Source organism: Schistocerca serialis, chromosome 12 (genome assembly GCF_023864345.2).
Source record: "Schistocerca serialis cubense isolate TAMUIC-IGC-003099 chromosome 12, iqSchSeri2.2, whole genome shotgun sequence".
NCBI classification, from domain to species: Eukaryota; Metazoa; Arthropoda; class Insecta; order Orthoptera; family Acrididae; genus Schistocerca; species Schistocerca serialis.
The window spans coordinates 186,109,361-186,181,449 of NC_064649.1; positions in this window are offsets into that span (position 1 = coordinate 186,109,361).

Genomic DNA, 72,089 nt, shown 5'->3' on the forward strand with positions numbered 1-72,089 from the left:
CCTGTGACACTAGTTATAGAATCCGATGCTTCACTTCTGGTTCACTATATCCCTCTGACCTTCTTATTGACGATGAAACACTGAAATTGCATCAGAAATAAATACAAAAGGCACAATGCCGACTTAAGTACAAGAAAACTGACTCTTCTTACTGTCTATACTTTGAACCATTCCTGTGACACTAGTTATAGATTCCGATGCTTCACTTCAGGTTTACTGTATGCATCTGACTTTCTTATTGACGAAGAAACACAGAGATTGCATCGGAATTAAATACAAAAGGCACAATGCCGACTTAAGTTCAAGAAAACTGACTCTTCTTACTGTCTATGCTTTGAACCATTCCTGTGACACTAGTTATAGATTCCGATACTTCACTTCAGGTTTACTGTATCCCTCTGACCTTCTTATTGACGATGAAACACAGAAATTGCATCGGATTTAAACAGAAAAGGCACAATGCCGACTTAGGTACAAGAAAACGGACTCTTCTTACTGTCTATGTTTTGAACCATTCATGTGACACTAGTTATAGATTCCGATGCTTCACTTCAGGTTTACTGTATGCATCTGACCTTCTTATTGACGAAGAAACACATAGATTGCATCGGAATTAAATACAAAAGGCACAATGCCGACTTAAGTACAAGAAAACTGACTCTTCTTACTTTCTATGCTTTGAACCATTCCTGCGACACTAGTTATAGATTCCGATGCTTCACTTCAGGTTTACTGTATCCCTCTGACCTTCTTATTGACGATGAAACACTGAAATTGCATCAGAAATAAATAGGAAAGGCACAATGCCGACTTAAGTACAAGAAAACTGACTCTTCTTACTGTCTATGCTTTGAACCATCCTGTGACACTAGTTATAGATTCCGATGCTTCACTTCAGGTTTACTGTATCCCTCTGACCTTCTTATTGACGATGAAGCACAGAAATTGCATCGGAATTAAATAGGAAAGGCACAATGCCGACTTAACTACAAGAAAACGGACTCTTCTTACTGTCTATGTTTTGAACCATTCCTGTGACACTAGTTATAGATTCCGATGCTTCACTTCAGGTTTACTGTATCCCTCTGACCTTCTTATTGACGATGAAACACAGAAATTGAATCGGAATTAAATACAAAAGGCACAATGCCGACTTAAGTACAAGAAAACTGCCTCTTTTTACTATCTATGTTTTGAACAATGCCTGTGACACTAGTTATAGATTCCGATGCTTCACTTCAGGTTTACCGTATCCCTCCGACCTTCTTATTGACGATGGAACACAAAAATTGCATCGGATTAAATACGAAAGGCACAATGCCGACTTAAGTACAAGAAAACTGATCTTCTTACTGTCTATGTTTTGAACCATTCCTGTGACACTAGTTATAGAATCCGATGCTTCACTTCAGGTTCACTATATCCTTCTTACCTTCTTATTGACGATGAAACACTGAAATTGCATCGGAATTAAATACAAAAGGCACAATGCCGACTTTAGTACAAGAAAACTGACTCCTCTTACTGTCTATGTTTTGAACCATTCCTGTGACACTAGTTATAGATTCCGATGGTTCACTTCAGGTTTACTGTATGCCTCTGACTTTCTTATTGACGATGAAACACAGAAATTGCATCGGAATTAAATACAAAAGGCACAATGCCGACATAAGTACAAGAAATCTTACTCTTCATACTGTCTATGTTTTGAGCCATTCCTGTGACACTAGTTATAGATTCCGATGCTTCACTTGAAATTTACTGTACCCCTCTGACCTTCTTATTGACGATGAAACACAGAAATTGCATCGGAATTATATATAAAAAGCACAATGCCGACTTAAGTACAAGAAAACTGACTCTTCTTACTGTCTATGTTTTGAACCATTCCTGTGACACTAGTTATAGATTCCGATGCTTCACTTCAGGTTTACTGTATCCCTCTGACCTTCTTATTGACGATGAAACACAGAAATTGCATCGGAATTAAATACAAAAGGCACAATGCCGACTTAAGTACAAGAAAACTGACTCTTCTTACTGTCTATCCTTTGAACCATTACTGTGACACTAGTTATAGATTCCGAGGCATTACTTCAGGTTTACTGTATCCCTCTGACCTTCTTATTGACGATGAAACACAGAAATTGCATCGGAAATAAATAGAAAAGGCACAATTCCGACTTAAGTACAAGAAAAGTGACCCTTCTTACTGTCTATGTTTTGAACCATTCCTGTGACACTAGTTATAGATTCCGATGCTTCACTTCAGGTTTACTGTATCCCTCTGACCTTCTTATTGAAGATGAAACACAGAAATTGCATCGGAATTTAATACAAAAAAGCACAATGCCGACTTAAGTACAAGAAAACTGACTCATCTTACTGTCTATGTTTTGAACCATACCTGTGACACTAGTTATAGATTCCGATGATTCACTTCAGGTTTACTTCATACCTCTGACCTTCTTATTGACGATGAAACACAGAAACTGCATCGGAAATAAATACAAAAGTCACAATGCCGACTTAAGTACAAGAAAACTGACTCTTCTTACTGTCTATGTTTTGAATTATTCATGTGACACTAGTTTACATTCCGATTCTTCACTGAAGGTTTACTGTATCCCTCTGACCTTTTTATTGACGATGAAACACAGAAATTGCATCGGAATTAAATACAAAAGGCACAAGGCCGACTTAAGTACAAGAAAACTGACTCTTCTTACTGTCTATGTTTTGAACAATTCCTGTGACACTAGTTATAGATTCCGATGCTTCACTTCAGGTTTACCGTATCCCTCCGACCTTCTTATTTACGATGAAACACAGAAATTGCATCGGATTAAATACAAAAGGCACAATGCCGACTTAAGTACAAGAAAACTGATCCTCTTACTGTCTTTGTTTTGAACCATTCCTGTGACACTAGTTATAGGATCCGCTGCTTCACTTCAGGTTCACTATATCCCTCTGCCCTTCTTACTGACGATGAAACACTGAAATTGCACTGGATTTAAATACAAAAGGCACAATGCCGACTTAACTACAAGAAAACTGACTCTTCTTACTGTCTATGTTTTGAACCATTCCTGCGACACTAGTTATAGATTCCGATGCTTCACTTCAGGTTTACTGTGTGCCTCTGACCTTCTTATTGACAATGAAACACAGAAATTGCATCGATATTAAATACCAAAGGCACAATGCCGACTTAAGTACAAGAAAACTGACTCCTCATAGTGTCTATGTTTTGAACCATTCCTGTGACACTAGTAATAGATTCCGATGCTTCACTTCAGGTTTACTGTATCCTTCTGACATTCTTATTGACGATGAAACACAGAAATTACATCGAAATTAAATAGAAAAGGCACCATGCCGACTTAAGTACAAGAAAACTGACTCTTCTTACTGTTTATGCTTTGAACCATTCCTGTGACACTAGTTAAAGAATCCGATGCTTCACTTCAGGTTCACTATATCCCTCTGACCTTCTTATTGACGATGAAACACTGAAATTGCATCAGAAATAAATACAAAAGGCACAATGCCGACTTAAGTACAAGAAAACTGACTCTTCTTACTGTCTATACTTTGAACCATTCCTGTGACACTAGTTATAGATTCCGATGCTTCACTTCAGGTTTACTGTATGCATCTGACCTTCTTATTGACGAAGAAACACAGAGATTGCATCGGAATTAAATACAAAAGGCACAATGCCGACTTAAGTTCAAGAAAACTGACTCTTCTTACTGTCTATGCTTTGAACCATTCCTGTGACACTAGTTATAGATTCCGATGCTTCACTTCAGGTTTACTGTATCCCTCTGACCTTCTTATTGACGATGAAACACAGAAATTGCATCGGAATTAAATAGAAAAGGCACAATGCCGACTTAAGTACAAGAAAACGGACTCTTCTTACTGTCTATGTTTTGAACCATTCATGTGACACTAGTTATAGATTCCGATGCTTCACTTCAGGTTTACTGTATGCATCTGACCTTCTTATTGACGAAGAAACACAGAGATTGCATCGGAATTAAATACAAAAGGCACAATGCCGACTTAAGTACAAGAAAACTGACTCTTCTTACTGTCTATGCTTTGAACCATTCCTGTGACACTAGTTATAGATTCCGATGCTTCACTTCAGGTTTACTGTATCCCTCTAACCTTCTTATTGACGATGAAACACAGAAATTGCGTCGGAATTAAATAGGAAAGGCACAATGCCGACTTAAGTACAAGAAAACGGACTCTTCTTACTGTCTATGTTTAGAACCATTCCTGTGACACTAGTTATAGATTCCGATGCTTCACTTCAGGTTTACTGTATCCCTCTGACCTTAGTGTTGACGATGAAACACAGAAATTGCATCGGAATTAAATACAAAAAAGCACAATGCCGACTTAAGTACAAGAAAACTGACTCATCTTACTGTCTATGTTTTGAACCATACCTATGACACTAGTTATAGATTTCGATGCTTCACTTCAGGTTTACTGTTTACCTCTGACCTTCTTATTGACGATGAAAGACAGAAATTGCATCGGAAATAAATAGAAAAGGCACAATGCCGACTTAAGTACAAGAAAACTGACGCTTCTTACTGTCTATGTTTTGAACCATTCATGTGACACTAGTTATAGATTCCGATTCTTCACTGCAGGTTTACTGTATCCCTCTGACCTTCTTATTGACGATGAAACACAGAAATTGGATCGGAATTAAATAGAAAAGGCACAATGCCGACTTAAGTACAAGAAAACTGACTCTTCTTACGGTCTATGTTTTGAACAATTCCTGTGACACTAGTTACAGATTCCGATGCTTCACTTCAGGTTTACCGTATCCCTCCGACCTTCTTGTTTACGATGAAACACAGATATTGCATCGGATTAAATACAAAAGGCACAATGCCGACTTAAGTACAAGAAAACTGATCTACTTACAGTCTATGTTTTGAACCATTCCTGTGACACTAGTTATAGAATCCGATGCTTCACCTCAGGTTCACTATATCCCTCTGACCTTCTTACTGACGATGAAACACTGAAATTGCATCGGATTAAGAACAAAAGGAACAATGCTGACTTAACTGCAAGAAAACTGACTCTTCTTACTGTCTATGTTTTGAACCATTCCTGTGACACTAGTTATAGATTCCGATGCTTCACATCAGGTTTGCTGTATGCCTCTGACCTTCTTATTGACGATGAAACACAGAAATTGCATCGGATTTAAATACAAAAGGCGCAATGCCGACTGAAGTACAAGAAATCTGACTCCTCATAGTGCCTATGTTTTGAACCATTCCTGTGATACTAGTTATAGATTCCGATGCTTCACTTCAAGTTTACTGTATCCCTCTGACCTTCTTATTGACGATGAAACACAGAAATTGCGTCGAAATAAAATAGAAAAGGCATAATGCCGACTTAAGTACAAGAAAACTGACTCTTCTTACTGTCTATGTTTTGAACCATTCCTGTGACACTAGTTATAGAATACGATGCTTCACTTCAGGTTCACTATATTCCTCTGACCTTATTATTGACGATGAAACACTGAAATTGCATCAGAAATAAATACAAAAGGCACAATGCCGACTTAAGTACAAGAAAACTGACTCTTCTTACTGTCTATGCTTTGAACCATTCCTGTGACACTATTTATAGATTCCGATGCTTCACTTCAGGTTTACTGTATCCCTCTGACCTTCTTATTGACGATGAAACACAGAAATTGCATCGGAATTAAATAGGAAAGGCACAATGCCGACTTAACTACAAGAAAACGGTTTCTTCTTACTGTCTATGTTTTGAACCATTCGTGTGACACTAGTTATAGATTCCGATGCTTCACTTCAGGTTTACTGTATCCCTCTGACCTTCTTGTTGACGTTGAAACACAGAAATAGCATCGGAATTAAATACAAAAAAGCACAATGCCGACTTAAGTACAAGAAAACTGACTCATCTTACTGTCTATGTTTTGAACCATACCTGTGACACTAGTTATAGATTCCGATGCTTCACTTCAGGTTTACTGTATACCTCTGACTTTCTTATTGACGATGAAAGACAGAAATTGCATCGGAAATAAATACAAAAGGCACAATGCCGACTTAAGTACAAGAAAACTGACGCTTCTTACTGTCTATATTTTGAACCATTCATGTGACACTAGTTATAGATTCCGATTCTTCACTGCAGGTTTACTGTATCCCTCTGACCTTCTTATTGACGATGAAACACAGAAATTGGATCGGAATTAAATAGAAAAGGCACAATGCCGACTTAAGTACAAGAAAACTGACTCTTCTTACTGTCTATGTTTTGAACAATTCCTGTGACACTAGTTACAGATTCCGATGCTTCACTTCAGGTTTACCGTATCCCTCCGACCTTCTTATTTACGATGAAACACAGATATTGCATCGGATTAAATACAAAAGGCACAATGCCGACTTAAGTACAAGAAAACTGATCTACTTACTGTCTATGTTTTGAACCATTCCTGTGACACTAGTTATAGAATCCGATGCTTCACTTCAGGTTCACTATATCCCTCTGACCTTCTTACTGACGATGAAACACTGAAATTGCATCGGATTTAAAAACAAAAGGAACAATGCTGACTTAACTGCAAGAAAACTGACTCTTCTTACTGTCTATGTTTTGAACCATTCATGTGACACTAGTTATAGATTCCGATGCCTCACTTCAGGTTTACTGTATGCATCTGACCTTCTTATTGACGAAGAAACACAGAGATTGCATCGGAATTAAATACAAAAGGCACAATGCCGACTTAAGTTCAAGAAAACTGACTCTTCTTACTGTCTATGCTTTGAACCATTCCTGTGACACTAGTTATAGATTCCGATGCTTCACTTCAGGTTTACTGTATCCCTCTGACCTTCTTATTGACGATGAAACACAGAAATTGCATCGGAATTAAATAGAAAAGGCACAATGCCGACTTAAGTACAAGAAAACGGACTCTTCTTACTGTCTATGTTTTGAACCATTCATGTGACACTAGTTATAGATTCCGATGCTTCACTTCAGGTTTACTGTATGCATCTGACCTTCTTATTGACGAAGAAACACAGAGATTGCATCGGAATTAAATACAAAAGGCACAATGCCGACTTAAGTACAAGAAAACTGACTCTTCTTACTGTCTATGCTTTGAACCATTCCTGTGACACTAGTTATAGATTCCGATGCTTCACTTCAGTTTTACTGTATCCCTCTGACCTTCTTATTGACGATGAAACACAGAAATTGCGTCGGAATTAAATAGGAAAGGCACAATGCCGACTTAAGTACAAGAAAACGGACTCTTCTTACTGTCTATGTTTAGAACCATTCCTGTGACACTAGTTATAGATTCCGATGCTTCACTTCAGGTTTACTGTATCCCTCTGACCTTCTTGTTGACGATGAAACACAGAAATTGCATCGGAATTAAATACAAAAAAGCACAATGCCGACTTAAGTACAAGAAAACTGACTCATCTTACTGTCTATGTTTTGAACCATACCTATGACACTAGTTATAGATTTCGATGCTTCACTTCAGGTTTACTGTATCCCTCTGACCTTCTTACTGACGATGAAACACTGAAATTGCATCGGATTTAAAAACAAAAGGAACAATGCTGACTTAACTGCAAGAAAACTGACTCTTCTTACTGTCTATGTTTTGAACCATTCCTGTGACACTAGTTATAGATTCCGATGCTTCACTTCAGGTTTGCTGTATGCCTCTGACCTTCTTATTGACGATGAAACACAGAAATTGCATCGGATTTAAATACAAAAGGCGCAATGCCGACTGAAGTACAAGAAAACTGACTCCTCATAGTGCCTATGTTTTGAACCATTCCTGTGATACTAGTTATAGATTCCGATGCTTCACTTCAAGTTTACTGTATCCCTCTGACCTCCTTATTGACGATGAAACACAGAAATTGCGTCGAAATAAAATAGAAAAGGCATAATGCCGACTTAAGTACAAGAAAACTGACTCTTCTTACTGTCTATGTTTTGAACCATTCCTGTGACACTAGTTATAGAATACGATGCTTCACTTCAGGTTCACTATATTCCTCTGACCTTATTATTGACGATGAAACACTGAAATTGCATCAGAAATAAATACAAAAGGCACAATGCCGACTTAAGTACAAGAAAACTGACTCTTCTTACTGTCTATGCTTTGAACCATTCCTGTGACACTATTTATAGATTCCGATGCTTCACTTCAGGTTTACTGTATCCCTCTGACCTTCTTATTGACGATGAAACACAGAAATTGCATCGGAATTAAATAGGAAAGGCACAATGCCGACTTAACTACAAGAAAACGGTTTCTTCTTACTGTCTATGTTTTGAACCATTCGTGTGACACTAGTTATAGATTCCGATGCTTCACTTCAGGTTTACTGTATCCCTCTGACCTTCTTGTTGACGATGAAACACAGAAATTGCATCGGAATTAAATACAAAAAAGCACAATGAAGACTTAAGTACAAGAAAACTGACTCATCTTACTGTCTATGTTTTGAACCATACCTGTGACACTAGTTATAGATTCCGATGCTTCACTTCAGGTTTACTGTATACCTCTGACTTTCTTATTGACGATGAAAGACAGAAATTGCATCGGAAATAAATACAAAAGGCACAATGCCGACTTAAGTACAAGAAAACTGACTCTTCGTACTGTCTATGTTTTGAACCATTCCTGTGACACTAGTTATAGATTCCGATGCTTCACTTCAGGTTTACTGTATCCCTCTGACCTTCTTATTGACGATGAAACACAGAAATTGCTTCGGAATTAAATACAAAAGGCACAATGCCGACTTAAGTACACGATAACTGACTTTTCTTACTGTCTGTGTTTTGAACCATTCCTGTGACACTAGTTATAGATTCCGATGCTTCACTTCAGGTTTACTGTTTCCCTCTGACCTTCATATTGACGATGAAACACAGAAATTGCATCGGAATTAAATACAAAACGTACAATGCCGACTTAAGTACAAGGAAACTGACTCTTCTTACTGTCTGTGTCTTGAACCATTCATGTGACACTCGTTATGGATTCCGATGCTTCACTTCAGGTTTACTGTATCCCTCTGACCTTCTTATTTAGGATGAAACACAGAAATTGCTTCGGAATTAAATACAAAAGGCACAATGCCGACTTAAGTACAAGATAACTGACTCTTCTTACTGTCTATGTTTGAACCATTCCTGTGACACTAGTTATAGAATCCGATGCTTCACCTCAGGTTCACTATATCCCTCTGACCTTCTTACTGACGATGAAACACTGAAATTGCATCGGATTTAAAAACAAAAGGAACAATGCTGACTTAACTGCAAGAAAACTGACTCTTCTTACTGTCTATGTTTTGAACCATTCCTGTGACACTAGTTATAGATTCCGATGCTTCACTTCAGGTTTACTGATTGCCTCTGACCTTCTTATTGACGATGAAACACAGAAATTGCATCTGATTTAAATACAAAAGGCGCAATGCCGACTTAAGTACAAGAAAACTGACTCCTCATAGTGCCTATGTTTTGAACCATTCCTGTGATACTAGTTATAGATTCCGATGCTTCACTTCAAGTTTACTGTATCCCTCTGACCTTCTTATTGACGATGAATCACAGAAATTGCATCGAAATTAAATAGAAAAGGCACAATGCCGACTTAAGTACAAGAAAAGTGACTCTTCTTACTGTCTATGTTTTGAACCATTCCTGTGACACTAGTTATAGAATACGATGCTTCACTTCAGGTTCACTATATCCCTCTGACCTTCTTATTGACGATTAAACACTGAAATTGCATCAGAAATAAATACAAAAGGCACAATGCCAACTTAAGTACAAGAAAACTGACTCTTCTTACTGTCTATGATTTGAACCATTCCTGTGACACTAGTTATAGATTCTGATGCTTCACTTCAGGTTTACTGTATGCCTCTGACCTTCTTATTGACGAAGAAACAAAGAGATTGCATCGGAATTAAATACAAAAGGCACAATGCCGACTTAAGTACAAGAAAACTGACTCTTCATACTGTCTATGTTTTGAACCATTTCTGTGACACTAGTTATAGATTCCGATGCTTCACTTCAGGTTTACTGTATCCCTCTGACCTTCTTATTGACGATGAAACACAGAAATTGCTTCGGAATTAAATACAAAAGGCACAACGCCGACTTAAGTACACGATATCTGACTTTTCTTACTGTCTGTGTTTTGAACCATTCCTGTGACACTAGTTATAGATTCCGATGCTTCACTTCAGGTTTACTGATTGCCTCTGACCTTCTTATTGACGATGAAACACAGAAATTGCATCTGATTTAAATACAAAAGGCGCAATGCCGACTTAAGTACAAGAAAACTGACTCCTCATAGTGCCTATGTTTTGAACCATTCCTGTGATACTAGTTATAGATTCCGATGCTTCACTTCAAGTTTACTGTATCCCTCTGACCTTCTTATTGACGATGAAACACAGAAATTGCATCGAAATTAAATAGAAAAGGCACAATGCCGACTTAAGTACAAGAAAACTGACTCTTCTTACTGTCTATGTTTTGAACCATTCCTGTGACACTAGTTATAGAATACGATGCTTCACTTCAGGTTCACTATATCCCTCTGACCTTCTTATTGACGATTAAACACTGAAATTGCATCAGAAATAAATACAAAAGGCACAATGCCAACTTAAGTACAAGAAAACTGACTCTTCTTACTGTCTATGATTTGAACCATTCCTGTGACACTAGTTATAGATTCTGATGCTTCACTTCAGGTTTACTGTATGCTTCTGACCTTCTTATTGACGAAGAAACAAAGAGATTGCATCGGAATTAAATACAAAAGGCACAATGCCGACTTAAGTACAAGAAAACTGACTCTTCATACTGTCTATGTTTTGAACCATTTCTGTGACACTAGTTATAGATTCCGATGCTTCACTTCAGGTTTACTGTATCCCTCTGACCTTCTTATTGACGATGAAACACAGAAATTGCTTCGGAATTAAATACAAAAGGCACAACGCCGACTTAAGTACACGATATCTGACTTTTCTTACTGTCTGTGTTTTGAACCATTCCTGTGACACTAGTTATAGATTCCGATGCTTCACTTCAGGTTTACTGTTTCCCTCTGACCTTCATATTGACGATGAAACACAGAAATTGCATCGGAATTAAATACAAAACGTACAATGCCGACTTAAGTACAAGGAAACTGACTCTTCTTACTGTCTATGTCTTGAACCATTCATGTGACACTCGTTATGGATTCCGATGCATTACTTCAGGTTTACTGTATCCCTCTGACCTTCTTATTTAGGATGAAACACAGAAATTGCTTCGGAATTAAATACAAAAGGCACAATGCCGACTTAAGTACAAGATAACTGACTCTTCTTACTGTCTATGTTTTGAACAATTCCTGTGACACTAGTTATAGATTTCGATGCTTCACTTCAGGTTTACTGTATACCTCTGACCTTCTTATTGACGATGAAAGACAGAAATTGCATCGGAAATAAATAGAAGAGGCACAATGCCGACTTAAGTACATGAAAACTGACGCTTCTTACTGTCTATGTTTTGAACCATTCATGTGACACTAGTTATAGATTCCGATACTTCACTGCAGGTTTACTGTATCCCTCTGACCTTCTTATTGACGATGAAACACAGAAATTGGATCGGAATTAAATAGGAAAGGCACAATGCCGACTTAAGTACTAGAAAACTGACTCTTCTTACTGTCTATGTTTTGAACAATTCCTGTGACACTAGTTACAGATTCCGATGCTTCACTTCAGGTTTACCGTATCCCTCCGACCTTCTTATTTACGATGAAACACAGATATTGCATCGGATTAAATACAAAAGGCACAATGCCGACTTAAGTACAAGAAAACTGATCTACTTACTGTCTATGTTTTGAACCATTCCTGTGACACTAGTTATAGAATCCGATGCTTCACTTCAGGTTCACTATATCCCTCTGACCTTCTTACTGACGATGAAACACTGAAATTGCATCGGATTTAAAAACAAAAGGAACAATGCTGACTTAACTGCAAGAAAACTGACTCTTCATACTGTCTATGTTTTGAACCATTCCTGTGACACTAGTTATAGATTCCGATGCTTCACTTCAGGTTTACTGTATGCCTCTGACCTTCTTATTGACGATGAAACACAGAAATTGCATCGGAATTAAATACAAAAGGCGCAATGCCGACTTAAGTACAAGAAAACTGACTCCTCATAGTGTCTATGTTTTGAACCATTCCTGTGATACTAGTTATAGATTCCGATGCTTCACTTCAAGTTTACTGTATCCCTCTGACCTTCTTATTGACGATGAAACACAGAAATTGCATCGAAATTAAATAGAAAAGGCACAATGCCGACTTAAGTACAAGAAAACTGTCTCTTCTTACTGTCTATGTTTTGAACCATTCCTGTGACACTAGTTATAGAATACGATGCTTCACTTCAGGTTCACTATATCCCTCTGACCTTCTTATTGACGATTAAACACTGAAATTGCATCAGAAATAAATTCAAAAGGCACAATGCCGACTTAAGTACAAGAAAACTGACTCTTCTTACTGTCTATGATTTGAACCATTCCTGTGACACTAGTTATAGATTCTGATGCTTCACTTCAGGTTTACTGTATGCCTCTGACCTTCTTATTGACGAAGAAACAAAGAGATTGCATCGGAATTAAATACAAAAGGCACAATGCCGACTTAAGTACAAGAAAACTGACTCTTCGTACTGTCTATGTTTTGAACCATTCCTGTGACACTAGTTATAGATTCCGATGCTTCACTTCAGGTTTACTGTATCCCTCTGACCTTCTTATTGACGATGAAACACAGAAATTGCTTCGGAATTAAATACAAAAGGCACAATGCCGACTTAAGTACACGATAACTGACTTTTCTTACTGTCTGTGTTTTGAACCATTCCTGTGACACAAGTTATAGATTCCGATGCTTCACTTCAGGTTTACTGTTTCCCTCTGACCTTCATATTGACGATGAAACACAGAAATTGCATCGGAATTAAATACAAAACGTACAATGCCGACTTAAGTACAAGGAAACTGACTCTTCTTACTGTCTGTGTCTTGAACCATTCATGTGACACTCGTTATGGATTCCGATGCATTACTTCAGGTTTACTGTATCCCTCTGACCTTCTTATTTAGGATGAAACACAGAAATTGCTTCGGAATTAAATACAAAAGGCACAATGCCGACTTAAGTACAAGATAACTGACTCTTCTTACTGTCTATGTTTGAACCATTCCTGTGACACTAGTTATAGATTCCGATGCTTCACTTCAGGTTTACTGTATGCATCCGACCTTCTTATTGACGAAGAAACACAGAGATTGCATCGGAATTAAATACAAAAGGCACAATGCCGACTTAAGTACAAGAAAACTGACTCATCTTACTGTCTATGTTTTGAACCATACCTATGACACTGGTTATAGATTTCGATGCTTCACTTCAGGTTTACTGTATACCTCTGACCTTCTTATTGACGATGAAAGACAGAAATTGCATCGGAAATAAATAGAAGAGGCACAATGCCGACTTAAGTACATGAAAACTGACGCTTCTTACTGTCTATGTTTTGAACCATTCATGTGACACTAGTTATAGATTCCGATTCTTCACTGCAGGTTTACTGTATCCCTCTGACCTTCTTATTGACGATGAAACACAGAAATTGGATCGGAATTAAATAGGAAAGGCACAATGCCGACTTAAGTACTAGAAAACTGACTCTTCTTACTGTCTATGTTTTGAACAATTCCTGTGACACTAGTTACAGATTCCGATGCTTCACTTCAGGTTTACCGTATCCCTCCGACCTTCTTATTTACGATGAAACACAGATATTGCATCGGATTAAATACAAAAGGCACAATGCCGACTTAAGTACAAGAAAACTGATCTACTTACTGTCTATGTTTTGAACCATTCCTGTGACACTAGTTATAGAATCCGATGCTTCACCTCAGGTTCACTATATCCCTCTGACCTTCTTACTGACGATGAAACACTGAAATTGCATCGGATTTAAAAACAAAAGGAACAATGCTGACTTAACTGCAAGAAAACTGACTCTTCTTACTGTCTATGTTTTGAACCATTCCTGTGACACTAGTTATAGATTCCGATGCTTCACTTCAGGTTTACTGATTGCCTCTGACCTTCTTATTGACGATGAAACACAGATATTGCATCTGATTTAAATACAAAAGGCGCAATGCCGACTTAAGTACAAGAAAACTGACTCCTCATAGTGCCTATGTTTTGAACCATTCCTGTGATACTAGTTATAGATTCCGATGCTTCACTTCAAGTTTACTGTATCCCTCTGACCTTCTTATTGACGATGAAACACAGAAATTGCGTCGAAATTAAATAGAAAAGGCATAATGCCGACTTAAGTACAAGAAAACTGAGTCTTCTTACTGTCTATGTTTTGAACCATTCCTGTGACACTAGTTATAGAATACGATGCTTCACTTCAGGTTCACTATATTCCTCTGACCTTCTTATTGACGATGAAACACTGAAATTGCATCAGAAATAAATACAAAAGGCACAATGCCGACTTAAGTACAAGAAAACTGACTCTTCTTACTGTCTATGCTTTGAACCAGTCCTGTGACACTATTTATAGATTCCGAAGCTTCACTTCAGGTTTACTGTATCCCTCTGACCTTCTTATTGACGAAGAAACACAGAAATTGCATCGGAATTAAATAGGAAAGGCACAATGCCGACTTAACTACAAGAAAACGGACTCTTCTTACTGTCTATGTTTTGAACCATTCCTGTGACACTAGTTATAGATTCCGATGCTTCACTTCAGGTTTACTGTATCCCTCTGACCTTCTTGTTGACGATGAAACACAGAAATTGCATCGGAATTAAATACAAAAGGCACAATGCCGACTTAAGTACAAGAAAACTGACGCTTCTTACTGTCTATGTTTTGAACCATACATGTGACACTAGTTATAGATTCCGATTCTTCATTGCAGGTTTACTGTATCCCTCTGACCTTCTTATTGACGAAGAAACACAGAAATTGGATCGGAATTAAATAGAAAAGGCACAATGCCGACTTAAGTACAAGAAAACTGACTCTTCTTACTGTCTATGTTTTGAACAATTCCTGTGACACTAGTTATAGAATACGATGCTTCACTTCAGGTTCACTATATCCCTCTGACCTTCTTACTGACGATGAAACACTGAAATTGCATCGGATTTAAAAACAAAAGGAACAATGCTGACTTAACTGCAAGAAAACTGACTCTTCTAACTGTCTATGATTTGAACCATTCCTGTGACACTAGTTATAGATTCCGATGCTTCACTTCAGGTTTACTGTATGCCTCTGACCTTCTTATTGACGATGAAACACAGAAATTGCATCGGAATTAAATACAAAAGCGCAATGCCGACTTAAGTACAAGAAAACTGACTCCTCATAGTGTCTATGTTTTCAACCATTCCTGTGATACTAGTTATAGATTCCGATGCTTCACTTCAAGTTTACTGTATCTCTCTGACCTTCTTATTGACGATGAAACACAGAAATTGCATTGAAATTAAATAGAAAAGGCACAATGCCGACTTAAGTACAAGAAAACTGACTCTTCTTACTGTCTATGTTTTGAACCATTCCTGTGACACTAGTTATAGAATACGATGCTTCACTTCAGGTTCACTATATCCCTCTGACCTTCTTATTGACGATGAAACACTGAAATTGCATCAGAAATAAATACAAAAGGCACAATGCCGACTTAAGTACAAGAAAACTGACTCTTCTTACTGTCTATGATTTGAACCATTCCTGTGACACTAGTTATAGATTCTGATGCTTCACTTCAGGTTTACTGTATGCCTCTGACCTTCTTATTGACGAAGAAACAAAGAGATTGCATCGGAATTAAATACAGAAGGCACAATGCCGACTTAAGTACAAGAAAACTGACCCTTCATACTGTCTATGTTTTGAACCATTCCTGTGACACTAGTTATAGATTCCGATGCTTCACTTCAGGTTTACTGTATCCCTCTGACCTTCTTATTGACGATGAAACACAGAAATTGCATCGGAATAAAATACAAAAGGCACAATGCCGACTTAAGTACAAGATAACTGACTCTTCTTTCTGTCTATGTTTTGAACCATTCCTGTGACACTAGTTATAGATTCCGATGCTTCACTTCAGCTTTACTGTATCCCTCTGACCTTCTTATTGACGATGAAACACAGAATTTGCATCGGAATTAAATACAAATGACACAATGCCGACTTACGTACAAGATAACTGACTCTTCTTGCTGTCTATGTTTTGAACCATTCCCGTGACACTAGTTATACACTCCTGGAAATTGAAGTAAGAACACCGTGAATTCATTGTCCTCGGAAGGGGAAACTTTATTGACACATTCCTGGGGTCAGATACATCACATGATCACACTGACAGAACCACAGGCACATAGACACAGGCAACAGAGCATGCACAATGTCGGCACTAGTATAGTGTATATCCACCTCTCGCAGCAATGCTGGCTGCTATTCTCCCATGGAGACGATCGTAGAGATGCTGGATGTAGTCCTGTGGAACGGCTTGCCATGCCATTTCCACCTGGCGCCTCAGTTGGACCAGCGTTCGTGCTGGACGTGCAGACCGCGTGAGACGACGCTTCATCCAGTCCCAAACATGCTCAATGGGGGACAGATCCGGAGATCTTACTGGCCAGGGTAGTTGACTTACACCTTCTAGAGCACGTTGGGTGGCACGGGATACATGCGGACGTGCATTGTCCTGTTGGAACAGCAAGTTCCCTTGCCGGTCTAGGAATGGTAGAACGATGGGTTCGATGACGGTTTGGATGTCCCGTGCACTATTCAGTGTCCCCTCGACGATCACCAGTGGTGTACGGCCAGTGTAGGAGATCGCTCCCCACACCATGATGCCGGGTGTTGGCCCTGTGTGCCTCGGTCGTATGCAGTCCTGATTGTGGCGCTCACCTGCACGGCGCCAAACACGCATACGACCATCATTGGCACCAAGGCAGAAGCGACTCTCATCGGTGAAGACGACACGTCTCCATTCGTCCCTCCATTCACGCCTGTCGCGACACCACTGTAGGCGGGCTGCACGATGTTGGGGCGTGAGCGGAAGACGGCCTAACAGTGTGCGGGACCGTAGCCCAGCTTCATGGAGACGGTTGCGAATGGTCCTCGCCGATACCCCAGGAGCAACAGTGTCCCAAATTTGCTGGGAATTGGCGTTGCGGTCCCCTATGGCACAGCGTAGGATCCTACGGTCTTGGCGTGCATCCGTGCGTAGCTGCGGTCCGGTCCCAGGTCGACGGGCACGTGCACCTTCCGCCGACCACTGGCGACAACATCGATGTACTGTGGAGACCTCACGCCCCACGTGTTGAGCAATTCGGCGGTACGTCCACCCGGCCTCCCGCATGCCCACTATACGCCCTCGCTCAAAGTCTGTCAACTGCACATACGGTTCACGTCCACGCTGACGCGGCATGCTACCAGTGTTAAAGACTGCGATGGAGCTCCGTATGCCACGGCAAACTGGCTGACACTGACGGCGGCGGTGCACAAATGCTACGCAGCTAGCGCCATTCGACGGCCAACACCGCGGTTCCTGGTGTGTCCGCTGTGCCGTGCGTGTGATCATTGCTTGTACAGCCCTCTCGCAGTGTCCGGAGCAAGTATGGTGGGTCTGACACACCGGTGTCAATGTGTTCTTTTTTCCATTTCCAGGAGTGTAGATTCCGATGCTTCACTTCAGGTTTACTGTATCCCTCTGACCTTCGTAATGACGATGAAAAACAGAAATTGAATCGGAATTAAATAGAAAAGGCACAATGCCGACTTAAGTACAAGAAAACTGACTCTTCTTACTGTCTATGTTTTGAACCATTCCTGTGACACTAGTTATAGATTCCAAAGCTTCACTTCAGGTTTACTTTATCCCTCTGACCTTCTTATTGACGATGATACACAGAAATTGCATCGGAATTAAATACAAAAAGCACAATGCCGACTTAAGTACAAGAAAACTATCTCTTCTTACTGTCTATGATTTAAACCATACCTATGACTCTAGTTATAGATTCCGATGCTTCACTTCAGATTTACTGTATACCTCTGACCTTCTTATTGACGATGACACACATAAATTGCATCGGAATTAAATACAAAAAGCACAATGCCGACTTAAGTACAAGAAAACTGACTCTTCTTACAGTCTATGTTTTCAACCACTCATGTGACACTAGTTATAGATTCCAATGCTTCACTGTAGGTTTACTGTATCCCTCTGACCTTCTTATTGACGATGAATCACTGAAATTACTTCGGAATTAAATACAAAAGGCACAATGCCGACCTAAGTACAAGAAAACTGACTCTTCTTACTGTCTATGTTTTGAACCATTCCTGTGACACTAGTTATAGATCCGATGCTTCACTTCAGGTTCAATATATCCCTCTGACCTTCCTATTGACGATGAGTCACTGAAATTGCATCGGAATTAAATACAAAAGGCACAATGCCGACTTAAGTACAAGAAAACTGACTCTTCTTACTTTCTATGTTTTGAACCATACCTGTGACACTAGTTATAGATTCCGATGCTTCACTGTAAGTTTACTGTATCCCTCTGACCTTCTTATTGACGATGAAACACAGAAATTGAATCGGAATTAAATACAATAGGCACAATGCCGACTTAAGTACAAGAAAACTGACCCTTCTTACTATCTATGTTTTGAACAATGCCTGTGACACTAGTTGTAGATTCCAATGCTTCACTTCATGTTTACTGTATGCCTCTGACCTTCTTATTGACGAAGAAACCCAGAGATTGCATCGGAATTAAATACAAAAGGCACAATGCCGACTTATGTACAAGAAAACTGACTCTTCATACTGTCTATGTTTTGAACCATTCCTGTGACACTTTTTACAGATTCCGATGCTTCACTTCAGGTTTACTGTATCCCTCTGACCTTCTTATTGACGATGAAACACAGAAATTGCTTCGGAATTAAATACAAAAGGCACAATGCCGACTTAAGTATAAGAAAACTGACTCTTCTTACTGTCTATGTTTTGAACCATTCCTGTCACACTAGATATGGATTACGATGCTTTACTTCAGGTTTACTGTATCCCTCTGACCTTCTTCTTGACGATGAAACACAGAAATTGCTTCGGAATTAAACACAAAAGGCTCAATGCCGACATAAGTACAAGATAACTGACTTTTCTTACTGTCTGTGTTTTGAACCATTTCTGTGACACTAGTTATAGATTCCGATGCTTCACTTCAGGTTTACTGTTTCCCTCTGACCTTCATATTGACGATGAAACACAGAAATTGCATCGGAATTAATTACAAAATGTACAATGCCGACTTAAGTACAAGAAAACTGACTCTTCTTACTGTCTATGTCTTGAACCATTCATGTGACACTCGTTATAGATTCCGATGCATAACTTCAGGTTTACTGTATCCCTCTGACCTTCTTATTGACGATGAAAGACAGAAATTGCATCGGAATTAAATAGAAAAGGGACAATGCCGACTGAAGTACAAGAAAACTGACTCTTCTTACTGCCTATGTTTTGAACAATTCCTGTGACACTAGTTATAGATTCCGATGCTTCACTTCAGGTTTACCGTATCCCTCCGACCTTCTTATTTACGATGAAACACAGATATTGCATCGGATTAAATACAAAAGGCACAATGCCGACTTAAGTACAACAAAACTGATCTTCTTACTGTCTATGTTTTGAACCATTCCTGTGACACTAGTTATAGAATCCAATGCTTCACTTCAGGTTCACTATATCCCTCTGACCTTCTTACTGACGATGAAACACTGAAATTGCATCGGATTTAAATACAAAAGGAACAATGCTGACTTAACTACAAGAAAACTGACTCTTCTTACTGTCTATTTTTTGAACCATTCCTGTGACACTAGTTATAGATTCCGATTCTTCACTTCAGGTTTACTGTATGCCTCTGACCTTCTTATTGACGATGAAACACAGAAATTGCATCGAAATTAAATAGAAAAGGCACAATGCCGACTTAACTGCAAGAAAACTGACTCTTCTTTTTGTCTATGTTTTGAACAATTCCTGTGACACTAGTTATAGAATACGGTGCTTCACTTCAGGTTCACTATATCCCTCTGACCTTCTTATTGACGATGAAACACTGAAATTGCATCACAAATAAATACAAAAGGCACAATGCCGACTTAAGTACAAGAAAACTGACTCTTCTTACTGTCTATGATTTGAACCACTCCTGTGACACTAGTTATAGATTCCGATGCTTCACTTCAGGTTTACTGTATGCCTCTGACCTTCTTATTGACGAAGAAACACAGAGATTGCATCGGAATTAAATACAAAAGCCACATTGCCGAATTAACTACAAGAAAACTGACTCTTCTTACTGTCTATGTTTTGAACCATTCCTGTGACACTATTTATAGATTCCGATGCTTCACTTCAGGTTTACTGTATCCCTCTGACCCTCTTATTGACGATGAAACACAGAAATTGCTTCGGAATTAAATACAAAAGGCATAATGCCACTTAAGTACAAGAAAACTGACTCTTCTTACTGTCTATGTTTTGAACCATTCCTGTGACACTAGATATAGATTACGATGCTTTACTTCTGGTTTACTGTATACCTCTGACCTTCTTCTTGACGATGAAACACAGAAATTGCTTCGGAATTAAATACAAAAGGCTCAATGCCGACTTAAGTACAAGATAACTGACTTTTCTTACTGTCTGTGTTTTGAACAATTCCTGTGACACTAGTTATAGATTCCGATGCTTCACTTCAGGTTTACTGTTTCCCTCTGACCTTCATATTGACGATGAAACACAGAAATTGCATCGGAATTAAATACAAAAGGTACAATGCCGTCTTAAGTACAAGAAAACTGACTCTTCTTACTGTCTATGTCTTGAACCATTCATGTGACACTCGTTATAGATTCCGATGCATAACTTCAGGTTTACTGTATCCCTCTGACCTTCTTATTGACGATGAAACACTGAAATTGCATCACAAATAAATACAAAAGGCACAATGCCGACTTAAGTACAAGAAAACTGACTCTTCTTACTGTCTATGATTTGAACCACTCCTGTGACACTAGTTATAGATTCCGATGCTTCACTTCAGGTTTACTGTATGCCTCTGACCTTCTTATTGACGAAGAAACACAGAGATTGCATCGGAATTAAATACAAAAGCCACATTGCCGAATTAACTACAAGAAAACTGACTCTTCTTACTGTCTATGTTTTGAACCATTCCTGTGACACTATTTATAGATTCCGATGCTTCACTTCAGGTTTACTGTATCCCTCTGACCCTCTTATTGACGATGAAACACAGAAATTGCTTCGGAATTAAATACAAAAGGCATAATGCCACTTAAGTACAAGAAAACTGACTCTTCTTACTGTCTATGTTTTGAACCATTCCTGTGACACTAGATATAGATTACGATGCTTTACTTCTGGTTTACTGTATACCTCTGACCTTCTTCTTGACGATGAAACACAGAAATTGCTTCGGAATTAAATACAAAAGGCTCAATGCCGACTTAAGTACAAGATAACTGACTTTTCTTACTGTCTGTGTTTTGAACAATTCCTGTGACACTAGTTATAGATTCCGATGCTTCACTTCAGGTTTACTGTTTCCCTCTGACCTTCATATTGACGATGAAACACAGAAATTGCATCGGAATTAAATACAAAAGGTACAATGCCGTCTTAAGTACAAGAAAACTGACTCTTCTTACTGTCTATGTCTTGAACCATTCATGTGACACTCGTTATAGATTCCGATGCATTACTTCAGGTTTACTGTATCCCTCTGACCTTCTTATTGAGGATGAAACACAGAAATTGCTTCGGAATTAAATACAAAAGGCACAATGCCGACTTAAGTGCAAGATAACTGACTCTTCTTACTGTCTATGTTTGAACCATTCCTGTGACACTAGTTATAGATTCCGATGCTTCACTTCAGGTTTACTGTATCCCTCTGACCTTGTTATTGACGATGAAACACAGAAATTGCATCACAATAAAATACATAAGACACAATGCCGACTTACGTACAAGAAAACTGACTCTACTTACTGTCTATGCTTTGAACAATGCCTGTGACACTAGTTATAGATTCCGATGCTTCACTTCAGGTTTACCGTATCCCTCCGACCTTCTTATTGACGATGAAACACAGAAATTGCATCGGATTAAATACAAAAGGCACAATGCCGACTTAAGTACAAGAAAACTGATCTTCTTACTGTCTATGTTGTGAACCATTCCTGTGACACTAGTTATTGAATCCGATGCTTCACTTCAGTTTCACTATATCCCTCTGACCTTCTTATTGACGATGAAACACTGATATTGCATCGGAATTATATACAAAAGGCACAATGCCGACCTAAGTACAAGAAAACTGATCTTCTAACTGTCTATGTTTTGAACCATTCCTGTGACACTAGTTATAGAATCCGATGCTTCACTTCAGGTTCACTACATTCCTCTGACCTTCTTATTGACGATGAGTCACTGAAATTGCATCGGAATTAAATACAAAAGGCACAATGCCGACTTAAGTACAAGAAAACTGACTCTTCTTACTTTCTATGTTTTGAACCATACCTGTGACACTAGTTATAGATTCCGATGCTTCACTGTAGGTTTACTGTATCCCTCTGACCTTCTTATTGACTATGAAACACAGAAATTGATTCGGAATTAAATACAAAAGGCACAATGCCGACTTGAGTACAAGAGAACTGACTCCTCTTACTATCTATGTTTTGAGCAATGCCTGTGACACTATTTATAGATTCCGATGCATCACTTCAGGTTTACTGTATGCCTCTGACCGTCTTATTGACGAAGAAACACAGAGATTGCATCGGAATTAAATACAAAAGGCACAATGCCGACTTAAGTACAAGAAAACTGACTCTTCTTACTTTCTATGTTTTGAACCATACCTGTGACACTAGTTATAGATTCCGATGCTTCACTGTAGGTTTACTGTATCCCTCTGACCTTGTTATTGACGATGAAACACAGAAATTGCATCACAATAAAATACATAAGACACAATGCCGACTTACGTACAAGAAAACTGACTCTTCTTAATGTCTATGTCTTGAACCATTCATGTGACACTCGTTATCGATTCCGATGCATTACTTCAGGTTTTCTGTATCCCTCTGACCTTCTTATTGAGGATGAAACACAGAAATTGCTTCGGAATTAAATACAAAAGGCACAATGCCGACTTAAGTACAAGATAACTGACTCTTCTTACTGTCTATGTTTGAACCATTCCTGTGACACTAGTTATAGATTCCGATGCTTCACTTCAGGTTTACTGTATCCCTCTGACCTTCTTATTGACGATGAAACACAGAAATTGCATCGGAATAAAATACAAAAGGCACAATGCCGACTTAAGTACAAGATAACTGACTCTTCTTACTGTCTATGTTTTGAACCATTCCTGTGACACTAGTTATACACTCCTGGAAATTGAAATAAGAACACCGTGAATTCATTGTCCCAGGAAGGGGAAACTTTATTGACACATTCCTGGGGTCAGATACATCACATGATCACACTGACAGAACCACAGGCACATAGACACAGGCAACAGAGCATGCACAATGTCGGCACTAGTATAGTGTATATCCACCTTTCGCAGCAATGCAGGCTGCTATTCTCCCATGGAGACGATCGTAGAGATCCTGGATGTAATCCTGTGGAACGGCTTGCCATGCCATTTCCACCTGGCGCCTCAGTTGGACCAGCGTTCGTGCTGGACGTGCAGACCGCGTGAGACGACGCTTCATCCAGTCCCAAACATGCTCAATGGGGGACAGATCCGGAGATCTTGCTGGCCAGGGTAGTTGACTTACACCTTCTAGAGCACGTTGGGTGGCACGGGATACATGCGGACGTGCATTGTCCTGTTGGAACAGCAAGTTCCCTTGCCGGTCTAGGAATGGTAGAACGATGGGTTCGATGACGGTTTGGATGTCCCGTGCACTATTCAGTGTCCCCTCGACGATCACCAGTGGTGTACGGCCAGTGTAGGAGATCGCTCCCCACACCATGATGCCGGGTGTTGGCCCTGTGTGCCTCGGTCGTATGCAGTCCTGATTGTGGCGCTCACCTGCACGGCGCCAAACACGCATACGACCATCATTGGCACCAAGGAAGAAGCGACTCTCATCGCTGAAGACGACACGTCTCCATTCGTCCCTCCATTCACGCCTGTCGCGACAACACTGGAGGCGGGCTGCACGATGTTGGGGCGTGACCGGAAGACGGCCTAACGGTGTGCGGGACCGTAGCCCAGCTTCATGGAGACGGTTGCGAATTGTCCTCGCCGATACCCCAGGAGCAACAGTGTCCCTAATTTGCTGGGAATTGGCGGTGCGGTCCCCTACGGCACTGCGTAGGATCCTACGGTCTTGGCGTGCATCCGTGCGTAGCTGCGGTCCGGTCCCAGGTCGACGGGCACGTGCACCTTCCGCCGACCACTGGCGACAACATCGATGTACTGTGGAGACCTCACGCCCCACGTGTTGAGCAATTCGGCGGTACGTCCACCCAGCCTCCCGCATGCCCACTATACGCCCTCGCTCAAAGTCCGTAAACTGCACATACGGTTCACGTCCACGCTGACGCGGCATGCTACCAGTGTTAAAGACTGCGATGGAGCTCCGTATGCCACGGCAAACTGGCTGACACTGACGGCGGCGGTGCACAAATGCTACGCAGTTAGCGCCATTTGACGGCCAACACCGCGGTTCCTGGTGTGTCCGCTGTGCGGTGCGTGTGATCATTGCTTGTTCAGCCCTCTCGCAGTGTCCGGAGCAAGTATGGTGGGTCTGACACACCGGTCTCAATGTGTTCTTTTTTCCATTTCCAGGAGTGTAGATTCCGATGCTTCACTTCAGGTTTACTGTATCCCTCTGACCTTCTTAATGACGATGAAACACAGAAATTGATTCAGAATTAAATAGAAAAGGCACAATGCCGACTTAAGTACAAGAAAACTGACTCTTCTTACTGTCTATGTTTTGAACCATTCCTGTGACACTAGTTATAGATTCCAAAGCTTCACTTCAGGTTTACTTTATCCCTCTGACCTTCTTATTGACGATGATACACAGAAATTGCATCGGAATTAAATACAAAAAGGCACAATGCCGACTTAAATACAAGAAAACTATCTCTTCTTACTGCCTATGTTTTGAACCATACCTGTGACTCTAGTTATAGATTCCGATGCTTCACTTCAGGTTTACTGTATACCTCTGACCTTCTTACTGACGATGACACACATAAATTGCATCGGAATTAAATACAAAAAGCACAATGCCGACTAAAGTACAAGATAACTGACTCTTCTTACAGAATATGTTTTGAACCACTCATGTGACACTAGTTATAGATTCCAATGCTTCACTGTAGGTTTACTGTATCCCTCTGACCTTCTTATTGACGATGAAACACAGAAATTGCATCGGAATTAAATGCAAAAGGCACAATGCCGACTTAAGTACAAGAAAACTGACTCTTCTTACTGTCTAAGTTTGAACCTTTCCTGTGATACTAGTTATAGATTCCGATGCTTCACTTCAGGTTTACTGTTTCCCTCTGACCTTCTTATTGACGATGAAACACAGAAGTTGCATCGGAATTAAATACAAAAGGCACAATGCCCACTTAAGTACAAGAAAACTGACTCTTCTTACTGTCTATGTTTTGAACCATCCTGGTGACACTAGTTATAGATTCTGCTGCTTCACTTCAGTTTTACTGTATCCCTCTGACCTTCTTATTGACGATGAAACACAGAAATTGCATCGGAGTTAAATACAAAAGGCACAATGCCGACTTTAGTACAAGAAAACTGAATCTTCTAACTGTCTATGGTTTGAACCATTCCTGTGACACTAGTTATAGATTCCTATGCATCACTTCAGGTTTACTGTAACCCTCTGACCTTCTTATTGCCGATGAAACACAGATATTGCGTCGGAATTAAATACAAAAGGCACAATGCCGACTTAAGTACAAGGAAACTGACACTACTTACTGTCTATGCTTTGAACAATGCCTGTGACACTAGTTATAGATTTTGATGCTTCACTTCAGGTTTACCGTATGCCTCCGACCTTCTTATTGACGATGAAACACAGAAATTGCATCGGATTAAATACAAAAGGCACAATGCCGACTTAAGTACAAGAAAACTGATCATCTTACTGTCTATGTTGTGAACCATTCCTGTGACACTAGTTATTGAATCCGATGCTTCACTTCAGTTTCACTATATCCCTCTGACCTTCTTATTGACGATGAAACACTGAAATTGCATCGGAATTAAATACAAAAGGCACAATGCCGACCTAAGTACAAGAAAACTGATCTTCTTACTGTCTATGTTTTGAACCATTCCTGTGACACTAGTTATAGAATCCGATGCTTCACTTCAGGTTCACTACATTCCTCTGACCTTCTTATTGACGATGAGTCACTGAAATTGCATCGGAATTAAATACTAATGGCACAATGCCGACTTAAGTACAAGAAAACTGACTATTCTTACATTCTATGTTTTGAACCATACCTGTGACACTAGTTATAGATTCCGATGCTTCACTGTAGGTTTACTGTATCCCTCTGACCTTCTTATTGACTATGAAACACAGAAATTGAATCGGAATTAAATACAAAAGGCACAATGCCGACTTGAGTACAAGAGAACTGACTCTTCTTACTATCTATGTTTTGAGCAATGCCTGTGACACTATTTATAGATTACGATGCTTCACTTCAGGTTTACTGTATGCCTCTGACCGTCTTATTGACGAAGAAACACAGAGATTGCATCGGAATTAAATACAAAAGGCACAATGCCGACTTAAGTACAAGAAAACTGACTCTTCATATTGTCTATGTTTTGAACCATTCCTGTGACACTATTTATAGATTCCGATGCTTCACTTCAGGTTTACTGTTTCCCTCTGACCTTCATATTGACGATGAAACACAGAAATTGTATCGGAATTAAATACAAAAGGTACAATGCCGACTTAAGTTCAAGGTAACTGACTCTTCTTAATGTCTATGTCTTGAACCATTCATGTGACACTCGTTATCGATTCCGATGCATTACTTCAGGTTTTCTGTATCCCTCTGACCTTCTTATTGAGGATGAAACACAGAAATTGCTTCGGAATTAAATACAAAAGGCACAATGCCGACTTAAGTACAAGATAACTGACTCTTCTTACTGTCTATGTTTGAATCATTCCTGTGACACTAGTTATAGATTCCGATGCTTCACTTCAGGTTTACTGTATCCCTCTGACCTTCTTATTGACGATGAAACACAGAAATTGCATAGGAATAAAATACAAAAGGCACAATGCCGACTTAAGTACAAGATAACTGACTCTTCTTACTGTCTATGTTTTGAACCATTCCTGTGACACTAGTAATAGATTCCGATGCTTCTCTTCAGCTTTACTGTATCCCTCTGACCTTCTTATTGACGATGAAACGCAGAAATTGCATCGGAATTAAATACAAAAGGCACAATGCCGACTTATGTACAAGAAAACTGACTCTTCTTACTGTCTAAGTTTTGAACCATTCCCGTGACACTACTTATAGATTCCGATGCTTCACTTCAGGTTTACTGTATCCCTCTGACCTTCTTAATGACGATGAAACACCGAAATTGAATCGGAATTAAATAGAAAAGGCACAATGCCGACTTAGGTACAAGAAAACTGACTCTTCTTACTGTCTATGTTTTGAACCATTCCTGTGACACTAGTTACATATTCCAAAGCTTAACTTCAGGTTTACTGTATCCCTCTGACCTTCTTATTGACGATGATACACAGAAATTGCATCGGAATTAAATACAAAAGGCACAATGCCGACTTAAGTACAAGAAAACTGACTCTTCTAACTGTCTATGTTTTGAACCATTCCTGTGACACTAGTTATTGATTCCGATGCTTCACTTCAGGTTTACTGTAACCCTGTGACCTTCTTATTGACGATGAAACACAGATATTGCGTCGGAATTAAATACAAAAGGCACAATGCCGACTTAAGTACAAGAAAACTGGCTCTACATACTGTCTATGTTTTGAACAATGCCTGTGACACTAGTTATAGATTCCGATGCTTCACTTCAGGTTTACCGTATCCCTCCGACCTTCTTATAGACGATGAAACACAGAAATTGAATCGGATTAAATACAAAAGGCACAATGCCGACTTAAGTACAAGAAAACTGATCTTCTTACTGTCTATGATTTGACCCATTCCTGTGACACTAGTTATAGAATCCGATGCTTCACTTCAGTTTCACTATATCCCTCTGACCTTCTTATTGACGATGAAACACTGAAATTGCATCGGAATTAAATACAAAAGGCACAATGCCGACCTAAGTACAAGAAAACTGATCTTCTTACTGCCTATGTTTTGAACCATTCCTGTGACACTAGTTATAGACTCCGATGCTTCACTTCAGGTTCACTACATTCCTCTGACCTTCTTATTGACGATGAGTCACTGAAATTGCATCGGAATTAAATACAAAAGGCACAATGCCGACTTAAGTACAAGAAAACTGACTCTTCTTACTTTCTATGTTTTGAACCATACCTGTGACACTAGTTATAGATTCCGATGCTTCACTGTAGGTTTACTGTATCCCTCTGACCTTCTTATAGACGATGAAACACAGAAATTGCATCGGAATTAAATACAAAAGGTACAATGCCGACTTAAGTAGAAGAGAACTGACTCTTCTTACTATCTATGCTTTTGAACAATGCCTGTGGCACTAGTTATAGATTCCAATGCTTCACTTCAGGTTTACTGTATGCCTCTGACCTTCTTATTGACGAAGAAACACAGAGATTGCATCGGAATTAAATACAAAAGGCTCAATGCCAACTTAAGTACAAGATAACTGACTTTTCTTACTGTCTGTGTTTTGCACCATTCCTGTGACACTAGTTATAGATTCCGATGCTTCACTTCAGGTTTACTGTTTCCCTCTGACCTTCATATTGACGATGAAACACAGAAATTGCATCGGAATTAAATACAAAAGGTACAATGCCGACTTAAGTACAAGGTAACTGACTCTTCTTACTGTCTATGTCTTGAACCATTCATGTGACACTCGTTATCGATTCCGATGCATTACTTCAGGTTTTCTGTCTCCCTCTGACCTTCTTATTGAGGATTAAACACAGAAATTGCTTCGGAATTAAATACAAAAGGCACAATGCCGACTTAAGTACAAGATAACTGACTCTTCTTACTGTCTATGTTTGAACCATTCCTGTGACACTAGTTATAGATTCCGACGCTTCACTTCAGGTTTACTGTATCCCTCTGACCTTCTTATTGACGATGAAACACAGAAATTGCATCGGAATAAAATACAAAAGGCAAAATGCCGACTTAAGTACAAGATAACTGACTCTTCTTACTGTCCATGTTTTGAACCATTCCTGTGACACTAGTAATAGATTCCGAAGCTTCTCTTCAGCTTTACTGTATCCCTCTGACCTTCTTATTGACGATGAAACACAGAAATTGCATCGGAATTAAATACAAAAGGCACAATGCCGACTTACGTACAAGAAAACTGACTCTTCTTACTGTCTAAGTTTTGAACCATTCCCGTGACACTAGTTGTAGATTCCGATGCTTCACTTCAGGTTTACTGTATCCCTCTGACCTTCTTAATGACGATTAAACACCGAAATTGAATCGGAATTAAATAGAAAAGGCACAATGCCGACTTAAGTACAAGAAAACTGACTCTTCTTACTGTCTATGTTTTGAACCATTCCTGTGACACTAGTTATAGATTCCAAAGCTTCACTTCAGGTTTACTGTATCCTTCTGACCTTCTTATTGACGATGATACACAGAAATTGCATCAGAATTAAATACAAAAGGCACAATGCCGACTTAAGTACAAGAAAACTGACTCTTCTAACTATCTATGTTTTGAACAATGCCTGTGACACTAGTTATAGATTCCGATGCTTCACTTCAGGTTTACCGTATACCTCCGACCTTCTTATTGACGATGAAACACAGAAATTGCATCGGATTAAATACAAAAGGCACAATGCCGACTTAAGTACAAGAAAACTGATCTTCTTACTGACTATGTTTTGAACCATTCCTGTGACACTAGTTATAGAATCCGATGCTTCACTTCAGCTTCACTATATCCCTCTGACCTTCTTATTGACGATGAAACACTGAAATTGCATCGGAATTAAATACAAAAAGCACAATGCCGACTTTAGTACAAGAAAACTGACACTTCTTACTGTCTATGTTTTGAACCATTCCTGTGACACTAGTTATAGACTCCGATGCTTCACTTCAGGTTTACTGTATGCCTCTGACTTTCTTATTGACAATGAAACACAAAAAATGCAACGGAATTAAATACAATAGGCACAATGCCGACTTAAGTACAAGAAAACTGACTCTTCATACTGTCTATGTTTTGAACCATTCCTCTGACACAAGTTATAGATTCCGATGCTACACTTCAGGTTTACTGTATCCCTCTGACCTTCTTATTGACGATGAAACACAGAAATTGCATCGGAATTATATATAAAAAGCACAATTCCGACTTAAGTACAAGAAAACTTACTCTTCCTACTGTCTATGTTTGAACCATTCCTGTGACACTAGTTATAGATTCCGATGCTTCACTTCAGGTTTACTGTATCCCTCTGACCTTCTTATTGACGATGAAACACAGAAATTGCATCGGAATTAAATACAAAAGGCACAATGCCGACTTCAGTATAAGAAAACTGACTCTTCTTACTGTCTATGCTTTGAACCATTCCTGTGACACTAGTTATAGATTCCGATGCTTCACTTCAGGTTTACTGTATCCCTCTGACCTTCTTATTGGCGATGAAACACAGAAATTGCATCGGAATTAAATAAAAAAGGTACAATGCCGACTTAAGTACAAGAAAACTGATCTTCTTACTGTCTATGTTTTGAACCATTCCTCTGACACTAGTTATAGAATCCGATGCTTCACTTCAGGTTCACTATATCCCTCTGACCCTCTTACCGACGATGAAACACTGAAATTGCATCGGATTTAAATACAAAAGGCACAATGCCGACTTAACTACAAGAAAACTGACTCTTCTTACTGTCTATGTTTTGAACCATTCCTGTGACACTAGTTATAGATTCCGATGCTTCACTTCAGGTTTACTATATCCCTCTGACCTTCGTATTGAGGATGAAACACAGAAATTACTTCGAAATTGAATACAAAAGGCACAATGCCGACTTAAGTACAAGAAAACTGACTCTTCTTACTTTCGATGTTTTGAGCCATTCCTGTGACACTAGATGTAGATTACGATGCTTTACTTCAGTTTTACTGTATCCCTCTGACCTTCTTCTTGACGATGAAACACAGAAATTGCTTCGGAATTAAATACAAAAGGCTGAATGCCGACTTAAGTACAAGATAACTGACTTTTCATACTGTCTGTGTTTTGAACCATTCCTGTGACACTGTTTATAGATTCCGATGCTTCACTTCAGGTTTGCTGTTTCCCTCTGACCTTCTTATTGACGATGAAACACAGAAATTGCATCGGAATTAAATACAAAAGGCACAATGCCGACTTAAGTACATGATAACTGACTCTTCTTACTGTCTATGTTTTGAACCATTCCTGTGACACTAGTTATAGATTCAGATGCTTCACTTCAGCTTTTCTGTATCCCTCTTACCTTGTTATTGACGATGAAACACAGAAATTGCGTCGGAATTAAATACAAAAGGCACAATGCCGACATACGTACAAGAAAACTGACTCTTCTTACTGTATAAGATTTGAACCATACCCGTGACACTAGTTATAGATTCCGATGCTTCACTTCAGATTTACTGTATCCCTCTGACCTTCCTAATGACCATGAAACACAGAAATTGAATCGGAATTAATATAGAAAAGGCACAATGCCGACTTAAGTACAAGAAAACTTACTCTTCTTACTGTCTATGTTTTGAACCATTCATGTGACACTAGTTATAGATTCCGATGCTTCACTGTAGGTTTACTGTATCCCTCTGACCTTCTTATTGACGATGAAACACAGAAATTGCATCGGAATTAAATGAAAAAAGCCCAATGCCGACTTAAGTACAAGAAAAATTACTCTTCTTACTGTCTATGTTTTGAAAAATTCCTGTGACACTAGTTATAGATTCCGATGCTTCACTTCAGGTTTACCGTATCCCTCCGACCTTCTTATTGACGATGAAACACAGAAATTGCATCGGATTAATTACGAAAAGCTCGATGCCGACTTAAGTACAAGAAAACTGACCCTTCTTACTGTCTATGTTTTGAACCATTCCTGTGACATTAGTTATAGAATCCGATGTTTCACTTCAGGTTCACTATATCCCTCTGACCTTCTTATTGCCGATGAAACACAGAAATTGCATCGGAATTAAATACAAAAGCCACAATGCCGACTTAAGTACAAGAAAACTGGCTCTTCTTACTGTCTATGTTTTGAACCATTCCTGTGACACTAGTTATAGATTCCGATGCTTCACATCAGGTTTACTGTATGCCTCTGACCATCTTATTGACGATGAAACACAGAAATTGCATCGGAATCAAATTCAAAAGGCGCAATGCCGACTTAAGTACAGGAAAACTGCCACTTCTTACTGTCTATGATTTGAACCATTCCTGTGACACTAGTTAAAAATTCCGCTGCTTCACTTCATGTTTACTGTATCCCTCTGACCTTCTTATTGACGATGAAACACAGAAATTGCATCGGAATTAAATACAAAAGGTACAATGCCGACTTAAGTACAAGAAAACTGACTCTTCTTACTGTCTATATGTTGATCCATTCCTGTGACACTAGTTATAGATTCCGATGTTTCACTTCAGGTTTACTGTATCCCCCTGACTTCTTATTGACGACGAAACACAGAAATTTGCATCGGAAATAATTACAAAATGCACAATGCCGACTTAAGTACAAGAAAACTGACTCATCTAACTGTCTATGTTTTGAACCATTCCTGTGACACTAGTTATAGATTCCGATGCTTCACTTCAGGTTTACTGTATCCCTCTGACCTTTTTATTGACGATGAAACACAGATATTGCGTCGGAATTAAATACAAAAGGCAAGATGCCGACTTAAGTACAAGAAAACAGACTCTTCTTACTGTCTATGTTTTGAACCATTCCAATGACACTAGTTATACATTCCGATGCTTCACTTCAGGTTACTGTATCCCACTGACCTCCTTATTGACGATGAAACACAGAAATTCCATCGGAATTAAATACAAAAGGCACAATGGCGACTTAAGTACAAGGAAACTGACTCTTCTTACAATCTATGTTTTGAACCATTCCTGTGACACTAGTTATTGATTCCGATGCTTCACACATGTTTTCTGTATCCCTCTGACCTTCTTATTGACGATGAAACACAGAAATTGCATCGGAATTAAATACAAAAGGCACAATGAGCACTTAAGTACAAGAAAACTGACTCTTCTTACTGTCGATGTTTTGAACCATTCCTGTGACACTTGTTATAGATTCCGATGCTTCACTTCAGGTTTACTGTATCCCTCTGACCTTCTTATTGACGATGAAACACAGACATTGCATCGGAGTTAAATACAAAACGCACAATGCCGACTGAAGTACAAGAAAACTGACTCTTCTTACAGTCTATGTTTTGAACCATTCGTGTGACACTAGTTATAGATTCCGATGCTTCACTTCAGGTTTACTGTATCCCTCTGAACTTTTTATTGACGATGAAACACAGATATTGCATGGGAATTAAATACAAATGGCACAATGCCGACTTAAGTACAAGAAAACTGACTCTTTTTACTGTCTATGATTTGAACCATTACTGTGACAGTAGTTATAGATTCCGATGCTTCACTTCAGGTTTACTGTATACCTCTGACCTTCTTATTGACGATGAAACACAGAAATTGCATCGGAATTAAATACAAAAGGCACAGTGCCGACTTAAGTACAAGAAAACTGACTCTTCTCACTGTATATGTCTTGAACCATTCCTGTGACACTAGTTATAGATTCCTATGCTTCACTTCAGGTTTACTGTATCCCTCTGACCTTCTTATTGACGATGAAACACAGAAATTGCATCGGATTTAAATATAAAAGGCACAATGCCGACATAAGTACAAGAAAACTGACTCTTCTTACTGTCTATGATTTGCACCATTCCTGTGACACTAGTTATAGATTCCGATGCTTCACTTCAGGTTTACTGTTTCCCTCTGACCTTCTTATTGACGATGAAAAACAGAAATTGCATCGGAATTAAATACAAAAGGTACAATGCAGACTTAAGTACAAGAAAACTGACTCTTCTAACTGTCTATGATTTGAACCATTCCTGTGACACTAGTTATAGATTCCGATGCTTCACTTCAGGTTTACTATATCTCTCCGACCTTCTTATTGACAATGAAACACAGATATTGCGTCGGAATTAAATACAAAAGGCACAATGCCGACTTAAGTACAAGAAAACTGACTCTTCTTACTGTCTATGTTTGGAACCATTCCTGTGACACTAGTTATGGATTCCGATGCTTCAATTCAGGTTTACAGTATCCCACTGACCTTCTTATTAACGATGAAAAACAAAAATTGCATCGGAATTAAATACAAAATACACAACGCCGACTTAAGTACAAGAAAACTGACTCTTCTTACTGTCTATGTTTTCAACCATTCCTGTGACACTAGTTATAGATTCCGATGCTTCACTCATGTTTTCTGTATCCCTCTGACCTTCTTATTGACGATGAACCACAGAAATTGCATCGGAATTTCATACAAAGGCACAATGCCGACTTAAGTAAAAGAAAACTGACTATTCTTACTGTCTATGTTTGAACCATTCCTGTGACACTAGTTATAGATTCTGCTGCTTCACTTCAGGTTTACTGTATCCCTCTGACCTTCGTATTGACGAAGAAACACAGAAATTGCATCGGAGTTAAATACAAAAGGCGCAATGCCTACTTAAGTACAAGAAAACAGACCCTTCTTAGAGTCTATGTTTTGAACCATTCGTGTGACACTAGTTATAGATTCCGATGCTTCACTTCAGGTTTACTGTATCGCTCTGTCCCTCTTATTGACTATGAAACACAGATATTGCATCGGAATTAAATTCAAAAGGCACAATGCCGATTTAAGTACAAGAAAACTGACTCTTCTTACTGCCTATGTTTTGAACCATTCCTGTGTTAGTAGTTATACATTCCGATGCTTCACTTCATGTTTACTGTATCCCTCTGACCTTCTTATTGACGAATAAACACAGAAATTGCATCGGAATTAAATACAAAAGGCACAATGCCGACTTAAGTACAAGAAAACTGACTCTTCTCACTGTCTATGTCTTGAACCATTCCTGTGACACTAGTTATAAATTCCGATGCTTCACGTCAGGTTTACTGTATCCCTCTGACCTTCTTATAGACAATGAAACACAGAAATTGCAGCAGAATAAAATACAAAAGGCACAATGCCGACTTAAGTACAAGAAAACTGACTCTTCTTACTGCCTATGTTTTGAACCATTCCTGTGACACTAGTTATAAATTCCGATGCTTCACTTCAGGTTCACTGTATCCCTCTGACCTTCTTATTGACGATGAAACACTGAAATTGCATCGGAATTAAATACAAAAGGCACAACGCCGACTTTAGTACAAGAAAACTGACTCTTCTTACTGTCTATGATTTGAACCATTCCTGTGACACTAGTTATAGAACCCGATGCTTCACTTCAGGTTTACTGTATCCCTCTGACCTCCTTATTGACGATGAAACACAGAAATTGCATCGGAATTAAATACAAAAGGCACAATAGAGACTAATGTACAAAAAAACTGACTCTTCTTACTGTCTATGTTTGAACCATTCATGTGACACTAGTTATAGATTCCGATGCTTCACTTCAGGTTTACTGTATCCCTCTGACTTTCTTATTGACGATGAAACACAGAAATTGCATCGGAATTAAATACAAAAGGCACAATGCCGTCTTTAGTACAAGAAAACTGACTCTTCTTACTGTCTATGATTGAACCATTCCTGTGACACTAGTTATAGATTTCGATGCTTCACTTCAGGTGTACTGCATCCCTCTGACCTTCTTATTGACGATGAAACACAGAAATTGCATCGGAGTTAAATTCAAAAGGCACAATGCCGACTTAAGTACAAGAAAACTGACTCTTCTTACTGTGTATGATTGGAACCATTCCTGTGACACTAGTTATAGCTTCTGCTGCTTCACTTCAGGTTTACTGTATCACTCTGACCTACTTAGTGACGATGAAACACAGAAATTGCATTGGAGTTAAATACAAAAGGCACAATGCCGACTTAAATACAAGAAAACTGACTCCTCTTACTGTCTATGTTTTGAGCCATTCATGTGACACTAGTTATAGATTCCGATGCTTCACTTCAGGTTTACTGTATCCCTCTGACCTTCTTATTGACGATGAAACACAGAAAATGCATCGGAATTAAATACAAAAGGTACAATGCCGACTTAAGTACAAGAAAACTGACTCTTCTTACAGTCTATATTTTGAACCATTCCTGTGACACTAGTTATAGATTCCGATGTTTCACTTCAGGTTTACTGTATCCCTCTGACCTTCTTATTGCCGACGAAACACAGAAATTTGCATCGGAAATAATTACAAAATGCACAATGCCGACTTAAGTACAAGAATACTGACTCTTCTAACTGTCTATGTTTTCAACCATTCCTGTGACACTAGTTATAGATTCCGATGCTTCACTTCAGGTTTACTGTATCCCTCTGACCTTTTTATTGACGATGAAACACAGATATTGCGTCGGAATTAAATACAAAAGGCACAATGCCGACTTATGTACTAGAAAACTGACTCTTCTTACTGTCTATGTTTTGAACCATTCCAGTGACACTAGTTATACATTCCGATGCTTCACTTCAGGTTTACTGTATCCCACTGACCTTCTTATTGACGATGAAACACAGAAATTCCATCGGAATTAAATACAAAAGGCACAATGCCGACTTAAGTACAAGAAAACTGACTCTTCTTACAATCTATGTTTTGAACCATTCCTGTGACACTAGTTATTGATTCCGATGCTTCACACATGTTTTCTGTATCCCTCTGACCTTCTTATTGACGATGAAATACAGAAATTGCATCGGAATTAAATACAAAAGGCACAATGAGCACTTAAGTACAAGAAAACTGACTCTTCTTACTGTCGATGTTTTCAACCATTCCTGTGACACTTGTTATAGATTCCGATGCTTCACTTCAGGTTTACTGTATCCCTCTGATCTTCTTATTGACGATGAAACACAGACATTGCATCGGAGTTAAATACAAAAGGCACAATGCCGACTGAAGTACAAGAAAACTGACTCTTCCTACAGTCTATGTTTTGAACCATTCGTGTGACACTAGTTATAGATTCCGATGCTTCACTTCAGGTTTACTGTATCCCACTGAACTTTTTATTGACGATGAAACACAGATATTGCATCGGAATTAAATACAAATGGCACAATGCCGACTTAAGTACAAGAAAACTGACTCTTTTTACTGTCTATGTTTCGAACCATTCCTGTGACAGTAGTTATAGATTCCGATGCTTCACTTCAGGTTTACTGTATACCTCTGACCTTCTTATTGACGATGAAACACAGTAATTGCATCGGAATTAAATACAAAAGGCACAGTGCCGACTTAAGTACAAGAAAACTGACTCTTCTCACTGTATATGTCTTGAACCATTCCTGTGACACTAGTTATAGATTCCTATGCTTCACTTCAGGTTTACTGTATCCCTCTGACCTTCTTATTGACGATGAAACACAGAAATTGCATCGGATTTAAATATAAAAGGCACAATGCCGACTTAAGTACAAGAAAACTGACTCTTCTTACTGGCTATGCTTTGCACAATTCCTGTGACACTAGTTATAGATTCCGATGCTTCACTCATGTTTTCTGTATCCCTCTGACCTTCTTATTGACGATGAAACACAGATATTGCATCGGAATTTAATACAATTGCACAATGCCGACTTAAGTACAAGAAAACTGAATTTTCTTACTGTCTATGTTTGAACCATTCCTGTGACACTGGTTATAGATTCCGATGCTTCACTTCAGGTTTACTGTATCCCTCTGACCTTCTTATTGACGATGAAACACAGAAATTGCATCGGAATTAAATACAAAAGGCACAATGCCGACTTAAGTACAAGAAAACTGACTCTTCTTACTGCTATATTTTGAACCATTCCTGTGACACTAGTTATAGATTCCGATGCTTCACTTCAGGTTCACTGTATCCCTCTGACCTTCTTATTGACGATGACACACTGACATTGCATCGGAATTAAATACAAAAGGCACAATGCCGACTTCAGTAAAAGAAAACTGACTCTTCTTACTGTCTATGATTGGAACCATTCCTGTGACACTAGTTATAGATTCCGATGCTTCACTTCAGGTTCACTGTATCCCTCTGACGTTCTTATTGACGATGAAACACAGATATTGCATTGGAATTAAATACAAAAGGCACCACGCCGACTTTAGTACAAGAAAACTGACTCTTCTCACTGTCTATGTCTTGAACCATTCCTGTGACACTGGTTACAGATTCCGATGCTTCACTTCAGGTTTACTGTATCCCGCTGACCTTCTTATTGACGATGAAACACTGAAATTGCATCGGAATTAAATACAAAAGGCACAATGCCAACTTAAGTACAAGAAAACTGACTCTTCTCACTGTCTATGTCTTGAACCATTCCTGTGACACTGGTTATAGATTCCGATGCTTCACTTCAGGTTTACTGTATCCCTCTGACCTTCTTATTGACGATGAAACACAGAAATTGCATCGGAATTAAATACAAAAGGCACAATGCCGACTTAAGTACAAGAAAACTGACTCTTCTTACTGTCTAAGTTTTGAACCATTCCTGTGACACTAGTTATAGGTTGCGATGCTTCCTTTCAGATTTACTGTATCCCTCTGACATTCTTATTGACGATGAAACACAGTAATTTCATCTGAATTAAATACAAAAGGCACAATGACGACTTAAGTACAAGAAAACTGACTCTTCTTATTGTCTATGTTTTGGAGCATTCATGTGACACTAGTTATTGCTTCCGATGCTTCACTTCAGATTTACTGTATCCATCAGACCTTCTTATTGACGATGAAACACAGAAATTGCATCGGAATTAAATACAAAAGGCACAATGGAGACTTATGTACACAGAAAACTGACTCTTCTTACTGTCTATGTTTGACCCATTCATGTGACACTAGTTATAGATTCCGATGCTTCACTTCAGGTTTACTGTATCCCTCTGACTTTCTTATTGACGATGAAACACAGATATTGCATCGGAATTAAATACAAAAGGCACAATGCCGACTTAAGTACAAGAAAACTGACTCTTCTTACTGTCTATGATTGAACCATTCCTGTGACACTAGCTATAGATTCCGATGCTTCACTTCAGGTGTACTGCATCCCTCTGACCTTCTTATTGACGATGAAACACAGAAATTGCATCGGAATTAAATACAAAAGGCACAATGGAGACTTATGTACAAGAAAACTGACTCTTCTTACTGTCTATGATTGGAACCATTCCTGTGACACTAGTTATAGATTCCGATGCTTCACTTCTGGTTTACTGTATCCCTCTGACCTTCTTATTGTTAATGAAACACAGATATTGCATCGGAATTAAATACAAAAGGAACAATGCCGACTTAAGTACAAGAAAACTGACTTTTCTTACTGTCTATGTTTTGAACTATTCCTGTGACACTAGTTATAGATTCCGATGCTTCAATTCAGGTTTACAGTATCCCACTGACCTTCTTATTAACGATGAAAAACAAAAATTGAATTGGAATTAAATACATAAGACACAACGCCGACTTAAGTACAAGAAAACTGACTCTTCTTACTGTCAATGTTTTGAACCATTCCTGTGACACTAGTTATAGATTCCGATGCGTCACTCATGTTTTCTGTATCCGTCTGACCTTCTTATTGACGATGAAACACAGAAATTGCATCGGAATTAAATACAAAAGGCACAATGCCGACTTAAGTACAAGAAAACTGACTCTTCTCACTGTCTATGTCTTGAACCATTCCTGTGACACTAGTTATAGATTCCGATGCTTCACTTCAGGTTTACTGTATCCCTCTGACCTTCTTATTGACGATGAAACACAGAAATTGCATCGGAATTAAATACAAAAGGCACAATGCCGACTTAAGTACAAGAAAACTGACTCTTCTTACTGCCTATGCTTTGAACCATTCCTGTGAGACTAGTTATAGATTCCGATGCTTCACTTCAGGTTCACTGTATCCCTCTGACCTTCTTATTGACGATGAAACACTGAAATTGCATCGGAATTAAATTCAAAAGGCACAATGGAGACTTATGTACAAGAAAACTGACTCTTCTTACTGTCTATGATTGGAACCATTCCTGTGACACTAGTTATAGATTCCGATGCTTCACTTCAGGTTCACTGTATCCCTCTGACGTTCTTATTGACGATCAAACACAGATATTGCATTGGAATTAAATGCAAAAGGCACAACGCCGACTTTAGTACAAGAAAACTGACTCTTTTTACTGTCTATATTTGAACCACTCATGTGACACCTCTTATAGATTCCGATGGTTCACTTCAGGTTTACTGTATCCCTCTGACCCTCCTATTGTTGATGAAACACAGAAATTGCATCGGAATTAAATACAAAAGGCACAATGCCGACTTAAGTACAAGAAAACTGACTCTTCTTACTGTCTAAGTTTTGAACCATTCCTGTGACACTACTTATAGGTTGCGATGCTTCACTTCAGATTTACTGTATCCCTCTGACCTTCTTATTGACGATGAATCACAGTAATTTCATCTGAATTAAATACAAAAGGCACAATGACGACTTAAGTACAAGAAAACTGACTCTTCTTATTGTCTATGTTTTGGAGCAATCATGTGACACTAGTTATTGCTTCCGATGCTTCACTTCAGGTTTACTGTATCCATCAGACCTTCTTATTGAAGATGAAACACAGAAATTGCATCGGAATTAAATACAAAAGGCACAATGGAGACTTATGTACAAGAAAACTGACTCTTCTTACTGTCTATGTTTGAACCATTCATGTGACACTAGTTATTGATTCCGATGCTTCACTTCAGGGTTATTGTATCGCTCTGTCCCTCTTATTGACTATGAAACACAGATATTGCATCGGAATTAAATACAAAAGGCACAATGCCGATTTAAGTACAAGAAAACTGACTCTTCTTACTGCCTATGTTTTGAACCATTCCTGTGTTAGTAGTTATAGATTCCGATGCTTCACTTCATGTTTACTGTATCCCTCTGACCTTCTTATTGACGATGAAACACAGAAATTGCATCGGAATTAAATACAAAAGGCACAATGCCGACTTAAGTACAAGAAAACTGACTCTTCCCACTGTCTATGTCTTGAACCATTCCTGTGACACTAGTTATAGATTCCGATGCTTCACTTCAGGTTTACTGTATCCCTCTGACCTTCTTATTGACGATGAAACACAGAAATTGCATCGGAATTAAATAAAAAAGGCACAATGCCGACTTAAGTACAAGAAAACTGACTCTTCTTACTGCCTATGCTTTGAACCATTCCTGTGAGACTAGTTATAGATTCCGATGCTTCACTTCAGGTTCACTGTATCCCTCTGACCTTCTTATTGACGATGAAACACTGAAATTGCATCGGAATTAAATACAAAAGGCACAATGGAGACTTATGTACAAGAAAACTGACTCTTCTTACTGTCTATGATTGGAACCATTCCTGTGACACTAGTTATAGATTCCGATGCTTCACTTCAGGTTCACTGTATCCCTCTGACGTTCTTATTGACGATCAAACACAGATATTGCATTGGAATTAAATGCAAAAGGCACAACGCCGACTTTAGTACAAGAAAACTGACTCTTTTTACTGTCTATATTTGAACCACTCATGTGACACCTCTTATAGATTCCGATGGTTCACTTCAGGTTTACTGTATCCCTCTGACCCTCCTATTGTTGATGAAACACAGAGATAGCATCGGAATTAAATACAAAAGGCACAATGCCGACTTAAGTACAAGAAAACTGACTCTTCTTACTGTCTAAGTTTTGAACCATTCCTGTGACACTACTTATAGGTTGCGATGCTTCACTTCAGATTTACTGTATCCCTCTGACCTTCTTATTGACGATGAATCACAGTAATTTCATCTGAATTAAATACAAAAGGCACAATGACAACTTAAGTACAAGAAAACTGACTCTTCTTATTGTCTATGTTTTGGAGCAATCATGTGACACTAGTTATTGCTTCCGATGCTTCACTTCATGTTTACTGTATCCATCAGACCTTCTTATTGAAGATGAAACACAGAAATTGCATCGGAATTAAATACAAAAGGCACAATATAGACTTATGTACAAGAAAACTGACTCTTCTTACTGTCTATGTTTGAACCATTCATGTGACACTAGTTATTGATTCCGATGCTTCACTTCAGGTTTACTGTATCCCTCTGACTTTCTTATTGACGATGAAACACAGAAATTGCATCGGAATTAAATACAAAAGGCACAATGCCGACTTAAGTACAAGAAAACTGACTCTTCTTACTGTCTATGATTGAACCATTCCTGTAACACTAGTTATAGATTCCGATGCTTCACTTCAGGTGTACTGCATCCCTCTGACCTTCTTATTGACGATGAAACACAGAAATTTCATCGGAATTAAATACAAAACGCACAATGTCGACTTAAGTACAAGAAGACTGACTCTTCTTACTGTCTATGTTTTGAACCATTCCTGTGACACTAGTCATTAATTCCGATGCTTCAATTCAGGTTTACTGTATCCCACTGACCTTCTTATTAACGATGAAACACTGAAATTGCATCGGAATTAAATACAAAAGGCACAATGCCGACTTAAGTACAAGAAAACTACCTCTTCTTACTGTCTATGATTTGAACCATTGCCGTGACACTAGTTACAGATTCCGATGCTTCACTTCAGGTTTACTGTATCTCTCTGACCTACTTATTGACGATGAAACACAAAAATTGCTTCGGAATTATATACAAAAGGCACAACGCCGACTTAAGTACAAGAAAACTGACTCTTCTTACTGTCTATGATTTGAACCATTCCTGTGACACTAGTTATAGATTCCGATGCTTCACTCATGTTTTCTGAATTCCTCTGACCTTCTTATTGACGATGAGACACAGAAATTGCATCGGAATTTAATACAAAAGGCTCAATGCCGGCTTAAGTACAAGAAAACTGACTCTTCTTACTGTCTATCTTTTGATCCATTCCTGTGACACTAGTTATAGATTCCGATGCTTCACTTCATATTTACTGTATCCCTCTGACCTTCTTATTGACGATGAAACACCGAAATTGCATCGGAATTAAACAGAAAAGTCACAATGCCGACTTAAGTACAAGAAAGCTGACTCTTCTTACTGTCAATGCTTTGAACCATTCCTGTGACACTAGTTATAGATTCCGATGCTTCACTTCAGGTTTACTGTTTCCCTCTGACCTTCTTATTGACGATGAAAAACAGAAATTGCATCGGAATTAAATACAAAAATTACAATGCAGACTTAAGTACAAGAAAACTGACTCTTCTAACTGTCTATGATTTGAACCATTCCTGTGACACTAGTTATAGAGTCCGATGCTTCACTTCAGGTTTACTGTATCCCTCCGACCTTCTTATTGACAATGAAACACAGATATTGCGTCGGAATTAAACACAAAAGGCACAATGCCGACTTAAGTACAAGAAAACTGACTCTTCTTACTCTCTATGTTTTGAACCATTCCAGTGACACTAGTTATAGATTCCGATGCTTCAATTCATGTTTACTGTATCCCACTGACCTTCTTATTAACGATGAAACACAAAAATTGCATCGGAATTAAATACAAATGACAGAACGCCGGCTTAAGTACAAGAAAACTGACTCTTCTTACTGTCTATGTTTTGAACCATTCCTGTGACACTAGTTATAGATTCCGATGCTTCACTCATGTTTTCTGTATCCCTCTGACCTTCTTATTGACGATGAAACACAGAAATTGCATCGGAATTTAATACAAAGGCACAATGCCGACTTAAGTACAAGAAAACTGACTCTTCTTACTGTCTATGTTTGAACCATTCCTGTGACACTAGTTACAGATTCCGCTGCTTCACTTCAGGTTTACTGTATCCCTCTGACCTTCGTATTGACGATGAAACACAGAAATTGCATCGGAGTTAAATACAAAAGGCGCAATGCCGACTTAAGTACAAGAAAACTGACCCTTCATAGAGTCTATGTTTTGAACCATTCGTGTGACACTAGTTATAGATTCCGATGCTTCACTTCAGGTTTACTGTATCGCTCTGACCCTCTTATTGACGATGAAACACTGATTTTGCATCGAAATTAAATACAAAAGGCACAATGCCGACTTAAGTACAAGAAAACTGACACTTCTTACTGTCTATGGTTGGAACCATTCCTGTGACACTAGTTATAGATTCCGATGCTTCACTTCAGGTTCACTGTATCCCTCTGACGTTCTTATTGACGATGAAACACAGAAATGGCATTGGAATTAAAAACAAAAAGCGCAACGCCGACTTTAGTACAACAAAACTATCTCTTCTGAACGTCCATGATTTGAACCATTCCTGTGACACTAGTTATAGATCCCGATGCTTCACTTCAGGCTTACTGTATCCCTCTGACCCCCTTATTGACGATGAAACACAGAAATTGCATCGGAACTAAATACAAAAGGCACAATGCTGACTTTAGTACAAGAAAACTGACTCTTTTTACTATCTATATTTGAACCATTCATGTGACACCTCTTATAGATTCCGATGCTTCACTTCAGGTTTACTGTATCCCTCTGACCTTCTTATTGTTGATGAAACACAGAAATTGCATCGGAATTAAATACAAAAGGCACAATGGAGACTTATGTACAAGAAAACTGACTCTTCTTACTGTCTATGTTTGAACCATTCATGTGACACTAGTTATAGATTCCGATGCTTCACTTCAGGTTTACTGTATCCCTCTGACTTTCTTATTGACGATGAAACACAGAAATTGCATCGGAATTAAATACAAAAGGCACAATGCCCACTTCAGTACAAGAAAACTGACTCTTCTTACTGTCTATGTTTGAACCATTCATGTGACACTAGTTATAGATTCCGATGCTTCACTTCAGGTTTACTGTATCCCTCTGACTTTCTTATTGACGATGAAACACAGGTATTGCGTCGGAATTAAATACAAAAGGCACAATGCCGACTTAAGTACAAGACGGTTGACTCTTCTTACTGTCTATGTTTTGAACCATTCCTGTGACACTAGTCATAGATTCCGATGCTTCAATTCAGGTTTACTGTATCCCACTGACCTTCTTATTAACAAATGAAACACTGAAATTGCATTGGAATTAAATACAAAAGGCACAATGCCGACTTAAGTACAAGAAAACTACCTCTTCTTACTGTCTATGTTTTGCACCATTCCTGTGACACTAGTTATAGATTCTGATGCTTCACTTCAGGTTTACTGTTTCCCTCTGACCTTCTTATTGACGATGAAAAACAGAAATTGCATCGGAATTAAATGCAAAAGGTACAATGCAGACTTAAGTACAAGAAAACTGACTCTTCTAACTGTCTATGATTTGAACCATTCCTGTGACACTATTTATAGATTCCGATGCTTCACTTCAGGTTTACTGTATCCCTCCGACCGTCTTATTGACAATGAAACACAGATATTGCGTCGGAATTAAATACAAAAGGCACAATGCCGACTTAAGTACAAGAAAACTGACTCTTCTTACTGTCTATGTTTTGAACCATTCCTGTGACACTAGTTATAGATTCCGATGCTTCAATTCAGGTTTACTTTATCCCACTGACCTTCTTATTAACGATGAAACACAAAAATTGCATCGGAATTAAATACTAAAGACACAACGCCGACTTAAGTACAAGAAAACTGACTCTTCTTACTGTCTATGTTTTGAACCATTCCTGTGACACTAGTTATAGATTCCGATGCCTCACTCATGTTTTCTGTATCCCTCTGACCTTCTTATAGACGATGAAACACAGAAATTGCATCGGAATTTAACACAAAGGCACAATGCCGACATAAATACAAGAAAACTGACTCTTCTTACTGTCTATGTTTGAACCATTCCTGTAACACTAGTTATAGATTCTGCTGCTTCACTTCAGGTTTACTGTATCCCTCTGACCTTCGTATTGACGATGAAACACAGAATTTGCATCGGAGTTAAATACAAAAGGCGCAATGCCGACTTAAGTACAAGAAAACTGACCCTTCTTAGAGTCTATGTTTTGAACCATTCGTGTGACACTAGTTATAGATTCCGATGCTTCACTTCAGGTTTACTGTATCGCTCTGACCCTCTTATTGACGATGAAACACTGGTATTGCATCGGAATTAAATACAAAAGGCACAATGCCGATTTAAGTACAAGAAAACTGACTCTTCTTACTGCCTATGTTTTGAACCATTCCTGTGTTAGTAGTTATAGATTCCGATGCTTCACTTCATGTTTACTGTATCCCTCTGACCTTCTTATTGACGATGAAACACAGAAATTGCATCGGAATTAAATACAAAAGGCACAATGCCGACTTAAGTACAAGAAAACTGACTCTTCTCACTGTCTATGCATTGAACCATTCCTGTGACACTAGTTATAGATTCCGATGCTTCACTTCAAGTTTACTGTATCCCTCTGACCTTCTTATTGACGATGAAACACAGTAATTGCATCGGAATTAAATACAAAAGGCACAATGCCGACGTAAGTACAAGAAAACTGACTCTTCTTACTGTCTATGTTTTGAACCATACCTGTGACACTAGTTATAGATTCCGATGCTTCACTTCAGGTTCACTGTATCCCTCTGACATTCTTATTGACGATGAGACACTGAAATTGCATCGGAATTAAATACAAAAGGCACAATGCCGACTTAAGTACAAGAAAACTGACTCTTCTTACTGTCAATGTTTGAACCATTCCTGTGACACTAGTTATAGATTCCGATGCTTCACTTCAGGTTTACTGTATCCCTCGACCCTCTTATTGACGATGAAACACAGAAATTGCATCGGAATTAAATACAAAAGGCACAATGCCCACTTCAGTACAAGAAAACTGACTCTTCTTACTGTCTATGATTGGAACCATTCCTGTGACACTAGTTATAGATTCTGCTGCTTCACTTCAGGTTTACTGTGTCCCTCTGACCTTCTTATTGACGATGAAACACAGAAATTGCATTGGAGTTAAATACAAAAGGCACAATGCCGACTTAAGTACAAGAAAACTGACTCCTCTTACTGTCTATGTTTTGTGCCATTCCTGTGACACTAGTTATAGATTCCGATGCTTCACTTCAGGTTTCCTGTATCCCTCTGACCTTCTTATTGACGATGAAACACAGATATTGCGTCGGAATTAAATACAAAAGGCACAATGCCGACTTAAGCACAAGACGACTGACTCTTCTTACTGTCTATGTTTTGAACCATTCCTGTGACACTAGTCATAGATTCCGATGCTTCAATTCAGGTTTCCTGTATCCCACTGAACTTCTTATTGACGATGAAACGCTGAAATTGCATCAGAATTAAATACAAAAGGCACAATGCCGACTTAAGGACAAGAAAACTACCTCTTCTTACTGTCTATGATTTGAACCATTGCCTTGACACTAGTTACAGATTCCGATGCTTCACTTCAGGTTTACTCTATCTCTCTGACATTCTTATTGACGATGAAACAAAAAAATTGCATCGGAATTATATACAAAAGGCACAACGCCGACTTAAGTACAAGAAAACTGACTCTTCTTACTGTCTATGTTTTGAACCATTCCTGTGACACTGGTTATAGATTCCGATGCTTCACTCATGTTTTCTGTATCCCTCTGACCTTCTTATTGACGATGAAACACAGAAATTGCATCGGAATTTAATACAAAGGCACAATGCCGACTTAAGTACAAGAAAACTGACTCTTCTTACTGTCTATGTTTTGGACCATTCATGTGACACTAGTTATTGATTCCGATGCTTTACTCCAGGTTTACTGTATCCCTCTGACCTTCTTATAGACGATGATACACAGAAATTGCATCGGAATTAAATACAAAAGGCACAATGCCGACTTAAGTACAAGAAAACTGACTCTTCTTACTGTCTATGTTTTGAACCATTCCTGTGACACTACATATAGATTCCGATGTTTCACATCAGGTTTACTGTATCCCTCTGACCTTCTTATTGACGATGAAACACAGAAAATGCATCGGAATTAAATACAAAAAGCACAATGCAGACTTAAGAACAAGAAAAATGACTCCTCTTACTGTCTATGTTTTGAGCCATTCCTGTAACACTAGTCATAGCTTCCGATGCTTCACTTCAGGTTTACTGTATCCCTCTGACCTTCTTATTGACGATGAAACACAGAAATTGCATCGGAATTAAATACAAAAGGCACAATGTCGACTTAAGTACAAGAAAACTGACTCTACTTACTGTCTATGTTTGAACCATTCCAGTGACGCTATTTATAGATTCCGATGCTTCACTTCAGGTTTACTGTATACCTCTGACCTTCTTATTGACGAGGAAACACAGAAATTGCATCGAAATTAAATACAAAATGCACAATGCCCACTTAAGTACAAGAAAACTGACTCTTCTTACTGTCTATGTTTGAACCATTCCTGTGACACTAGTTATAGATTCTGCTGCTTCACTCTAGGTTTACTGTATCCCTCTGACTTTATTGACGATGAAACACATAAATTGCATCGGAGTTAAATACAATAGGCACAATGCCGACTTAAGTACAAGAAAACTGACTCTTCTTACAGACTATGTTTTGAACGATTCGTGTGACACTAGTTATAGATTCCGATGCTTCACTTCAGGTTTACTGTATCACTCTGACTTTGTTATTGACGATGAAACACTGATATTGCATTGGAATTAAATACAAAAGGCACAATGCCGATTTATGTACAAGAAAACTGACTCTTCTTACTGTCTATGTTTTGAACCATCCATGTGACAGTAGTTAAAGATTCCGATGCTTCACTTCAGGTTTACGGCATCCCTCTGACATTCTTATTGACGTTGAAACACAGAAAATGCATCGGATTTAAATACAAAAGGAACAATGCCGACTGAAATACAAGAAAACTGACTCTTCTTATTTTCTATGTTTTGAACCATTCCTGTGACGCTAGTTATAGATTACGATGCTTCACTTCAGGTTTACTGTATCCCTCTGACCTTCTTATTGACGTTGAAACACAGAAATTTCATCGGAATTAAATACAAAATGCACAATGCCGACTTAAGTACAAGAAAACCGACTCTTCTTACTGTCAACGTTTTGATCCATTCCTGTGACACTAGTTATAGATTCCGATGCTTCACTTCATTTTTACTGTACCCCTCTGACCTTCTTATTGACGATGAAACACCGAAATTGCATCGGAATTAAATAGAAAAGTCACAATGCCGACTTAAGTACAAGAAAACTGACTCTTCTTACTGTCAATGCTTTGAACCATTCCTGTGACAATAGTTATAGATTCCGATGCTTCACTTCAGGTTTACTGTATCCCTCTGACCTTCTTATTGACGTTGAAACACAGAAATTTCATCGGAATTAAATACAAAATGCACAATGCCGACTTAAGTACAAGAAAACTGACTCTTCTTACTGTCTACGTTTTGAACCATTCCTGTGACACTAGTTATAGATTCCGATGATTCACTTCAGGTTTACTGTTTCCCTCTGACCTTCTTATTGACGATGAAACACAGAAATTGCATCGGAATTAAACAGAAAAGGCACAATGCCGACTTAAGTACAAGAAAACTGACTCTTCTTACTGTCTATGTTTTGAACCATTCCTGTGACACTAGTTATAGATTCCGATGCTTCACCTAAGGTTTACTGTATCCCACTGACCTTCTTATTGACGATGAAACACAGAAATTGCAACGGAATTAAATACAAAACTCACAATGCCGACTTAAGTACAAGAAAACTGACTCTTCTTTCTGTCTATGATTTGAACCATTCCTGTGACACTAGTTAAAGATTCCGATGCTTCACTTCAGGTTTACTGTATCCCTCTGACCTTCTTATTGACGATGAAACACTGAAATTCCATCGGAATTAAATACAAAAGGCAAAATGCCGACTTAAGTACAAGAAAACAGACTCTTCTTACTGTCTAAGTTTTGAACCATTCCTGTGACACTAGTTATAGATTCCGTTGCTTCACTTCAGCTTTACTGTATCCCTCTGACCTTCTTATTGACGATGAAACACAGAAATTGCATCGGAATTAAATACAAAAGGCACAATGCCGACTTAAGTACAAGAAAACTGACTCTTCTTACTGTCTATGTTTTGAACCATTCCTGTGACACTAGTTATAGATTCCGATGCTTCACTTCAGGTTCACTGTATCCCTCTGACCCTCTTATTGACGATGAAACACTGAAATTTCATGGGAATTAAATACAAAAGGCACAATGCCGACTTAAGTACAAGAAAACTGACTCTTCTTACTGTCTATGATTTGAACCATTCCTGTGACACTAGTTATAGATTCCGATGCTTCACTTCAGGTTCACTGTATCCCTATAACGATCTTATTGACGATGAAACACAGAAATTGCGTTGGAATTAAATACAAAAGGCACAACGCCGACTTTAGTACAAGTAAACTGACTCTTCTTACTGTCTATGTTTTGAACCATTCCTGTGACACTAGTTATAGATTCCGATGCTTCACTTCAGGTTTACTGTATCCCTCTGACCTCCTTATTGACGATGAAACACAGAAATTGCATCGGAATTAAATACAAAAAGCACAATGCCGACTTAAGTAAAAGAAAACTGATTCTTTTAACGGTCTATGTTTGAACCATTCATGTGACACTTGTTATAGATTCCCATACTTCACTTCAGGTTTACTGTATCCCTCTGACCTTCTTATTGTTGATGAAACACAGAAATTGCTTCGGAATTAAATACAAAAGGTACAATGCCGACTTAAGTACAAGAAAACTGACTCTTCTTACTGTCTATATTTTGAACCATTCCTGTGACACTAGTTATAGATTCCGATGCTTCACTTCAGCTTTACTGTATCCCCCTGACCTTCTTATTGACGATGAAACACAGTAATTGCATCTGAATTAAATACAAAAGGCACAATGACAACTTAAGTACAAGAAAACTGACTCTTCTTACTGTCTATGTTTTGGACCATTCATGTGACACTAGTTATTGCTTCTGATGCTTCACTTCAGGTTTAGTGTATCAATCAGACCTTCTTATTGACGATGAAACACAGAAATTGCATCGGAATTAAATACAAAAGGCACAATGCGGACTTATGTACAAAAAAACTGACTCTTCTTACTGTCTATGTTTGAACCATTCATGTGACACTAGTTACAGATTCGGATGCTTCACTTCAGGTTTACTGTATCCCTCTGACCTTATTATTCACGATGAAACACAGAAATTGCATCGGAATGAAATACAAAAGGCACAATGCCGACTTAAGTACAAGAAAACTTACTCTTTTACTGTCTATGATTGAATCATTCCTGTGACACTAGTTATAGATTCCGATGCTTCACTTCAGGTTTACTACATCCCTCTGACCATCTTATTGACAATGAAACACAGAAAATACATCGGATTTAAATACAAAAGACACAATGCCGACTTAAGTACAAGAAAACTGACTCTTCTTATTGTCTATGTTTTGAACCATTCCTGTGACGCTAGTTATAGATTCCGATGCTTCACTTCAGGTTTACTGTATCCCTCAGACATTCTTATTGACGATGAAACACAGATATTGCATGGGAGTTAAATACAAAAGGCACAATGCCGACTTAAGTACAAGAAAACTGACTCTTCTTACTGTCTATGTTTTGAACCATTCCTGTGCCACTAGTTATAGATTCCGATGCTTCACTTCATTTTTACTGTATCCCCCTGACCTTCTTATTGACGATGAAACACAGTAATTGCATCTGAATTAAATACAAAAGGCACAATGACAACTTAAGTACAAGAAAACTGACTCTTCTTACTGTCTATGTTTTGGACCATTCATGTGACACTAGTTATTGCTTCTGATGCTTCACTTCAGGTTTAGTGTATCAATCAGACCTTCTTATTGACGATGAAACACAGAAATTGCATCGGAATTAAATACAAAAGGCACAATGCCGACTTATGTACAAGAAAACTGACTCTTCTTACTGTCTATGTTTGAACCATTCATGTGACACTAGTTACAGATTCGGATGCTTCACTTCAGGTTCACTGTATCCCTCTGACCTTATTATTCACGATGAAACACAGAAATTGCATCGGAATGAAATACAAAAGGCACAATGCCGACTTAAGTACAAGAAAACTTACTCATTTACTGTCTATGATTGAACCATTCCTGTGACACTAGTTATAGATTCCGAAGCTTCACTTCAGGTTTACTGCATCCCTCTGACCTTCTTATTGACAATGAAACACAGAAAATGCATCGGATTTAAATACAAAAGACACAATGCCGACTTAAGTACAAGAACACTGACTCTTCTTATTGTCTATGATTTGAACCATTCCTGTGACGCTAGTTATAGATTCCGATGCTTCACTTCAGGTTTACTGTATCCCTCTGACATTCTTATTGACGATGAAACACAGATATTGCATGGGAGTTAAATACAAAAGGCACAATGCCGACTTAAGTACAAGAAAACTGACTCTTCTTACTGTCTATGTTTTGAACCATTCCTGTGCCACTAGTTATAGATTCCGATGCTTCACTTCATTTTTACTGTATCCCCCTGACCTTCTTATTGACGATGAAACACAGAAATTGCATCGGAATTAAATAGAAAAGTCACAACGCCGCCTTAAGTACAAGAAAACTGACTCTTCTTACTGTCAATGCTTTGAACCATTCCTGTGACACTAGTTATAGATTCCGATGCTTCACTTCAGGTTTACTGTATCCCTCTGACCTTCTTATTGACGATGAAACACAGAAATTTCATCGGAATTAAATACAAAATGCACAATGCCGACTTAAGTACAAGAAAACTGACTCTTCTTACTGTCTACGTTTTGAACCATTCCTGTGACTCTAGTTATAGATTCCGATGCTTCACTTCAGGTTTACTGTATCCCTCTGACGTTCTTATTGTCGATGAAACACAGAAATTTAATCAGAGTTAAATACAAAAGGCACAACGCCGACTTAAGTACAGTAAAACTGCTCTTCTTACAGTCTATGTTTTGAACCATTCCTGTGACACTAGTTATAGTTTCCGATGCATCACTTCAGGTTTACTGTATCCCTCTGACCTTCTTATTGACGATGAAACACAGATATTGCATCGGAATTAAATAAAAATGGCACAATGACGACTAAAGTACAAGAAAACTGACTCTTCTTACTGTCTATGTTTCGAACCATTCCTGTGACACTAGGTATACATTCCGATGCTTCACTTCAGGTTTACTGTATCCCTCTGACCTTCTTAATGACGATGAAACACAGAAATTGCATCGGAATTAAATACAAAAGGCACAATGCCGACGTAAGTAGAAGAAACCTTACTGTCTATGTTTGAACTATTCCTTTGACACTAGTTATAGATTCCGATGCTTCACTTCAGGTTCACTGTATCCCTCTGACCTTCCTATTGACGATGAAACACTGAAATTGCATCGGAATTAAATACAAAAGGCACAATGATGGCTTAAGTATTAGAAAACTGACTCTTTTTACTGTCTATGTTTTGAACCATTCCTGTGACACTAGTTATAGATTCCGATGCTTCACTTCAGGTTGACTGTATCCCATCTGACCTTCTTATTGACGATGAAACACCGAAATTGCATCGGAATTAAATCGAAAAGTCACAATGTCGACTTAAGTACAAGAAAACTGACTCATCTTACTGTCAATGCTTTGAACCATTCCTGTGAGACTAGTTATAGATTCCAATGCTTCACTTCAGGTTTACTGTATCCCTCTGACTTTCTTATTCACGTTGAAACACAGAAATTTCATCGGAATTAAATACAAAATGCAAAATGCCGACTTAAGTACAAGAATACTGACTCTTCTTACTGTCTATGATTTGAAACATTCCTGTGACACTAGTTATAGATTCCGATGCTTCACTTCAGGTTCACTGTATCCCTCTGATCTTCTTATTGACGATGAAACACTGAAATTGCGTTGGAATTAAATACAAAAGGCACAACGCCGATTTTAGTACAAGAAAACTGACTCTTCTTACTGTCTATGTTTTGAACCATTCCTGTGACACTAGTTATAGATTCCGATGCTTCACTTCAGGTTTGCTGTATCCCTCTGACCTCCTTATTGACGATGAAACACAGAAATTGCATCGAAATTAAATACAAAAGGCACAATGCCGACATAAGTACAAGAAGACTGACTCTTTTTACGGTCTATGTTTGAACCATTCATGTGACACTTGTTATAGATTCCGATGCTTCACTTCAGGTTTACTGTATCCCTCTGACCTTCTTATTGTTGATGAAACACAGAAATTGCATCGGAATTAAATACAAAAGGTACAATGCCGACTTAAGTACAAGGAAACTGACTCTTCTTACTGTCTATGATTTGAACCATTCCTGTGACACTAGTTATAGATTCCGATGCTTCACTTCAGGTTTACTGTATCCCTCTGACCTTATTGACGATGAAACACAGATATTGCATGGGAGTTAAATACAAAAGGCATAATAACGACTTAAGTACAAGAAAACTGACTCTTCTTACTGTCTATGTTTTGGACCATTCATGTGACACTAGTTATTGCTTCCGATGCTTCACTTCAGGTTGACTGTATCCCTCTGACCTTCTTATTGACGATGAAACACCGAAATTGCATCGGAATTAAATCGAAAAGTCACAATGTCGACTTAAGTACAAGCAAAATGACTCATCTTACTGTCAATGCTTTGAACCATTCCTGTGAGACTAGTTATAGATTCCGATGCTTCACTTCAGGTCTACTGTATCCCTCTGACTTTCTTATTCACGTTGAAACACAGAAATTTCATCGGAATTAAATACAAAATGCACAATGCCGACTTAAGTACAAGAAAACTGACTCTTCTTACTGACTATGTTTTGAACCATTCCTGTGACACTAGTTATAGATTCCGATGCTTCACTTCGGGTTCACTGTATCCCTCTGACCTTCTTATTGACGATGAAACACTGAAATTGCATCGGAATTAAATTCAAAAGGCACAATAACGACTTAAGTACAAGAAAACTGACTCTTCTTACTGTCTATGATTTGAACCATTCCTGTGACACTAGTTATAGATTCCGATGCTTCACTTCAGGTTCACTGTATCCCGATAACGATCTTATTGACGATGAAACACAGAAATTGCGTTGGAATTAAATACAAAAGGCACAACGCCGACTTTAGTACAAGTAAACTGACTCTTCTTACTGTCTATGTTTTGAACCATTCCTGTGACACTAGTTATAGATTCCGATGCTTCACTTCAGGTTTACTGTATCCCTCTGACCTCCTTATTGACGATGAAACACAGAAATGGCATCGGAATTAAATACAAAAAGCACAATGCCGACTTAAGTAAAAGAAAACTGATTCTTTTAACGGTCTATGTTTGAACCATTCATGTGACACTTGTTATAGATTCCCATACTTCACTTCAGGTTTACTGTATCCCTCTGACCTTCTTATTGTTGATGAAACACAGAAATTGCTTCGGAATTAAATACAAAAGGTACAATGCCGACTTAAGTACAAGAAAACTGACTCTTCTTACTGTCTATGTTTTGAACCATTCCTGTGACACTAGTTATAGATTCCGATGCTTCACTTCAGCTTTACTGTATCCCCCTGACCTTCTTATTGACGATGAAACACAGTAATTGCATCTGAATTAAATACAAAAGGCACAATGACAACTTAAGTACAAGAAAACTGACTCTTCTTACTGTCTATGTTTTGGACCATTCATCTGACACTAGTTATTGCTTCTGATGCTTCACTTCAGGTTTAGTGTATCAATCAGACCTTCTTATTGACGATGAAACACAGAAATTGCATCGGAATTAAATACAAAAGGCACAATGCGGACTTATGTACAAAAAAACTGACTCTTCTTACTGTCTATGTTTGAACCATTCATGTGACACTAGTTACAGATTCGGATGCTTCACTTCAGGTTTACTGTATCCCTCTGACCTTATTATTCACGATGAAACACAGAAATTGCATCGGAATGAAATACAAAAGGCACAATGCCGACTTAAGTACAAGAAAACTTACTCTTTTACTGTCTATGATTGAATCATTCCTGTGACACTAGTTATAGATTCCGATGCTTCCCTTCAGGTTTACTACATCCCTCTGACCATCTTATTGACAATGAAACACAGAAAATACATCGGATTTAAATACAAAAGACACAATGCCGACTTAAGTACAAGAAAACTGACTCTTCTTATTGTCTATGTTTTGAACCATTCCTGTGACGCTAGTTATAGATTCCGATGCTTCACTTCAGGTTTACTGTATCCCTCAGACATTCTTATTGACGATGAAACACAGATATTGCATGGGAGTTAAATACAAAAGGCACAATGCCGACTTAAGTACAAGAAAACTGACTCTTCTTACTGTCTATGTTTTGAACCATTCCTGTGCCACTAGTTATAGATTCCGATGCTTCACTTCATTTTTACTGTATCCCCCTGACCTTCTTATTGACGATGAAACACAGTAATTGCATCTGAATTAAATACAAAAGGCACAATGACAACTTAAGTACAAGAAAACTGACTCTTCTTACTGTCTATGTTTTGGACCATTCATGTGACACTAGTTATTGCTTCTGATGCTTCACTTCAGGTTTAGTGTATCAATCAGACCTTCTTATTGACGATGAAACACAGAAATTGCATCGGAATTAAATACAAAAGGCACAATGCCGACTTATGTACAAGAAAACTGACTCTTCTTACTGTCTATGTTTGAACCATTCATGTGACACTAGTTACAGATTCGGATGCTTCACTTCAGGTTCACTGTATCCCTCTGACCTTATTATTCACGATGAAACACAGAAATTGCATCGGAATGAAATACAAAAGGCACAATGCCGACTTAAGTACAAGAAAACTTACTCTTTTACTGTCTATGATTGAACCATTCCTGTGACACTAGTTATAGATTCCGATGCTTCACTTCAGGTTTACTGCATCCCTCTGACCTTCTTATTGACAATGAAACACAGAAAATGCATCGGATTTAAATACAAAAGACACAATGCCGACTTAAGTACAAGAACACTGACTCTTCTTATTGTCTATGATTTGAACCATTCCTGTGACGCTAGTTATAGATTCCGATGCTTCACTTCAGGTTTACTGTATCCCTCTGACATTCTTATTGACGATGAAACACAGATATTGCATGGGAGTTAAATACAAAAGGCACAATGCCGACTTAAGTACAAGAAAACTGACTCTTCTTACTGTCTATGTTTTGAACCATTCCTGTGCCACTAGTTATAGATTCCGATGCTTCACTTCATTTTTACTGTATCCCCCTGACCTTCTTATTGACGATGAAACACAGAAATTGCATCGGAATTAAATAGAAAAGTCACAACGCCGCCTTAAGTACAAGAAAACTGACTCTTCTTACTGTCAATGCTTTGAACCATTCCTGTGACACTAGTTATAGATTCCGATGCTTCACTTCAGGTTTACTGTATCCCTCTGACCTTCTTATTGACGATGAAACACAGAAATTTCATCGGAATTAAATACAAAATGCACAATGCCGACTTAAGTACAAGAAAACTGACTCTTCTTACTGTCTACGTTTTGAACCATTCCTGTGACTCTAGTTATAGATTCCGATGCTTCACTTCAGGTTTACTGTATCCCTCTGACGTTCTTATTGTCGATGAAACACAGAAATTTAATCAGAGTTAAATACAAAAGGCACAACGCCGACTTAAGTACAGTAAAACTGCTCTTCTTACAGTCTATGTTTTGAACCATTCCTGTGACACTAGTTATAGTTTCCGATGCATCACTTCAGGTTTACTGTATCCCTCTGACCTTCTTATTGACGATGAAACACAGATATTGCATCGGAATTAAATAAAAATGGCACAATGACGACTAAAGTACAAGAAAACTGACTCTTCTTACTGTCTATGTTTCGAACCATTCCTGTGACACTAGGTATACATTCCGATGCTTCACTTCAGGTTTACTGTATCCCTCTGACCTTCTTAATGACGATGAAACACAGAAATTGCATCGGAATTAAATACAAAAGGCACAATGCCGACGTAAGTAGAAGAAACCTTACTGTCTATGTTTGAACTATTCCTTTGACACTAGTTATAGATTCCGATGCTTCACTTCAGGTTCACTGTATCCCTCTGACCTTCCTATTGACGATGAAACACTGAAATCGCATCGGAATTAAATACAAAAGGCACAATGATGGCTTAAGTATTAGAAAACTGACTCTTTTTACTGTCTATGTTTTGAACCATTCCTGTGACACTAGTTATAGATTCCGATGCTTCACTTCAGGTTGACTGTATCCCATCTGACCTTCTTATTGACGATGAAACACCGAAATTGCATCGGAATTAAATCGAAAAGTCACAATGTCGACTTAAGTACAAGAAAACTGACTCATCTTACTGTCAATGCTTTGAACCATTCCTGTGAGACTAGTTATAGATTCCAATGCTTCACTTCAGGTTTACTGTATCCCTATGACTTTCTTATTCACGTTGAAACACAGAAATTTCATCGGAATTAAATACAAAATGCAAAATGCCGACTTAAGTACAAGAATACTGACTCTTCTTACTGTCTATGTTTTGAAACATTCCTGTGACACTAGTTATAGATTCCGATGCTTCACTTCAGGTTCACTGTATCCCTCTGATCTTCTTATTGACGATGAAACACTGAAATTGCATCGGAATTAAATACAAAATGCACAATGCCGACTTAAGTACAAGAAAACTGACTCTTGTTACTTTCTATGATTTGAACCATTCCTGTGACACTAGTTATAGATTCCGATGCTTCACTTCAGGTTCACTGTATCCCTCTGACGTTCTTATTGACGATGAAACACAGAAATTGCGTTGGAATTAAATACAAAAGGCACAACGCCGATTTTAGTACAAGAAAACTGACTCTTCTTACTGTCTATGTTTTGAACCATTCCTGTGACACTAGTTATGGATTCCGATGCTTCACTTCAGGTTTGCTGTATCCCTCTGACCTCCTTATTGACGATGAAACACAGAAATTGCATCGAAATTAAATACAAAAGGCACAATGCCGACATAAGTACAAGAAGACTGACTCTTTTTACGGTCTATGTTTGAACCATTCATGTGACACTTGTTATAGATTCCGATGCTTCACTTCAGGTTTACTGTATCCCTCTGACCTTCTTATTGTTGATGAAACACAGAAATTGCATCGGAATTAAATACAAAAGGTACAATGCCGACTTAAGTACAAGGAAACTGACTCTTCTTACTGTCTATGATTTGAACCATTCCTGTGACACTAGTTATAGATTCCGATGCTTCACTTCAGGTTTACTGTATCCCTCTGACCTTATTGACGATGAAACACAGATATTGCATGGGAGTTAAATACAAAAGGCATAATAACGACTTAAGTACAAGAAAACTGACTCTTCTTACTGTCTATGTTTTGGACCATTCATGTGACACTAGTTATAGATTCCGATGCTTCACTTCATTTTTACTGTATCCCCCTGACCTTCTTATTGACGATGAAACACAGAAATTGCATCGGAATTAAATAGAAAAGTCACAACGCCGCCTTAAGTACAAGAAAACTGACTCTTCTTACTGTCAATGCTTTGAACCATTCCTGTGACACTAGTTATAGATTCCGATGCTTCACTTCAGGTTTACTGTATCCCTCTGACCTTCTTATTGACGATGAAACACAGAAATTTCATCGGAATTAAATACAAAATGCACAATGCCGACTTAAGTACAAGAAAACTGACTCTTCTTACTGTCTACGTTTTGAACCATTCCTGTGACTCTAGTTATAGATTCCTATGCTTCACTTCAGGTTTACTGTATCCCTCTGACGTTCTTATTGTCGATGAAACACAGAAATTTAATCAGAGTTAAATACAAAAGGCACAACGCCGACTTAAGTACAGTAAAACTGCTCTTCTTACAGTCTATGTTTTGAACCATTCCTGTGACACTAGTTATAGTTTCCGATGCATCACTTCAGGTTTACTGTATCCCTCTGACCTTCTTATTGACGATGAAACACAGATATTGCATCGGAATTAAATAAAAATGGCACAATGACGACTAAAGTACAAGAAAACTGACTCTTCTTACTGTCTATGTTTCGAACCATTCCTGTGACACTAGGTATACATTCCGATGCTTCACTTCAGGTTTACTGTATCCCTCTGACCTTCTTAATGACGATGAAACACAGAAATTGCATCGGAATTAAATACAAAAGGCACAATGCCGACGTAAGTAGAAGAAACCTTACTGTCTATGTTTGAACTATTCCTTTGACACTAGTTATAGATTCCGATGCTTCACTTCAGGTTCACTGTATCCCTCTGACCTTCCTATTGACGATGAAACACTGAAATCGCATCGGAATTAAATACAAAAGGCACAATGATGGCTTAAGTATTAGAAAACTGACTCTTTTTACTGTCTATGTTTTGAACCATTCCTGTGACACTAGTTATAGATTCCGATGCTTCACTTCAGGTTGACTGTATCCCATCTGACCTTCTTATTGACGATGAAACACCGAAATTGCATCGGAATTAAATCGAAAAGTCACAATGTCGACTTAAGTACAAGAAAACTGACTCATCTTACTGTCAATGCTTTGAACCATTCCTGTGAGACTAGTTATAGATTCCAATGCTTCACTTCAGGTTTACTGTATCCCTCTGACTTTCTTATTCACGTTGAAACACAGAAATTTCATCGCAATTAAATACAAAATGCAAAATGCCGACTTAAGTACAAGAATACTGACTCTTCTTACTGTCTATGTTTTGAAACATTCCCGTGACACTAGTTATAGATTCCGATGCTTCACTTCAGGTTCACTGTATCCCTCTGATCTTCTTATTGACGATGAAACACTGAAATTGCATCGGAATTAAATACAAAATGCACAATGCCGACTTAAGTACAAGAAAACTGACTCTTGTTACTTTCTATGATTTGAACCATTCCTGTGACACTAGTTATAGATTCCGATGCTTCACTTCAGGTTCACTGTATCCCTCTGACGTTCTTATTGACGATGAAACACAGAAATTGCGTTGGAATTAAATACAAAAGGCACAACGCCGATTTTAGTACAAGAAAACTGACTCTTCTTACTGTCTATGTTTTGAACCATTCCTGTGACACTAGTTATAGATTCCGATGCTTCACTTCAGGTTTGCTGTATCCCTCTGACCTCCTTATTGACGATGAAACACAGAAATTGCATCGAAATTAAATACAAAAGGCACAATGCCGACATAAGTACAAGAAGACTGACTCTTTTTACGGTCTATGTTTGAACCATTCATGTGACACTTGTTATAGATTCCGATGCTTCACTTCAGGTTTACTGTATCCCTCTGACCTTCTTATTGTTGATGAAACACAGAAATTGCATCGGAATTAAATACAAAAGGTACAATGCCGACTTAAGTACAAGGAAACTGACTCTTCTTACTGTCTATGATTTGAACCATTCCTGTGACACTAGTTATAGATTCCGATGCTTCACTTCAGGTTTACTGTATCCCTCTGACCTTATTGACGATGAAACACAGATATTGCATGGGAGTTAAATACAAAAGGCATAATAACGACTTAAGTACAAGAAAACTGACTCTTCTTACTGTCTATGTTTTGGACCATTCATGTGACACTAGTTATTGCTTCCGATGCTTCACTTCAGGTTGACTGTATCCCTCTGACCTTCTTATTGACGATGAAACACCGAAATTGCATCGGAATTAAATCGAAAAGTCACAATGTCGACTTAAGTACAAGCAAAATGACTCATCTTACTGTCAATGCTTTGAACCATTCCTGTGAGACTAGTTATAGATTCCGATGCTTCACTTCAGGTCTACTGTATCCCTCTGACTTTCTTATTCACGTTGAAACACAGAAATTTCATCGGAATTAAATACAAAATGCACAATGCCGACTTAAGTACAAGAAAACTGACTCTTCTTACTGACTATGTTTTGAACCATTCCTGTGACACTAGTTATAGATTCCGATGCTTCACTTCGGGTTCACTGTATCCCTCTGACCTTCTTATTGACGATGAAACACTGAAATTGCATCGGAATTAAATTCAAAAGGCACAATAACGACTTAAGTACAAGAAAACTGACTCTTCTTACTGTCTATGTTTTGGACCATTCATGTGACATTAGTTATTGGTTCCGATGCTTCACTTCAGGTTTACTGTATCCATCAGACTTTCTTATTGACGATGAAACACAGAAATTGCATCGGAATTAAATACAAAAGGCACAATGCCAACTTATGTACAAGAAAACTGACTCTTCTTACTGTCTATGTTTGAACCATTCATGTGACACTTGTTATAGATTCCGACGCTTCACTTCAGGTTTACTGTATCCCTCTGACCTTCTTAATGTTGATGAAACACAGAAACTGCATCGGAATTAAATACAAAAGGTACAATGCCGACTTAAGTACAAGAAAACTGACTCTTCTTACTGTCTATGATTTGAACCATTCCTGTGACACTAGTTATAGATTCCGCTGCTTCACTTCAGGTTTACTGTATTCCTCTGACCATCTTATTGACGATGAAACACAGTAATTGCACCTGAATTAAATATAAAAGGCACAATAACGACTTAAGTACAAGAAAACTGACTCTTCTTACTGTCTATGTTTTGGACCATTCATGTGACATTAGTTATTGGTTCCGATGCTTCACTTCAGGTTTACTGTATCCATCAGACTTTCTTATTGACGATGAAACACAGAAATTGCATCGGAAATAAATACAAAAGGCACAATGCCAACTTATGTACAAGAAAACTGACTCTTCTTACTGTCTATGTTTGAACCATTCATGTGACACTAGTTATAGATTTGGATGCTTCACTTCAGGTTTACTGAATCCCTCTGACCTTATTATTGACGATGAAACACAGAAATTGCATCGGAATTAAATACAAAAGGCACAATGCCGACTTAAGTACAAGAAAAATGACTCTTTTACGGTCTATGATTGAACCATTCCTGTGACACTAGTTATAGATTCCGATGCTTCACTTCAGGTTTACTGCATCACTCTGACCTTCTTATTGACAATGAAACACAGAAAATGCATCGGATTTAAACACAAAAGACACAATGCCGACTTAAGTACAAGAAAATTGACTCTTCTTATTGTCTATGATTTGAACCATTCCTGTGACGCTAGTTATAGATTCCGATGCTTCACTTCAGGTTTACTGTATCCCTCTGACCTTCTTATTGACGATGAAACACAGATATTACATGGGAGTTAAATACAAAAGGCACAATGCCGACTTAAGTACAAGAAAACTGACTCTTCTTACTGTCAATGCTTTGAACCATTCCTGTGTCACTAGTTATAGATTCCGATGCTTCACTTCAGGTTTACTGTATTCCTCTGACCTTCTTATTGTCGATGAAACACAGAAATTTCATTGGAATTAAATACAAAATGCACAATGCCGACTTAAGTACGAGAAAAGTGACTCTTCTTACTGTCTACGTTTTGAACCATTCCTGTGACTCTAGTTATAGATTCCGATGCTTCACTTCAGGTTTACTGTATCCCTCTGACCTTCTTATTGACGATGAAACACCGAAATTGCATCGGAATTAAATCGAAAAGTCACAATGTCGACTTAAGTACAAGCAAAATGACTCATCTTACTGTCAATGCTTTGAACCATTCCTGTGAGACTAGTTATAGATTCCGATGCTTCACTTCAGGTCTACTGTATCCCTCTGACTTTCTTATTCACGTTGATACACAGAAATTTCATCGGAATTAAATACAAAATGCACAATGCCGACTTAAGTACAAGAAAACTGACTCTTCTTACTGACTATGTTTTGAACCATTCTTGTGACACTAGTTATAGATTCCGATGCTTCACTTCGGGTTCACTGTATCCCTCTGACCTTCTTATTGACGATGAAACACTGAAATTGCATCGGAATTAAATTCAAAAGGCACAATAACGACTTAAGTACAAGAAAACTGACTCTTCTTACTGTCTATGTTTTGGACCATTCATGTGACATTAGTTATTGGTTCCGATGCTTCACTTCAGGTTTACTGTATCCATCAGACTTTCTTATTGACGATGAAACACAGAAATTGCATCGGAATTAAATACAAAAGGCACAATGCCAACTTATGTACAAGAAAACTGACTCTTCTTACTGGCTATGTTTGAACCATTCATGTGACACTTGTTATAGATTCCGACGCTTCACTTCGGGTTCACTGTATCCCTCTGACCTTCTTATTGACGATGAAACACAGAAATTGCATCGGAATTAAATACAAAAGGCACAATGCCGACTTAAGTACAAGAAAACTGACTCTTCTTACTGTCTATGTTTTTAACCATTCCTGTGACACTTGTTATAGATTCCGATGCTTCACTTCAGGTTTACTGTATCCCTCTGACCTTCTTATTGACGATGAAACACAGACATTTCATCGGAATTAAATACAAAATGCACAATGCCGACTTAAGTACAAGAAAACTGACTCTTCTTACTGTCTACGCTTTGAACCATTCCTGTGACTCTAGTTATAGATTCCGATGCTTCGCTTCAGGTTTACTGTATCCCTCTGACCTTCTTATTGACGATGAAACACAGAAATTGCATCGGAATTAAATAGAAAAGACACAATGACGACTTAAGTACAAGAAAACTGACTCTTCTTACTGACTATGTTTTGAACCATTCCTGTGACACTAGTTATAGATTCCGATGCTTCACTTCGGGTTCACTGTATCCCTCTGACCTTCTTATTGACGATGAAACACTGAAATTGCATCGGAATTAAATTCAAAAGGCACAATGCCGACTTAAGGACAAGAAAACTGACTCTTGTTACTTTCTATGATTTGAACCATTCCTGTGACACTAGTTATAGATTTCGATGCTTCACTTCAGGTTCACTGTATCTCTCTGACGTTCTTATTGACGATGAAACACAGAAATTGCGTTGGAATTAAATACAAAAGGCACAACGCCGACTTTAGTACAAGAAAACTGACTCTTCTTACTGTCTATCCTTTGAACCATTACTGTGACACTAGTTATAGATTCCGATGCTTCACTTCAGGTTTACTGTATCCCTCTGACCTCCTTATTGACGATGAAACACAGAAATTGCATCGGAATTAAATACAAATGGCACAATGCCGACTTAAGTACAAGAAAACTGACTCTTTTTACGGTCTATGTTTGAACCATTCATGTGACACTTGTTATAGATTCCGACGCTTCACTTCAGGTTTACTGTATCCCTCTGACCTTCTTAATGTTGATGAAACACAGAAACTGCATCGGAATTAAATACAAAAGGTACAATGCCGACTTAAGTACAAGAAAACTGACTCTTCTTACTGTCTATGATTTGAACCATTCCTGTGACACTAGTTATAGATTCCGCTGCTTCACTTCAGGTTTACTGTATTCCTCTGACCATCTTATTGACGATGAAACACAGTAATTGCACCTGAATTAAATACAAAAGGCACAATAACGACTTAAGTACAAGAAAACTGACTCTTCTTACTGTCTATGTTTTGGACCATTCATGTGACATTAGTTATTGGTTCCGATGCTTCACTTCAGGTTTACTGTATCCATCAGACTTCCTTATTGACGATGAAACACAGAAATTGCATCGGAATTAAATACAAAAGGCACAATGCCGACTTATGTACAACAAAACTGACTCTTCTTACTGTCTACGTTTGAACCATTCATGTGACACTAGTTATAGTTTCGGATGCTTCACTTCAGGTTTACTGTATCCCTCTGACCTTATTATTGACGATGAAACACAGAAATTGCATCGGAATTAAATACAAAAGGCACAATGCCGACTTAAGTACAAGAAAAATGACTCTTTTACGGTCTATGATTGAACCATTCCTGTGACACTAGTTATAGATTCCGATGCTTCACTTCAGGTTTACTGCATCACTCTGACCTTCTTATTGACAATGAAACACAGAAAATGCATCGGATTTAAATACAAAAGACTCAATGCCGACTTAAGTACAAGAAAATTGACTCTTCTTATTGTCTATGATTTGAACGATTCCTGTGACGCTAGTTATAGATTCCGATGCTTCACTTCAGGTTTACTGTATCCCTCTGACCTTCTTATTGACGATGAAACACAGATATTACATGGGAGTTAAATACAAAAGGCACAATGCCGACTTAAGTACAAGAAAACTGACTCTTCTTACTGTCAATGCTTTGAACCATTCCTGTGTCACTAGTTATAGATTCCGATGCTTCACTTCAGGTTTACTGTATTCCTCTGACCTTCTTATTGACGATGAAACACAGAAATTTCATTGGAATTAAATACAAAATGCACAATGCCGACTTAAGTACGAGAAAACTGACTCTTCTTACTGTCTACGTTTTGAACCATTCCTGTGACTCTAGTTATAGATTCCGATGCTTCACTTCAGGTTTACTGTATCCCTCTGACCTTCTTATTGACGATGAAACACAGAAATTGCATCGGAATTAAATACAAAAGGCACAATGATGACTTAAGTACAAGAAAACTGACTCTTCTTACTGTCTATGTTTTTAACCATTCCTGTGACACTTGTTATAGATTCCGATGCTTCACTTCAGGTTTACTGTATCCCTCTGACCTTCTTATTGACGATGAAACACAGACATTTCATCGGAATTAAATACAAAATGCACAATGCCGACTTAAGTACAAGAAAACTGACTCTTCTTACTGTCTACGCTTTGAACCATTCCTGTGACTCTAGTTATAGATTCCGATGCTTCACTTCAGGTTTACTGTATCCCTCTGACCTTCTTATTGACGATGAAACACAGAAATTGCATCGGAATTAAATAGAAAAGACACAATGACGCCTTAAGTACAAGAAAACTGACTCTTCTTACTGTCTATGTCTTGAACCATTCCTGTGACTCTAGTTATAGATTCCGATGCTTCACTTCAGGTTTACTGTATCCCTCTGACCTTCTTATTGACGATGAAACACAGAAATTGCATCGGAATTAAATAGAAAAGACACAATGACGACTTAAGTACAAGAAAACTGACTCTTCTTACTGACTATGTTTTGAACCATTCCTGTGACACTAGTTATAGATTCCGATGCTTCACTTCGGGTTCACTGTATCCCTCTGACCTTCTTATTGACGATGAAACACTGAAATTGCATCGGAATTAAATTCAAAAGGCACAATGCCGTCTTAAGGACAAGAAAACTGACTCTTGTTACTTTCTATGATTTGAACCATTCCTGTGACACTAGTTATTGATTCCGATGCTTCACTTCAGGTTCACTGTATCCCTCTGACGTTCTTATTGACGATGAAACACAGAAATTGCGTTGGAATTAAATACAAAAGGCACAACGCCGACTTTAGTACAAGAAAACTGACTCTTCTTACTGTCTATGTTTTGAACCATTCCTGTGACACTAGTTATAGATTCCGATGCTTCACTTCAGGTTTACTGTATCCCTCTGACCTTCTTATTGACGATGAAACACAGATATTACATGGGAGTTAAATACAAAAGGCACAATGCCGACTTAAGTACAAGAAAACTGACTCTTCTTACTGTCAATGCTTTGAACCATTCCTGTGTCACTAGTTATAGATTCCGATGCTTCACTTCAGGTTTACTGTATTCCTCTGACCTTCTTATTGACGATGAAACACAGAAATTTCATTGGAATTAAATACAAAATGCACAATGCCGACTTAAGTACGAGAAAACTGACTCTTCTTACTGTCTACGTTTTGAACCATTCCTGTGACTCTAGTTATAGATTCCGATGCTTCACTTCAGGTTTACTGTATCCCTCTGACCTCCTTATTGACGATGAAACACAGAAATTGCATCGGAATTAAATACAAATGGCACAATGCCGACTTAAGTACAAGAAAACTGACTCTTTTTACGGTCTATGTTTGAACCATTCATGTGACACTTGTTATAGATTCCGACGCTTCACTTCAGGTTTACTGTATCCCTCTGACCCTCTTAATGTTGATGAAACACAGAAACTGCATCGGAATTAAATACAAAAGGTACAATGCCGACTTAAGTACAAGAAAACTGACTCTTCTTACTGTCTATGATTTGAACCATTCCTGTGACACTAGTTATAGATTCCGCTGCTTCACTTCAGGTTTACTGTATTCCTCTGACCATCTTATTGACGATGAAACACAGTAATTGCACCTGAATTAAATACAAAAGGTACAATAACGACTTAAGTACAAGAAAACTGACTCTTCTTACTGTCTATGTTTTGGACCATTCATGTGACATTAGTTATTGGTTCCGATGCTTCACTTCAGGTTTACTGTATCCATCAGACTTCCTTATTGACGATGAAACACAGAAATTGCATCGGAATTAAATACAAAAGGCACAATGCCGACTTATGTACAAGAAAACTGACTCTTCTTACTGTCTATGTTTGAACCATTCATGTGACACTAGTTATAGATTCGGATGCTTCACTTCAGGTTTACTGTATCCCTCTGACCTTATTATTGACGATGAAACACAGAAATTGCATCGGAATTAAATACAAAAAGCACAATGCCGACTTAAGTACAAGAAAAATGACTCTTTTACGGTCTATGATTGAACCATTCCTGTGACACTAGTTATAGATTCCGATGCTTCACTTCAGGTTTACTGCATCACTCTGACCTTCTTATTGACAATGAAACACAGAAAATGCATCGGATTTAAATACAAAAGACACAATGCCGACTTAAGTACAAGAAAATTGACTCTTCTTATTGTCTATGATTTTAACCATTCCTGTGACGCTAGTTATAGATTCCGATGCTTCACTTCAGGTTTACTGTATCCCTCTGACCTTCTTATTGACGATGAAACACAGATATTACATGGGATTTAAATACAAAAGGCACAATGCCGACTTAAGTACAAGAAAACTGACTCTTCTTACTGTCTATGTTTTGAACCATTCCTGTGACACTAGTTATACATTCCGATGCTTCACTTCATTTTTACTGTATCCCCCTGACCATCTTATTGACGATGAAACACAGAAATTGCATCGGAATTAAATAGAAAAGTCACAACGCCGACTTAAGTACAAGAAAACTGACTCTTCTTACTGTCAATGCTTTGAACCATTCCTGTGTCACTAGTTATAGATTCCGATGCTTCACTTCAGGTTTACTGTATTCCTCTGACCTACTTATTGACGATGAAACACAGAAATTTCATTGGAATTAAATACAAAATGCACAATGCCGACTTAAGTACGAGAAAACTGACTCTTCTTACTGTCTACGTTTTGAACCATTCCTGTGACTCTAGTTATAGATTCCGATGCTTCACTTCAGGTTTACTGTATCCCTCTGACCTTCTTATTGACGATGAAACACAGAAATTGCATCGGAATTAAATACAAAAGGCACAATGATGACTTAAGTACAAGAAAACTGACTCTTCTTACTGTCTATGTTTTTAACCATTCCTGTGACACTTGTTATAGATTCCGATGCTTCACTTCAGGTTTACTGTATCCCTCTGACCTTCTTATTGACGATGAAACACAGACATTTCATCGGAATTAAATACAAAATGCACAATGCCGACTTAAGTACAAGAAAACTGACTCTTCTTACTGTCTACGCTTTGAACCATTCCTGTGACTCTAGTTATAGATTCCGATGCTTCACTTCAGGTTTACTGTATCCCTCTGACCTTCTTATTGACGATGAAACACAGAAATTGTATCGGAATTAAATAGAAAAGACACAATGACGACTTAAGTACAAGAAAACTGATTCTTCTTACTGTCTATGTCTTGAACTATTCCTGTGACACTAGGTATACATTCCGATGCTTCACTTCAGGTTTAATGTATCCCTCTGACCTTCTTATTGACGATGAAACACAGAAATTGCATCGGGTTTAAATACAAAAGGCACAATGCCGACTTAAGTACAAGAAACCTGACTCTTCTTACTGTCTATGTTTGAACTATTCCTGTGACACTAGTTATAGATTCCGATGCTTCACTTCAGGTTCACTGTATCCCTCTGACCTTCTTATTGACGATGAAACACTGAAATTGCATCGGAATTAAATACAAAAGTCACAATGATGACTTAAGTACAAGAAAACTGACTCTTCTTACTGTCTATGTTTTGAACCATTCCTGTGACTCTAGTTATAGATTCCGATGCTTCACTTCAGGTTTACTGTATCCCTCTCACCTTCTTATTGACGATGAAATATAGAAATTGCATCGGAATTAAATACAAAAGGCACAACGCCGACTTAAGTACAAGAAAACTGACTCTTCTTACTGTCTATGTTTTGAACCATTCCTGTGACACTAGTTATCGATTCCGATGCTTCACTTCATGTTTACTGTATCCCACTGACCTTCTTATTGACGACGAAACACAGTAATTGCATCGGAAATTAATACAAAAAGCACAATGCCGACGTAAGTACAAGAAAACTGACTCTTATTGCAATCTCTGCTTTCAACCATTCCTGTGACACTAGGTATAGATTCCGATGCTTCACTTAAGGTTTACGGCATCCCTCTGACCTTCTTATTGACGATGAAACACAGAAATTGCATCGGAATTAAATACAAAAGGCACAATGCCTACTTAAGTACAAGAAACCTGACTCTTCTTACTGTCTATGTTTTGAACCATCCCTATGACACTAGTTATAGATTCCGATACTTCACTTCAGGTTCACTGTATCCCTGTGACCTTCTTATTGACGATGAAACACTGAAATTCCATCGGAATTAAATACAAAAGGCACAATGCCGACTTAAGTACGAGAAAACTGACTCTTCTTATTGTCTATGTTTCAACCATTACTGTGACAATAGTTATAGATTCCGATGCTTCACTTCAGGTTTACTGTATCCCTCTGACCTTCTTA